Below are 72,089 nucleotides of genomic sequence, written 5' to 3' on the forward strand. Positions count from 1 at the left end.
TGCTTCACTCCTTCTTTAAAAGGGGAACAAGAATACCCTTGGCAGGGAAGAGAGAGGCAAAGATTAAAACAGAGACTGAAGGAACACCCATTCAGAGCCTGCCCCACATGTGGCCCATACATATACAGCCACCCAATTAGACAAGATGGATGAAGCAAAGAAGTGCAGACTGACAGGAGCCGGATGTAGATCGCTCCTGAGAGACACAGCCAGAATACAGCAAATACAGAGGCGAATGCCAGCAGCAAACCACTGAACTGAGAATAGGACCCCCGTTGAAGGAATCAGAGAAAGAACTGGAAGAGCTTGAAGGGGCTCGAGACCCCATATGTGCAACAATGCCAAGCAACCAGAGCTTCCAGGGACTAAGCCACTACCTAAAGACTACACATGGACTGACCCTGGACTCTGACCTCATAGGTAGCAATGAATATCCTAGTAAGAGCACCAGTGGAAGGGGAAGCCCTGGGTCCTGCTAAGACTGAACCCCCAGTGAACTAGACTGGTGGGGGGAGGGCGGCAATGGGGGGAGGGTTGGGAGGGGAACACCCATAAGGAAGAGGAGGGGGGAGGGGGATGTTTGTCCGGATACCGGGAAAGGGAATAACACTTGAAATGTATATAAGAAATACTCAAGTTAATAAAAAAAAATAAAATGTAAAAAAAAGAAATATTTCTAAAAATGATTTGTAAAATTTGAGTCTAAGAAAATTTTCTAAATGTGAGTTAAAATCTTGTTACCTTCTACTCTGACTTGAGACTGAAGTTTTCAGTTACACAAAAAGGTTGCTTGCATGACAGCAGAAGAACTGTGACTGAGGTGATTCGAACATTCACTCAAGCACATCTGAAAAATCCCAGGTTCTGGAACTGAATCTGAGATTCCTTCATCTGTGCCTAGCTGAAGGTTTTCTTGAATGACCTAAATGCTATTCCCTAAGTTCCCCCAAAACAGTTATGATGTGAGGTCCAAGTTTCTCTAAGATGGATACTTTCAGTCACTTAGCCAATAACATGAAAAACCTAAACTATCTTCCAACATATCGCAGCTCCATCCAATGTGTCTGCTTCCTTATTCAGTGTTTATATATTACAGGAGGTCTTACTGTGTAGCCCAGGCTGGCCTCAGACTTAATTTTCCTCCTACCTCAGCTTTTTATGTAGCTGAGATTACAGATGTGTACAAAACAGCCAGTTTAACATATCTGTTCTTGGTTGGGGAAAGTTACTTTAGACTTGCTTAATATATTCTTTTGTAAGATAATTCATGAAAGGAATGTGTTCTACCTTGTTTAGTGTCCATGGAGAAGTTTTGAATGGGGAAAGAATGAAAAGTTAGGCCTTTTGAATAAACATTCTGAGAGCATTCAGTCCACATAACGTTACTTGTATATACATTTTTAGGGTCAGTCAGTGTTTGACAACCAGTTGGTGTTCACTTTCCTGGGGAGGACCCCTCTCCCATTTCAGCTTTCCTCAGTTGCCTAGAGTGTGATTTTGAGGCCTCCTGGCCTCTTTCCTATCTTCTTTAGTCCATCCATTGGTATCATTCTTGTTCAGCATCATTCTTGTTCATTCATGCTTGAGCAGTCATGTTCATGAGACTTTCAGGGTGTAGCTTCTGACATTACTAAGGAGACAAACTCTCACAGCAAACTCCCTGATCCTCAAGTCTCTTCCAATAGTTCTGTCTCTTCCAATAGTGCTGCAGTGTGTGCTAAGCCAACAGTTTGATAGATAAGAACTTAGCACCTGCCGCAGTTTTCAATAGTTGAACAAACAGAGTTATGGAGTTTTGCCGTGTCTACCATATCCACCTAGCCTCTCATCAACCAAATACCATTTCTTTAAGCGTGTCAGGTTTTTCCATAGAAAACACTTCCCCAACCCACTAGATGAAGAAAATCTTTTCCAAGAGTGTCCAATCAAAAAGCATGCATGTTTGCAAGAAGACACACATTTATTTTTATTGCCAAAAATAAAATATAATGATTGGAATGGCTCCTATCTTGATTAATAAACATATATTTGAAACTAGTTATAATGACTTAAAATTCATGGTCTGAATCATGATTCCTTTCATATGTCAATTTAATGGAGTCCGGCTGCAGTTTTTGGTTACTTAATGCTGGCTTACTCTGAAGGATCAATGCTTCATTTAAATCGGTGCTTAATGACTTCTCAAGAAGTATGTAATGCTAAGACAAGGTCTCTCTGGAACCCAGGATATACTTGAGCCATCTGTTTCTGCTATCAAAACTTAAAGCATACAATTAAATTGAAATATTAGACTCAAACAGAAATCCCCTGAAACACAAATTCTAACAGCATGTGACATACTTGACGCTCAATGACTACTGAGCATTATGGGTGCCTAAGAGCGATTTTCAGCCACTGGAGAGGACAGCCAAAAAGGTGCTACAAACCAAATCTGGATGAGAATCTGAGTCTTTTGATCCCTTGTCTGGTATTTCTACGAAAACATTTTAGAACCAGCTTGTGACAGATGATGAATATCTTTGGAATTAAGAGGTAAATATAGAACGAAAAGAGACTTCTATCTGAAGAATAAAATTGGAGAGGAAAAAAGAACCAACTTTCAATCAATAAGACACTTGATAAGCCAGAGTGGTATATAAAAGCCTGAATCCCAGCTGGACGTATTTAAAATGCTGCCTTGCAGTTTGGTTTATCTTCCCCGATAGATGAGTGTGATATGCTGATGTTTAGGACAAAGTATGTGACAAGCACCAAGGACAACGTGTCCTGTTACATATGAATTTGCACACATACATCTATAGGTAATCTGAGATGTTGACAGATGGCATGATTTACTTTCCCCCTTTTCTATAACCTTGATTTCATATATTTAAACTGTCTGGTGTACAATGCCTTGTGAAGAAACAATATGTTTTAAAGAAAGCAGTTCCGAAGGATTCCGATGCCTTTTTAAACTAAATAACATCAGTGCTGCTTTGTGAGCTTCAACCACCTGGACGAACGCTCTTCTTAAAATGCAAATTTTGATCCAGTAGGTGGAGCCGCGAATTTGCATTTTTCAACACACTCCAGAGGATGTCCGCGCCGCTGAGCAAGCGGGAGCACTTAGTGTTGCAGGGGTCTAACTGCTGCTGCTAATTATAATAGCCGGTCTTTTCATCACTCAACCATATGTAGTTTCTGGCAATCCTGGTCTGGAATGGTTTCTCCCTGGTTGTAAGTGCTGTGGTGATTTCTAAGTAAATGGAACCCTGGGGTGTTCTTAGTTTTCTTGTGGTTAATAAACAGAAACACGAGGGAACACTATTTTAAACTGTTGAACACACATCATGTAACTGGAAATATTCTTCAATAGTTGTTTTTCCCATCAGGTAATTTTTTTATCTTGATATTTGTGATGGAGGCTGTAATGATGGCATTGATTGTTTAAATGTATGAGCAATTGGAGGGTAATTATGAATTAGAGAAAAACAGCAATGACAGACTGTTCAGCAAGCAAAATGAGGCTGTAATATGAATGCTAATTTTCAACACATTTTCATACACTTTCATGTATTTTCCCGAGGAAAATTAAATAAGCCATTTAAAGAATGACTAGATGTGACATTGGCCTAACATTTGTGAAAGCAAAAAGGTCAAAAACTTAAACTTAGGAAGAAAGTTGGGTGAAATAAGATGCCTTCAAAATTAATATGTAATCAGTGACCATAAAGTAAAAACTGACTAATTCTATGATAATGCCCACAGTTACTGAGTGTTTTATAGTATGTACCAGGATGCTCAACTTGATATGTGCACTATTTCAACAAATGCCTTCTTTAAATGGTACAGAAGCTTAATAATACATGCAAAGTAAAATATTTGGTATATGGTGGTGAGTACTTCAATTATATCAAGTTTTAAGCACTATATTTGGACACTCATTCAACTGAAGGCTTTGCTAATATGTGCCAGGCCTTTCCCGGGTAATTGGGGAAACTACTGCATACAAATACAAGAAGACATAAACTCTGTCTTTGTGGAATCTACCTCACAATGGAGATAAGAAGATACTATATTTATATTAGAACTTGATCTCTTAGTTCTGTAGTACTGACTGAGAAAGGGAATGGTAACCTCCTTGTTTGGACTTCAGTTTCTCCTATTATAGAATAAGGATTTCACATCAGGTTTTTAAGTTTAGAAAGTTCTATGTCAACCAAAGTTCAAACCTTTTCATTGACCTTTGAGGTTTCTTATATTGGTTCAAAGACGAACAGAATATGTAGTTCACTCAGGCCTCCTGATTTGATGCCATCAGCTGGGATTCTTATTCCAATAATTATTACTATAGATATTACTCCTCTTTGTCCTCCTCCTCATCCTCCTCCTCTTCCTCCTCCTCCTCCTGCTACTACTACTATTGCTGTAGCCAGTGACAAAATACTAAAAATGAGGGTGCTGTGGGAGGAGTTGATGACTCCTGGCTAAGTGTTTATGTGACTGTGAGCCTCTCCAAGACTCTTCTTTTCTTTTTGATTCAGTCTACTAATGGCCTTCTATCTTCTTTGCAGGCTGTGTGACATTGTCACAGATGAAACCAATTCAATGGAGTTGGGACTTCATATATAAGAATCACTGCAATTGGTATAAATTAATTTTGAGAGCACTTCAACAAGTTTCCATGCTCTAAAAGTATTTTACCCCCTGGTTCCCAGAAGACATTGTTTCGTTCCCTATTCAGCGGGTTCTCTTTTAGGAGTTTCGCATCTAAATTTTATCTAGTCCTTTGTAAACAAAATGGACAGCACTACCGCTGGCTTTGGAATGAACCTGGGGATGGACTGTCTACAATACTTCTGTAGAAAATGGGTGTCAGTAGGAAATTGAGGCAGACTTGCCAGGGTTCTTTTCAGTCATAAATTTCTTCATCATAATAATGCATTTGATTGCCCAATGTGTCAGGACTGACACTGAACCCTGTTAAATGGGGGATTTTCCCTTAAGAAGCAGAACTTTGTAGACAGAATTACAGAACGTTAGTGGCTGTTCTTGACTACTCTCCAAAGCCGACACAGTACAATCTTAATCTTCATTTGAAGTTAAGTGATAATTACGATTAAATGAGGATGCTAGTCTCTTGAGATTTGTGCCCTATCAAGAAAGGATTGTGAGATCTCTCTCTCTCTCTCTCTCTCTCTCTCTCTCTCTCTCTCTCTCTCTCTCTCTCTGTAGGATGATGCATTGGGGGACAGATCTGGGAGCATTGTGGGGCTATGGTATTGGATTTCCAGCCTCAAACATTAGAAAACACAATTATTTAACACCCAGGCTGTGCTGTGAGCCTTGGATGACTAACTTAGTTGAACAGTTTCAATAAACTTTGATATAAGAAAGCAATACCAAGGGAACTGGATGTTTCTGGTGTTGGTCTGTAGGGAGGACTGGACATGCAGTTGTGAAGTATGCGTGTTTCATTTGAAACTTTAAAACATGTAAGTGGCTAGCTTTGTCTTGAGAGGTCATGATGATTAGCTCCATAGGTGAGCCACTGAGTAAGAGGGTGCCCCACTCACTGCTTTTGGTTTATGAAATCTTGTCTGACTCTGAAATTTTACAACAGCCAAAACCCAAACAGTGTTTCCTGCTCCCCCCCCCCATTAATATAAAAGAAAAAAACATGCTACCTACTTTTAAATTATTTTCCTATCCAAACAGGGAAAGAGTTTAGCAGTATCGAGTAGACTCTAATTTTGTCCTCACTGTCATTGTTTCTGATTAATCTCCCTCTGTCTTAACCGTATAACTAATGGAAAGAACAACCATTTGAGTAAGCTTCAGAGTTTTTGGTCACTACAACGTCCAGGGGATCCAAGGCAGATGGAGATGGAGTTCAACCACAGCCCAAGCTGAGTCTACAGTGTGCAGACAATACAACTCTAGTAAAACTGAGAGAGTGAGTCTTAACAAGGTAAGTGTCTTGTTTGAGTGAGGATAAGGGGCTGGGATCCCACCGAGAAAGGACAAGAAGCTCCACACGTAGGACTTTTCCAAGCCCAGACTTACATATTTCTTCATTTTAGTAGTTTTGGCTTGTATGCCTTATAATGTAATAGTGATTTATGCCTAAAAGTCTTTTGAGAGTGTGTGCATATGTGTATTTGAAATCAAAGACAGTATCTCCCAGTGCCGTGCTGCTAGAGCTCTCTGGACTGTAAAATGGGGATCTTTTTGTACAGTTACTTTGAAGATTAAAATGAGATCATGTCTGTAAAATATAAAAAACAGAAAGAGAATTATTTTTTTATTGAACAACCTAAACTAATAGTTTTTGTACTTAGCTCACAAATGGTATGCCATTTTTTTTCTAGATTTACTTAACCTTAGAACATTTTTTGATTTCTTCCCAGACTTTAGACCTTTTCAAGAACTGAACGTTGGGGAGGATGGGGAGAGGAACACCCAGGTAGGAGGGGAGGGGGAGGGGTTAGGGGGATGTTGGCCTGGAAACCGGGAAAGGGAATAACAATTGTAATATAAATAAGAAATACCCAATTTAATAAAGATGGAGGAAAAAACAAAAAGAACTGAACATTGCTGAGTGGAATATCTTCCTTATCCTCACAACACATTTCCGTCATATTGTTCCCACCTTCATGGTTTCCCTTTCTACTGTGTTTAATGACTAAATCTGTTTGCCAATCAGTCACCAGATCTAGGGTGGACAGAATCGTAGATGGTCTCCTTTATAGTAAAATGAATAAAGTGTTCTCTTACCTATTTGCAGAGGTCATACTTGCTTCCCAAATACCAGCATGTATCACTCTGAATACAAGAGGTAACTGAAGCATCTATCAGATTTTGTCCTGATCTTCACCACACATAAATGACAAGAATTCTCCCAATGAAACCACAGTTATCACATCTATGTGGGTGGTCACTGTTGTGTATTACTTTTCCTGCAATCAATCTATTTTTTTAAAAGTCTGGGTAACACAGCTTCTAGAGTGATAGACATTTACAACATGATGGCGTTACTTCACTGTTGAAAATATTTCTGTGTATTTGTTTGATACAAATTCTTCATTAGATTTAAGTTTCATGTGAGAAGTTATATTATTTCCCCCCAAAACAGAACTTGCTCTCTTGATGGCATAAAAGTTTTATTTTGTAAATCTAATTTATTATGCTTTCTTCCACTATTTGTTTGTTGTTAGTGGTGGTGGTGTTGCTCTAAAATAAAATCATTTCCCATTCTGAAGTTTGAAGATGTCTAATAGATACAAATAATAAGTGCATTAAAATTTAATGTCTGTAGCCAATCAGAAGCACAGTAAGATTCTATCTTACCTTAGTTCAATGGTTTTATATTCATGAAGATATGAGAAAATGAGTGAAACTGGATCTTTTTTATCCCCTGGTTTTTCAATTTGTTCCTTGAGAATTACTTGCAATGTGTTTTGGTTATATTTGCCCCTCTCCCTGATTCCTCCCACTTTTATACCCCTTCACTACCCAACCAACTTTATATCCTTTTAATTTTAACTCCCCAAGTCTAATCTGTGCTGTTCCTGTACCCAGACTGTGACCTTCCACTGGGGCATGGGCAACCGACGAGGGCCTAAGCCCTTAGAGAAAACTGGCTCTACCTCTCCCGGCAGCTGTCAATTGCCAATAGAATTGAACCTTTATACACTGTTGTTAAGAATGTAAATTAATCTAGAGACTGAGGAACTCAGTGTGGATGCTCCTTAAAAAAATTCAAGTTAGAACTGCCAAAGGATGTAGTGAGAAACTTCCCAGGGATATACCCAAAAGAATAAAATCTAGCTTAAAATAGTAATTCTCACAGAGCCATTCTATAGTGGCAATGTTTCAGAATTCACCTATGGAATCAACTTAGATAACAGATACATTGATAAAATGTGGTATATACACATGAGACTTCTATTCCATTTTATTCGGAAGAATTAAACCGTGCACTCCGGGCAAAGAGCATGGCACTGGGTATCATTATGCTGAAGGAAACAAGTCAGACTCACAAAGATAAATATTGCATATTTTCTCTCATTAGCATGAGAAAGTGTGGTAGTACAAAAGGACGAAGAAAAGAGAAAGCAAGCAAGGCACACTAGTAGAGCAGAATATCATCAAACTATTTTGTATGCATGTACAGAAGTATCATGACGATGCTCAACACTTTGTATAATTATGTGCTCTATAACATTAGAAAAAATACTCAATCACAGAAAAACACACTTGGCATGCACTCACTGATAAGTGGATATTAGCCAAAAAGTTCAAATTACCCAAGATGCAATCTACAGACCACAGGAAGCTCAAGAAGAAGGATGACCAAAATGCAGATGTTCCCACTCTTTCTTAAAAGGGGAAAAATATTCATAGGAGGGGATATGGAAGCAAAGTTTAGAGCAGCGACTCAAGGAATGGCCATTCAGAGCCTGACATACATGTGGTCCATATATATATATATATATACAGCTACCAAAACTAGATAAGATTGATGAAGCTAAAAAATGCATGCGGAAAGGGACTGGATATAGATCTCTCCTGAGAGACACATCCAGAGCATGTCCAATACAGAGGTCAATACTAGCAGCAAACCACTGACCTGAGAATAGGACCCCCTTGGGGGGAAATAGAGGAAGGATTGAAAGAGTTGAAGGAGCTTGCAACCCCATAAAAACAACAATGCCAACCAACCAGAGCTTCCAGGGACTAAGCCACTACCAAAAGACTATACATGGACTGACCCAGGGCTCCAACTGGATATGTAGCCTTGTTGGGGCACCAGTGGAAAGGAAAGCCCTTGGTCTTGCCAAGGTTGGACCCCCCAGTGCAGGAAAATATGGGGGAGGGCAATTAGGGGGATGTATAGGGAGAATACCCATATGGGGGAGGGGGAGGGAAGGGAATGGGGGCTTATGGACAGGAAACCAGGAAGGGGAATAACCTTTGAAATATAAGTAAAGAAATACATAATAAAAAATACAAATACAAAATAAAAATACATAATAAAAAAGAAAAGAAAAAGAAAAAAATCTACTTGTTTCCTGAAAATCTTCAGATCCTAGCATCAACGTTTAAATAAATAATGCATTGCTAATTAAACTATGTGTATTGGAAAATTAAGAGCCTTTTTTTCCTTTTTCTGTACAGATACAGAGATAATTCAGAACCAGCTCTCCTTCGAGCATGGCAATCTTTTACTTGCCATCTTGATGTACAGCAAATGGTTCAGTAGACGACCAGTCACTGTTGAGACCGTGAGGTGAAAATTAAAATGGGCATGTGATTTTCCAATGAGGCCATTTCAGACTGGTCTGCACAATGTCCCTCAGACAGTATTCTAAGGAATAGCTCTCCATTGTTTCCAGAGTGACACCAGATGACCAGTCTGAAAAGCCTATTACCCGTCTCCATTTGCTTCTCAGATCTTATTATGATAGGAAAACTTTGTTCAAATCAGGTTCAATTACACTAGGACTTGAGTAATAATTACATAGCTGCTTTTAATGTAGTTACTTAAAGGGATAGTCTCCAGATAAGTTTCTCTTTCTTATTAAAAACTGGTTATTAATAAGAAATAGGTGATTGTGTCCACATTTTCCTTATCACCTGATATGAAAGCTTGTACCTTCTAAGTGTGAAAAAACATGGAGAGAATGTCTCCATAGTTACAAATGTATTCCTGTCTCTTTTGTTTCTGATGAGAAAACTCTTTCTGGAAAGCTTTTATTGATGCCTTCTAATACAATCAAATGTGCAAACAGCATTCTTAACACATTTAAATAGTTCTGGTGGAGCGACGATGAGTTCTCCTTTCAGTACCTGAGATAAGAAAGGGCAGTAACTGCTTCCTTTCATGCTCTTACCATAAAGTCGGTTCCATTCTAAATTTATGCTAAAATCCAGTCTGTAAATTTTAGCCTCCTTGCAACTTTGAAAGGAATCAAGCTTCTGTAGCAAAGACCTTGGGCACCAGAGCAAGAGAAGAATCCCAGAAACTGCCTCAATTACATCTTATGACTTGATAACAGCACAGACTTCATCATCTCTAAAACAACAAAATATGACCTGTTCCTATAAACTCGTGCTGGAGATAAAGAATTTCAGATGCTTGCATTCCATGAGGGACACGGAGGTCTCCACTGTCCACCCCATCTTCAACTCACTGTCTTCTGTTCCCTCTCTCTACCATCAGAGCACCTGCAGAGACACAGACGTCAGTATAAAAGGCTTTGTTTCTAAATTGGATATATTTCTTTATTTACATTTCAAATGTTACTGTCTTTCCCAGTTTCCTGTCCATAAGCCCCCTATCTCCTCCCCCTCCCCCATAAAGGTTCTCCCCCATCCACACCCCCTTACCACCACCCTGCAACATTCCCCTGCACTGGGGGTCCAACCTTGGCAGGACCAAGGGCTTCTCCTTCCACTGGTGCCCAACAAGGCCATCCTGTGCTCCATATGCAGCTGGAGCCCTGGGTCTGTCCATGTGGAGTCTTTGGGGAGTGATTTCTTTTGTTCCTTTTACAGAGTGGTAAGCTCCTTGGATGTTGGAACTGTGCTTTGCACTTTGACAGCTGCCAATCAGTGTAGCTTGGTGTCTGACACGTAGATGACCAAAAACCAGTCATATGTTTACTGGAAAAACTGTTACCATTTATTAAGCACTGCGTATGTTGGATTTAACTGAGCCCTGTGGCAACTGAATTGTGCTATTTTCCTATTTTACAGGTGAGCACACCATAGTCTGAGGCGGAAATCTTACCGGAAGTCCCAATGACAGTGACCATAGTGAAGACCTTTATTGTATTTCAAGGCAATTGTCAGAGGCTACTATCTCTGGTCACGCCTGTGTACTACTGGAACACCATGGGTCAGAGTAGCCTTGGCAATTATTCTCAGAAATGTTACTGTTACTACTAGAGGAGACCAGTCTTCTGGGGCCCTGTGTCAGACAACAGGGCAATCCAAACCTATTAGCACTCACCGTTCTCTCACATTATCACAAAGAAGCAAGTATTCCCATTTCGACAACTAATGAGAATCAGCCATAAAAATACAGAGAAGCTTACTCTTTCCTCACTTCCAAACGTCGAATTTATACATTTTTGCCCTAATCTATAAAGTTCCTAATTTATAAAGTTTTGCCCTAACTTCTAATTTACAAATATATAAACCAATCCTGTGCCTTCCCAGAGAAATTCATATCATGCTGTCAAAACAAGATGTCATTTTCCAGGGCCATCCTCACTCAGTCTAGAGGGACTTGTCCAGCTCTAAAAGAAGAAGTGGGAACCTTAAAATACCACGAGCTGGTACATTTGTAGGGACCATGCTACATAAATGTGCCATCTGTGGAGTTCGGCTCTCAAGAGGCCACAGGTGGTGTTCCTTTAGAGAGAGTTATCCCCGACAGAAGGTGGGAAATGGGATCATATTGTAGGCAGCACTAGAAACAAGAATAAAAAGATGGAGCTGGTGATTTAAAGGCTTTAATGGAGGCTAAATATTATTCCTGAGTATATATTTCAACATAAGAAGCCCAAGACATTTTCATGTCAAACAGGAAAAGAATGCAATGATAAAAGACTTTGCATGTTAATTAAAGACCAAAGGAGCCTGGGCTCTCTCAGCAGATGGTATTTTTCTCTTCGGTCATCAAGAAAAACAGTATAATTTCAGACACGACAATAATGGAAATAATTACGAATGGGGACATTTGCTGGAATGCTTAAGTGACAGTAAGAGGGGTAGGAAGTAGGCAGGAGAAAGGGGACATGCTTGTTGGGATAGATTCTAGGCAGTGTAACTGTGAAGATTTGGTTTAAAAATTGCTCAATAAATGGTGATCACAGAGTCAAACAGGATTCCGTCGGCACTAGCCAAGGACTTTAGTGACCCTTGGGGAAGGAGGAGGCTTGGCGAGAAGACTAATGCTCTGGTATAAGATGTACAGAGCCATGTACATCCATTGCAGAGGTTGACGGTGTTGAGGGACTTCGAAGCCTAAACTAGCTTCTAATTAAAATAAAAGTATGTTTATTTAATCCTTAAATTTTAAATTTTAACTTAAAAATAATGCAACAAATTTAAGAAAAAGATTCCACTTGAAATTTCACATAGGCAGAATATAATAAAGGAGAGAAGTAAGCTATTTTTTTAAAAAAAAATCTAACAAAAAACTAAATCTGAGTTATATAGAAAACAAAAGGCAAAAATGGTAGGGATAGGCCTAACCATATGAGAGCATTGACTGTGGAAGGGTGAGGCAGCCCAGTTAAAAATCAGAGAATTACAGCTGTATTTTGAAAAAATCAGATTATGTAAAGTCTTCGAGTTCCACCCTTAATAAAGAAGCTGTAAGGACAGCAATGACAAGTGTGTTCACCATAATAGGACAGTTAAAATGCCAATGTCAGAACAAGTCTTCAAGGGAGAGAAAGTGACAGATACTACTGTGGCAAAGTAAGTGCTGGAGTCTGTGAGGTGAGCTCTGGCACCTGCTGGCTCCTGCAGGACTCCTGTGGGTGCGGAATTGTCAGCACTGCTTTGTTGCTGCTACTAATTTAGACAATTTACTAATTTAGCTCAATTCTACACACACCAAAAGAAAAAAAAAAAGCTCTTTTTTGGTCTCTTCAACTTAAAGTATAAAAATGTAACTGCCAATGAGAAAAATAACCTTAAGAGAAATATTAGTTATATTCCTAGCTGTTGTCTAATTGAGGAAGCAGAATGCTCCCCGGTGGTTTAAAATTCATAAACAACGAAAAGTACACCACGAAAGATGTCTCCCCTCGTATCATTAAAAGGCTAGTACAGAGAACGGAATTTTCTCACAGTCTCGTGCTAACATTCCTCATCCCATTTCCTCAGAACAAGAAGATTTTCTATAATGAAAATTGTCCCCGGGATAATACTAATGTAGAAAAGCTTACACACTATGATGCTAATCATGATCTCTGGAGTCTAACTCTCTACTTCCGTGGGATTTGCAAAGGAAAGGATTGACTTCTTCTCCAATATAAATGTATTAACGTTTAATAAAAAGCAAAGCAGAAACAAAGCATGTTATTAGCAGAAAAATAAGGAATTTACATTGAGCCCTCATATTTTTAAACAGACACACAAAACTGAGTCATATAAATTCACAGACATGAAACCAGTGTAAGTAATATAAAAATTTTCAGGTTAACGAAGTATTTGTTTAGTGGACTAAAAATGTCCAGAGAATCTGTGCTGGCAAATGCACACCAAAATTCTGGTTTTGGATCAGTTATCTCTGAACTTCTTGGTTGACTTTTGGGCAAGAGTTGAACTCATGACTGGGGATATTGACCATGATGTATCATAATGAATCTCTCAAAAGACAAGTAATGTCCTTAGGGTGTGTTTTTTCACATTTCCAATCACCTGGGGATGGCTTTCCTTACGAGCAACTGCCATTGCTAGAAGTATCCTACAGCTGCTGGGTATAAGAACAACCCTAATGTGCTAAGTTAGCTGTTGGGAAACCGGGAAAGTGATTTGCATATCAAGTTGTGTAGGCTAGACCAGATGGAAGGTACAAATAATTAAGTTCATACTTCAGCACTTTAATATAATCCAGCTTTATTTGTTGCCCACGACACACCCACCTCAGTTTGCTCAAACCTTTACTGTGTTGTCCTTTCTCCATCTGAACCATGGGGCCGGTAAGACATAACGGCAAAGGAAAGAGAGATTTGGGTATAAGGAATGAAGCATTGTCTTTAACACAGCCAGGTAGTGATGCCGTTCTCTCATCCCTCCTATTCATCCATCCCCTTGGCCTCAGCCCAGCTATAAGGAAACCCTGGAAATACAGCCCTCCCGGGCATCCAGAAAGAAAACTTGATATGGGTATAGAATTAACATCTCTACCATGGTCCTCCTCAGTGAAGGAGGACAGGTCGAGCCTTGTGAACATCTGATGTCAGATGGGGTTCATGTCTTATCTTAATGAGGAAAGAATATGACTTGGAATGAGGCCATGACAAAAGAAAACAAATCCAAGGCAGAGAGCTCAGTTTCCTGTTATAAATCTCATCTTGACTGGGCTAATAAGTAATATCCACCTGGCCTTTGTTAATTCAATTTCCCTCCTATTGTGGGATTTTTTTTTCAGGTGAGCTTAAGATCTCTATAGCCTGAGTCTCATCCACTTTGCCTGTATTCTGCTTTAAGAATTCTGTCCTAAGCAGTACAATGTTCCTTGTCTTTAGTGGGGTCAGCATAACTAATAGGGGGAAAATGAGACTGAATAATAGTCAGGAGGAATGGACCACAGTAGACACTTCCAGAAGGCGTCAGGTATTATGATTTTGAGATTCATAAACTGTGATATCTTTTATCGTACTTTTCTATGTTGGTTTCCAAAATTGTATATTCTTAAGAATGATATAGTCTTAAGAGAATATCAGTGTGAGATAGTACTCTCTTCTAATTAACACAGCAAACCAAGTAACTGATGTTACCATTCATTTTCCAGGTGTATGCATGCACGCACTGAGCAGACTGAGTTAGGTCCTCGACTTAGAGCTGCAGTCAAAGGGCTCAACATGGCTGGCTTCCATCAGAGTCTTGTCTTCAGAAAAGTCTGCTTTCAGAAGCACTCAGTGTGTTGCTAAAGTTAATTACTCTGGAATTCGGGAATCCATGAGAGCTTGCTTCTTCAAAGCTAGAAACAGAGATGTAACAGAAAAGGAGCGAGAAGAGACAGAGACCAAGAGACTAAACAGTAATATAGTAGTATAACTATATTATTATATCACTATATTATATACTATTATTATATCATTCCTCCCCTTTGACTATAGGTGCTTGAATGTGAGCATCAAAAACGACAGGACTCCATCACTTAGATGTAGCCATAAGTTATGCCCATAATTAGAACAAAGTGAGAGTAAGACAGTACTTGACGTTGCTCTCAGTATCTCCTTATAATAAATAATAATAGCGTGCACCCCTGAGCATTGACCCTCACCACTTGCAAACTTTGGAGTGTAGAACTGTCTTTGATATCTGTTACCTTCTAGAAGATTCCACCATTTCTCTTAAATCTTTGAGAGCTAATTTCCCATTGCCTGTGAAAATATGTTTGGGATCAAGCAGTGAAATTAAAGTAATTCTAATTTTTTTCTTCTTTAAACAAAGATGGACAGAAGCAAAACTGGATATATTATTAATGGCCAAAAATAATATAAAAGAAGTAAAAAATTTATTCTATAAAAATAATTTTCTAAAATCAAAGACATTGACCTGCCGTGTTTTTTCCCCACAAGCATGTTTTAAGTCGTGTGATTCACCTTTAAAATGAAATTAAGATCTTTCGTTAGATGAACCACAATTCTAATGCTCAGACTCAGCATTTAGGTTTACATTCTGAAGTTCAGGCAACCCCTAAACCTCTATTTTATTCTGTCCTGATCTCATGTCAAGAGCATTAGACCCTTCAATGCCTTAGTGAAATAAAACACAAAGGCTTTCTTGCCTGGTGCACAGCTTTAGGTGAAATATCCCAATGCCATAATTTAATATCAGAGGCTCTTTGAGCACATTACCTATTTTTTGGCTTACAGGTAGAAAATTGGAGGTTTTCCACTTATGGAGAATTTCTTCTTCGAGGTGTTTTCTTAGTCCAATAATACTTTAGGATTCTGGTGCTATGTTTTCAAGCATCTTTTTAGTTAGAGTAATTATAGCATACAGAAGGACTAAGGTTCAGCCCTTTTCCTTCTATTCTTCATTATTCTTGCAAAAACAATTTCAAATTATTTTATAAATGAAGTAAACTCTAAAACATTTTAACCAATATCTGAGGAGAACATATACAGTGCTTCAGGAAAATAGAGGAGGAGAAGGGTCTCCTTTCATATTCTTTTCCTAGAAGTCTGAAATGTCCCAAGTACGGTTTTCCTCAGTATCAATAAAATTATCTGTCAACATTCATTCTATAAATACCAAACAATGACCATATATGTTCTAGGTACTATGTTTGGTGTCAGGCATAAAATAATGAACAAAAATATCCTCCTTCGTAGCGGTGAATTGTTAATTCTCTCACACTTGCCACCTGCCAGAATTCTTTGGATTCCCAAATGAAAGACACACACACACACACACACACACACACACACACACACACACACACACACCACAGAGGTAATGGGTGAACAATTCCAAACCTTCCCATGGCTAGCACACACTCCCCTCCAGTATTCCTGAGTTAACACTTTCTAAATCTCTATTTTATCTCTGCTACCCCAAACCCAATGAGAGTGTAGCCCCTAGGGCCACTTCCCTGACTCACATGTTGGTAGACTTTTGTTTATGATCTTACCGTTTCCCCATCATGGCGTGGTCCACCCTATGCCTTCTCAAGACCAAATTCCCTTCTTCTCCCCTGTGTTTCTTGCCTTGGAGTTCTAAAAGTCCCACCTCTGTCCCTCTGCCAAGCCATTGGCTGCTGGCCCTTCATTGACCAATCAAAAACCAACCGGGGACAGAAACTCTCAGTGTCTGGACACACCTAGATCCCATATAATTCTGGGAACCAAATTAAGACAAAGGATTAGAACCAATCCCCAACACTAGTCCTTTGTTAATTAGAGGGAATGGTTTTTTAACTATTGTAATAAAGAGAACAGACTTCTCAGTTGAAAATAGTGGACTGTAGAGCAAATCACTGGAGTACCTCTCCTGATGCCCCACTGGAAGATAAATCTGTCTTCACGCGGACCATCTTTGGCAAAATCTATAGGTCTTACCAAGATATCCTGAGAAGCATTGGGCTGGCTAGTTGTATGACACCTGACATAAACTAGAATTATTGGAGATGAGGGAACCTCAAGTGAAAAAGAAAATGCCTCTGGAAGATCGAGCTGTAAGGCATTGTCTTAATTAGCTATTGATGGGGGGAGTGTCCAGCCCTGATGGTTCTGGGTTCTATAATAAAACAGACTGAGCAAGCCATGGGTAGCAAGACAGGAAGCAGCATCCCTCCGTGGCTTCTGCATCAGTTCCTACCTTCAGGTTCCTCCCTTATTTGAATTCCTGTCCCAGCTCTAAAGTGAATAATGATACGGACATGTAACTCAAAAGGAAATCCTTTCCTCCACAAACTGGCTTTGGCCATGGTGTTTCATCACAGCAAAAGTAACCCTGGCTAAGACTGCCTCGTCATAAGGTTTGTTGACTGGAATCAACTCCATGTGCCACTAAATCATCTAAGATTGGAAGTTTACAAAGTTAGGTAAAGGCTAAGAAACTTGGTAGCCCCCAAACTTCCTTATGACCGTTTCTTGTCTGCCGTAAATACTGTCATCTGGAGTGTTCATTGGCATTCATTTAGAATATCCCTCAGCAAGCCCCTATCTAATGAGGTGCCTGAATTATGCATTCTATATCAAACTATATCACGATGTTTGAGTACAGATTTGTCTACAGTCAAGCCTGCAGGACTCACAACACCTTGAGAAAAATCACCTCATCTTTCTGACTCATACAGTGCAGAAACTAGCCACCACTCAAACTTGTTTAATGCAGCTAAAATACTTAGGACTGTGCGTGACATTCAGTGAATTATGCCATAAGTGGAAATAACGAATCCTGTTGGTTACTATGTTTGACTTCCGGGTAGACATGATAACCTTAGCAGAGCATCTTAAAATCACAGGCTGGATGTAACTTCTTCCACCAAACAGGCCTCAGGGCAGCACTCCCAGAGTAGCAGGTCAATGCTTGAAGCCTGTCTAGCTTCCCCCAGGGCCACCAGGAAATGTCAAAAAACTTACTACTCTTAACATAGTTCTACAGTTACAGACCAGAGATTAAAGTTGGGCACATTCTCATTCTCGCTTTGTATTTTTAAGAGTATACCAGCTTCTAAGCATAAAAATTCATATATTACTTTTAGTGCGTTTCCCTCCAGACAACACATTTGCATTATGGGACTTAACGAGCGCATGAAGAGATGCTTTGGGTAAAGAAATGGAATCCTCAGGAACAGTGCAGCGCTTCTTGTGGGAAATCACAAATAATTATAGTGTAATGTGCTTAGTGTAATAACGAAAACCTGCCCACAGTGGACGAACCACACAGAGAGAGGAAACGTCTACTCTTCCTGGGAGAATTAGAAAACCGCCTGGAGAATAGGTTAGTCTTCAGAAGAAGAGAGGCTACTCAACAAAGGTATAATCAGATAGCATGCAGGTGGGAAATGTTATTTTTCCATTGGAACTGTGTGTTTTCCTAAAGACCAGATTGTGGTATATGTACAGAGTATGGAGGGCTTTGTGAGTTTAGGGAACAGAAAAGAATAATCGTATGGATAATCAATGCCAAACATATTACTGATAGACTAACACATCGCCATCAAAGCCAGAGGGCCACCATGTGTATCCGGTCTCCCCATTTGTCACCACCTACCCAGGCTTCTTCTGTGCCTCCTTGAGACTTTCCATGAGACGGAAAAGAAGGAAATCCTCCCTCTTCTGAATTCAAAGAAGTCAGATTATGGAGTAGATGGTTTGTGAGCATCATGTCCTCATCCCAGAGAGCTCTGTGGTCACCTTCATCAATTACTTTAAAACAGCTTTATCTGGATAATCTCCAGGCGCCAACCCTGTACCAGGCCAGATGCTATTTCCCTCTCACGCAACTCAGCAATAACTCCCGTGAATCTTTTTCACGGAACCTGAGACTAGAGTGTATGTTTTCCTGAGTCACCCAGCTTGTGAGTGACAAAAATGAGACAGCAACTCAGTTCACCCAGCTTTACAGCTCACTGACTTAATAATGGTGTGATAATAAATGAATCCATCCATTATCTATCACCTCCAGAAGACTGATACAACTCCGCCTTGGTCACTCAGTGGGTGTAAAATTAAAATCAGCCATTACTGGGAGATTAAATATAAATTTTAGAACCTGGTGGGTAGCAATGTCCTTTTTTCTTTTGTGTAGTTTTCGGAGTGTGATAGGAGGATCAGAGGCAGCCATTGAAGCATTGCTCATTTCCTGAGGTATACAGCACTCAAAAGAATTAGCCAGAGGCTTAGGGTGTGGTTCAGTGATGGTGATCAGTGAGTCCTCAGGTCCAGTAGCATATCTCCCCTTGGGTTTTGTGGCCTGTGTGACTTCTAGAGCTTTGGGTGACAATGGCATCTCTGAGATTCTGGACACTGGCACGGCTGCTGTGGTTTTAGGTACTGGTTTGACCTTGTGTAGAGCAGGGGTCTTGCAGTAGTTGTGAGCAGGGATATGGAGTCGAGGAGTCGAGATGCTATTAGGGACAGCTGGGGGAGGAGGGACTCTAGGGAGTGTTAGCAAATGGTATGCAGTGTCTTGGCAGGGGGTTCAGGGTCTTGACCTATGGAAGAGCAGGAGTTTCCTGGTCTTCCTAATACTGCTGTGGTCTCTGATAAAGCAGAGACCTTCTGCAGGAGTTGTGGGCCAGAGTATGTAGCCTTGGGGAGGGGGAAATCTCACTAGATAGTGAGATTCAAAGATTTTCAAGATTTCAGGGTCAAGCCTAAGTTCCCTATTTGGTCTATAATTCCCAACAGTATTTTTATCTTCAGGGTAGAACTCCTAATTTTATACTCCCAACCAGAAATCGGTTTCAGAGTCAGATTGTCATATCTTCAACTGTTTCTTTGCACACATTTCAAACAAATTTGAAATTCAATAAATAAGAAATGAGTTCTTTCTGATTAAGTTATTGTAACAAATACCACGAACTGAGTGGTTTAGAAACAACAGAAATAAATGTACTTCTCACAGTTCTGGCTGCTAGGAAATGCACGATTCCACGGGCTACGTGTAGTGTGCCCTCGTCCAGGCTCACAATAAATGTCTTCTTGCTGTGTCCCCATTAAGTGGTGCATTACTCTTCCTGGCCCCTTTCATAAGGCTCTAATCCTAATCCTGATATCTCTGCCCTCAAAGGCCCACCTCTTACTTATATCTGTTGTTGTTGTAAAAATATAAAAATAAAAAAGTATCAAACAAACTCAATCACCTTTTAATAATACCTGTAATTAAGAAGTAGCTTGTCTAACTAGGATTTCAACCCAAAATTCCCGTGGAGCCCACGTTAAAAAGAATATGAGTATCCTGAAAGACTTTCTAAACAACTTTCTTTAAAAAGCAGCTTTTAATCTCTAACTCTCTGATCTGCCATTACTTATCACACAGCAGGGGACCTACAGCCTGCCAGCCCAGGTGGCTTCCCCATTTCTTTGTTTGAATTCCCGTGCTTAAGATATCACATGACCTAACATGGCGCTGGCCTCCTCTTACTTAGAAAATAAAAACTTTCTCTCAACTCTCGGGATTACTAGTGGATTCTTGCCCATCACATTGGCTCACCATCTGTTGTTTTAAAAATATAAAAATAGGGGCTGGGGATTTAGCTCAGTGGTAGAGCGCTTGCCTAGGAAGCGCAAGGCCCTGGGTTCGGTCCCCAGCTCCGAAAAAAAGAACCAAAAAAAAAAAAAATAAAAATAAAAGAAGTATCATTGTCTTTTACCCCGCTAGGTCTGCACCACGGTGCCCCAAGATACCTGCTAGATATCTTGGCGGAAACACATCCCAGCCGCACACTTTCCTGCACTCAAACCCTCATATAAAAGAACACACAACACAATAATCTTTGACCCAATTGGTAAGATATAATTGCCCACTTAAACATACAAAGCCCGGTACCATCCATCCCTTGAGAACATTAATAACAACCTGTAAATACACAGAGCAGAATATTAACATCACCTGCCATCTTGTTCTGCCACGGCTTCTCCCCTCTCTCCGTCTGTCTCTTCTCTCTCCTAGTCTCCTCCTCTTCCTTCAAACTTCTCTCCCGCCCATCCTTCCTTCTCTTCCAATGACAGGCCTCCTTCTATCCTGTGCCTGCCTCACCTGTGACATCTCCTACATATATCACCATTGTGATTTGTGTATGCGGATATTCAGTCCATAGTGCAGGCTCTCCTCTACATCTTGGATTAGAAACATTTTAGATTTAGCGGTTTTTGACTAATGCATCAATTTCTTCTAGCATATCTTCTATGCCTAAGATTTTTCCTTCTGTCTTTTGTATTCTGCTGGTGATTTGTATCTGTGGCTCCTGGTTTTCTGTCTCTAGGTTTCCCTCAGTTTGTGGTGTTTTTTTTTTTTATTCCTTCTCTTTCTATTTTCAGGTCTCGGGGAGTTTTATTCATTTCCTTCACCTGTTTGATTGTATTTTCCTGTATTTCTTTGTATGTCTTCATTTTCTCTTTAAAGGCATCTACCATCTTCATAAGATTAGATTTGCAGTTATCTCCTTACTCTTCAGGTGGGTTAGGGTATCCAGGGCCTGCTGTAGCAGGACAGCTGAGTTCTGGCAGTGCCACAATGCACTGGCTTTTGCTGATGGTGTTCATACACCAGCCTTTGGTCATCTGTTCATCCCTGGTGTTGGAAGGCCTGGTGGTCCCTAATGGCAGCAGGGATGCAGACAGAGTTGGTGGGTGCCTGGTGGCTGCTGGCCTCCAGGATTTCAGGTAGAGGTGTGAACTCAGAGGCGGAGGGAAGAGGGGATAGGGCAGCCCTCATGGCTGTCAGGCTTGTGGGTGAACCCGCATGCAAGATACCTGGACATGGGGATCTCACCTGGTTGTCCTGGGTAGCAGTGGTCTTCCAGGAATGCAAGCACAGCTGTGGCCCAGGGATTGAAGTACAGAGGGGACAGGGCAGACCTCTTCCACGTCTTGAGTTGTGCCAGAATTTGGAAACACAGTGGTCGCCGCTGACTCCTATACCACCGTTATTGCATGTATCTAGTCCACTGGGCTTACCCTGACTACCTAAACATAACCATACAAAATGTGGTTCTCCCACATAACATTTCCTACTTTGCAAGCCCCGTCTAAATTAGACAGGCGCAGAAATGATCTTAAACTCTTAGCTTCCTCATCCCTTAGGAATGGGACTATGGTGTAATAAGTCATTTTGTTATTTGTAGCTTAATACATCCAGTCAGTTCTAATTCTTTTTAGGTTTTCACTGACCAGAGATGATTTCCTCAATTGTAGGTTCAAGTATAAACTGTTGTGTTTCCTAACACAGTTTTTTTTTAAACCTTACACTGTCAAAGCCGCTCCCCTTTTGTTAACCTTCTTGAAAGTAAAATACACTTTTTTTCCGTGATCCTTCAGCCACAGTGGAAGTTTAAAAACAGTGAGCCAGCATTAGAACCACACTGCTGAGGAGACATTCTATACTGAAATGGTAGGTCTTGTGGGCAGAAGTCATCTGCCAATCAAATGCGTTTGCTCGAAATAGATTCGAATTAGCCATACATGTGCTGGGTTAGCTAACCGGTTCTTACTAAATAATTTATTAAGTATTAGTTTTTTCACTGGAGAATTAAGACCTCCATTCTATTACCTACTATTATTAGGCTAAATTTGAAAGTCAAGTTGTTGTAAGCATATTTTAAAGTAAATGCAAATAATAGTGTGGTGGATCCCTAGGACCACGTGTCCTGATTTCAGCCTCGTTGGTATCCTCTCCCCTGCCACCCTAATGCCGCTATTGGATGAAAATCAAACAGTGGGATGGAATACTCCCGTGTAATGCGATTTAATTCTCTTACGGTCCTAACAGAGCTCTAATACCTACGGGATCACCATCTGGCCCACTGCTCCAGGACGATCTGGAGAACTCAAGAACAGCACCATGCCTCGTTACTGAGAAGTTTTCCGAGTGAATCAGTTAGCCACATGTAGGAGCTTACAGTATAAAACCTGGAAAGAACAGACATGGCTAAATCTTCATGATCTTGGACTTGGTAAGGAAAAAAATCTTAAGTATGACTAAAAAATATTAAGCAATAAAAGCAAAATAGACAAATGAGACATGATCAAAGCTTTGTGTTACAAAAGAAAACGGCAAGTTAACCAAAAGCAACCCACAAAAGGGTAGAAAAAACATTTGCAAACAGCACATGTGGCGGGGTCTGTATCTGACAAAATAAATAACTCCACATAAAAGATAGAAACTCAATAATTGGGCAAAAATAACCATTTTTACACTGGCCAATAAGAACAAGAAAAGATGTGTAACATAACTGATAATCAGAAAAATACACAAAATGGAACACCCAATCCACACCATGGCACCTCAATGTTTGGTCATTTTTTATGGTGGTTGAATTTCATTTTATCACCCACCTTCCATTAATGGGTGAAGGTTCTAAGTTCTCTATAAACTTACTAATTCTTATTATTACCTGTCTTCTTGATGCTAGCTATCCTACAGAGACTCTGTCCCTTTTTGTCACCATAATGTGGATTATAGGAAGGTCCACCATTGGCAAAGGTCTGAGAATATACAAACAATAGCCACCGGGCCTTACTATCAGTCCTTTAAGATGTCAGGAAACCATTCCTGTTTCCCACCGCTGCCCTCCCACCTCCTGGAAACTTTCTAATCAGGTCTTCTTCCTATTACTATGTCAGGCAGAATCCCCCCTAGAGGGTAGGCAGGCAGCCATATGGAGACTGGGGCCCTCTGGGGCAAACTGGTCCTTTTTTTAGTTTTTTTTTCAAGCTTAAGATGAAAGCTTTAGATCAGTTATTTCTGGTAACTGCCTCAGGGTAGCCTCATGGAAGGATTTGCCTGTGTTTCTTGATGAAGATGTTTTTGAGGAGAAGGACTGGAGATTTGAGAGTTTCAGTTGCACTGAACATAAAGACTATTTATTAAGTGATGAATTTATTGCTTAAGTGCACTAGCAATAATTTAACAAAATATTCTAAAGTCTGTCCCAGAGTCCAATGCTTGGAATATATTGACTGACTGTTTAATAAATGTTAGCTGTAATTATTTCTGTTTTATGTACTTTGCTATTTTTTTTGAACTTTGATATATCCCTATCGTACCTGTACATGGAATTGTATGTAGAAACACACACTGTTACTACACTGTAGTCTCTCAGGAGTTTTCTGTGCAATGACAATGACGATGTGGGACAAAATGGCTACATCTACTCTAAAATATTTATGCTAATAAAATTTCACCTCTCAAATGTCTGAAACTTAGCACTGGATTCCAGGAAGAAAGAGGCAGGTCCAAGGCCCCCTGGCCACCTACCCTAGCTAATCAGTGACCTCTAGTAAAGGGCCTGGTCTCAAATATGAGGTAGAGAGTTGGTTAAATGGCACAGCAAATAGGGCATTTGTCATCACGTGTGATGAACTAAGTTGATCCCAGGAACCTACATAGTGCAAAGAGGGAACTAGCTCCCCAAAATTGTTCCTTGACCTCCATAAAGAAGCTGTAGCTTCCATGTAAATGCACACATGTATGCACACACATATTCATGCACACACTAAATAAATAAATAATCAGATAAAGGCGTTCTATTCTATTTAAGCAGAGAATGATAGAACTTAGGAAACTTTGAACTCAGGCTGCACATGCACTTCACACATGTGCACACAACCCTACATGCTTAAAGTGTACACACACAGCCATGTACACTGTGCACACTCCACACAGACACCAAGAAGAAGGAGGGCGAATAGGAAGAGGAGGAGGAGGAGGAGGAGGGGAGAAGAAGAAGAAGAAGAAGAAGAAGAAGAAGAAGAAGAAGAAGAAGAAGAAGAAGAAGAAGAAGAAGAAGAAGAAGAAGAAGAGGAGGAGGAGGAGGAGGAGGAGGAGGAGGAGGAGGAGGAGGAAGAGGAAGAGGAAGAGGAAGAGGAAGAAGAGGGAGATTCTGAAGCCATACTTCATCGCCCATTCACATGATGTCATCTCCATACTAATTGCTTCATAACTCAAGGCTTCGATTTAGTGAGATATTGTGTCCTCTCGGTAAATAGTAGTTAATGAGTGTGAACACATATCCCTCGAAGAGAGCATACAGGGACGATTCCCTGACACCTTTTAGGTAGCTCTGCAGACTGTTAATTTGCTAACACAATTAAGACTGACGACACTTTTTTTTCATAGTTTTCAGACCTTGCTATGAGATGTTCATCGGTTTTGTTTCCACAGTTCTCTGTTTCTGTTTACTTGATATTAACAAAGGTCAAGGCTCTAATTCTACTAAAAAAAAGCAATCTCCTTTTAAAATCAAAACAACTCGTGACAACTTGTCCATGGGGACCTGGCAAACACTGAGACACTTCCTGATTAGAAGCCTCTACGGCTTCCAATGTGTAATTAAACTGATTCAGGAAAATCCAAAGGAAGGATTTTCTTTCTTTTTTAAAGGACATCTTTAAAAGTGCATGGTAAATGTCTTCAATGTAGATATCCTTCTTAGAAAGGTGTTTGAGGGTTTTCAAAATGGAAGGTCAGGAGGCTGATGCAACAGTTTTTTTCCTATTTTTTTATCAAACTTCTACAAATCTTCTGAGACCTGATAACGTGTACATGTATGTTCATGTAAGGCTCCATAACTCCACTGTGCTGGTTATTTTTTGTGTCTCTGTAACAAAATACCCAATAGGAACAATGTGAGGGCAGGAAGGTTCATTTGGCTCAGGGTTTCACAAGACTCTAATCCATCACAGCAAGGAAGGCATAGCAGAGTAGCTTGGGTCATGGTGGTGGGAACATGTGGTTGTCCATACCAAAGTGCATCAGAAACCAGAGAACAGGAACCAGGGAACTGGGTGTGGTTCTCAAAGGCTGAGCTGTAATGATTTCTTTCCTCCAACTACACCGCTTCTCCTAAAGGTTCCACGGCTTCCAAAAGTAACGCAACCAACTAGAGAATGAGCGTTCCAAGACGTGAGCCCGTGGGCATGTGTCTAATTCAAACCACTAAAGCCTCAGTCTTAGGAATTTCTTTCTTGACTCATGATCCAACAGCAAACACCTCCCCTGAGAAGTATGTCAAATGCCAACTACGTCTAGTCAAGCAAAAGCACCATTTCAAGAGTGTAGAGACTCCAGGACAGCAATTTAATGTAAGGTTCCCTAAGGCTCCTCCTCCTGATGACTTCCAAAATTCAAACTACAGCTCAAACTTCTCTTGAAATGAACGCTACAGATTCCTCAAAGAAAGCCCTACTTTTTCCCTCCTCAACTGGCTGGGAATATCAGTGGCATCCTTTTACTCTGACATCCAAAGTATGCTTGTTCAAGGACACTTCAAGGAGCATTGTTTCAAAACAGTAGAGACAGTAATTTTTTAGTCATAAGGATAACCCTTAAAAAGATATTTTAATTTTATATTCAAAGATTTTAAAGGTACTGCATACATAAAGCCTGATATAGTTAATCTCAGAACCCGAGTCACCTGCTCTTTTCTCAAAGACAAACAGTTCTGACATTTTCTCTTTTTTTTTTAACAAAAATACTTTATGTAAATCAGGCAAAATTGAATATTCATATTTTCCTGAGCCTACTTCAGACACGTAAGACTGCCTTATTCCTGCTTTATTTGGTTACTGATGCGTCTTAAAGATCACTTTCTGTATTTTAGAGTGGAAGGCTGAGCTATAAGACATTAGCACACTACTCGGTGCCCGCAAGTCTTCTGTCCCTGCCTCCTGCAAACTCTGATGTATGAAGGTGACTCTGTACACAGCTATAGCTGCTGAGAACAGAAATGCATAGTGCTTCAGGTGCTCTGACTTTCAAAGACCAAATACAGCATTTGACTTGGCCACAGACATTCTCGCAACCGTTTGTTTTCCACTGTAGCTGAAATGGCCTTCCTTTATCACACAGGGTCACGACGTGGATCTTTCTCAATACAAAGTGCGTCCAAGATGCTCTTACAGCAAGATCCGCAACACGTGACCTAAGCAGTACAGAGGAAAACCGCGTGCTTTTTGTCATGTGGCCTACAGCCCATAAGCCTAGAGATAGTAGTAGGCAAATGATGGTACACAAATGAAGGCATGGAAAAAAGAAGTGAAGCCTGTGACTGAGAGAAAGAGAAGCTCCTGAGGGTAACGTAGGTGACTAAACGGCTGGCTTTGACTCTGTGCGTGGGGCAGTACTCAATAGATGTAAGAGAGAGGCCTGGAGAGGTCTGTGCTTATCTTTCTGACTTCTCGGTCTATATATTCTACGTATTCTGATGCTAACATTTATTAAGCAAGAAGGGTCCTTCCCCCACCTTCAGTCTGGTGTATCTGCAGAACCGGAAGCTCTTGCTTTGCTTGCACAATGGCCGGAGGTGGAAACAAGTGTAACAGAAACATGAAATCCACACAATGGAGTCCACCATTTACAGAGCATGTATTGTGTGCCAGGACCACGATGTAACCCTTATGTTATTTTATCCTTGATACTTCTCTATTATATGGGTACTGGTACATGGTACATTTCAGATGTTGAAACTAAAACTTGAAGTGCCTTAAATTTCATGTCTATGGAATGTTTGTACTGGAGTTAGAAATTTCTTCATGTTTGTGTATGAGGTTGATTACTCAGTTGATAGAGTTAAAGCAAAGGAAATATCCTTTGCATATCTGGAGTGGAGGCTTTTTATAGAGAACAGGAAAGGAATTCCAATGCTATTCTTTGTCCATTTCTTAAAAATAAAACTGCTTGCTGCCAGTTGTGTGTATTTATACCATGAAAGTATCGTCCGTGGGGACCCAGGCCTTGAAATGAAAGGATATATGTTGTAAATGAATTTTGGCGAAGTAAGAAATGATCTTTAAAAATCCAAGAGTTTTGAAGCAGCAAGGAAAAGGCAAGTCTAGAACTCAAAATCAACTTTTCCTTGCTTCAGATAGAAAAAGAAAAAAAAACACCCACAAAACAAAACAAACAAAAAACCTTAATATCCTAGTCTTAGTTTTCTTTCTACTGCTGTGACAGAATACCATGACCAAGGAAACTTATAAAAGAAGGCATTTAATTAATTGAGCTTACAACTTCAGATGATTAGAGTCCATCATGGAGGCACAAAGGCATGGCTGTAGGGACATTTGATGATTCAAATCTTGACCTGAAAGTAGGAGGCAGAGAGAGGGCAACTGAGAATAGTGCAAACCTTTTAAAATTTCAAAACTTGTTCCCAGTCATACACCTCCTCCAACAATGACACAGCTCCTACCCTTACCCAAACCGTCACACCAACTTGGGACCAAGGTTCAAACACAAGGGCACAGTCCTCATTTAAACTCCCACAATCCTGGATACTATTTCTTATTTAATAAATGCAAGTGGTGAAGACAAAAGTCAGGTTTTATTTATCTTTTCTGCATGGGGTAATTAGAATTTGTCATTGTTCTCTTAATAGGTTGAAAGACGAAAGAAACAAACATCATAAGGAAACGGATTCAGCAAGGTTAACACATCTTTACGGTTAAACACAAGGAAATCTGTTGAAAACCTAAATGCAACCCAGTCAATCTACTTTAGAGAAAGTAAGTCACGGAGGAGGGAAGAGTAGCATGGAGAAGTCTTTCTCCAGAAGGCACCCGCTTATCTTTTTCATAACAACGTTCTATTCTCAGGAGATTACACTTCAGAGAAGCATAGCTACTGTCATTTTCATAATACATTAAAGTCAGAAATGAACGTCTGTTAGTCTTTTACAGAATGCATATGGCAAATCTTTGAAGGCTGGACTTTGATTATGATCAAAGGTAGAACCTACAGGGCTTAAGTGGGGGGTCCCTAATCAAGAGAGGGATGCAGATTAGTAAGACTGATTTTCAGTCATCAGGAAGTCAGAACACACTGAGCAAGTTTTTAATAATCATTTTTAAAATGTAAAAATGGTGTGAAATTTGTATTTCTCTATTGTCAAAGTCTATGCTTGTGGCCTAGTGTTCTGATCTACAGTTAATTATTCCATCTGCAATAAAATTTATACTTCAAATGAACTAATTTTATGCTAGAAATCCAACCTCTTTATCACATGTGAACTGATGAATGTAATTATTCTCAGGGAATTTAAGGGATCATTTACTTTAGCGTCCATATTTCACAATAGGAAAAAGATAGAAGCTCAGGGACTTGGATGATTATCTAATGTCAAAATACCAATCAACAACAGATCTGGGGCAAGAATCCCGGCTTCCTAATACCATTTTCAATGCACAATCTGATTTTCTGTTACTACAAAACCATTGATAAGGCTCAGCAAACAGCATTCTAGTTGATTGTGGTATCTTTCAACTGCTTAAAAGTATTTAATTGACAATTAAATATATACATTTATGGGAAATGATATTTGTATCTGGGATGGTTTAATTAGGCATCGCCCCCATAGACTCATGTCTTTAAGTGCATGGCCCACAGGGATTGCCACTATCAAGAGATGTGTCCTTTTTTTTTTTGGTTCCTTTTTTTCGGAGCTGGGGACCGAACCCAGGGCCTTGCACTTCCTAGGCAAGTGCTCTACCACTGAGCTAAATCCCCAACCCCGAGATGTGTCCTTTTTAGAATAGGTGTTGGAGAGGGGAAAAAGAATCGGTATAGCCTTGTTGGAGAAGGTATTGTCAGTGCAGGGATGGGCTTTGAAGTCTCATATGCTCAAGCCACTCCCAGTGTAGCACAGTCTCCTTCTGCCATCTGTGGGTCAAAATCTAGAACCTTCAATTGCACCATGTCTTCTTGTACACCATAATTTCCTACCATAATAGCAATGGACTAAACCTCCAAAACTGTAAGCCAGCTACCCCCAACGAAATATTTTCCTTGTAAGAGTTGCTGCGGTCATGGTGTCTTTTCACAGCAATAGAAACCCTAACTCGGGCAGTACCCAGGCACACAGTATATAAAAGCAAAGTTTAAATATAGAGCATAATAAGTTTTACTATCCAAGTAGTTCCTTGTTTAAAACTGTCCCGGAGAAAGAAATTATGAAAAAAAAAAAAGGAAAAATGCTCGAGATGGCATTGTAAGAGATTTCAACACTGAATATTAAACAAGTCTCTCATTTGTTATTCAAATTAGATGGATGAAAGACAGATAAAGATGTAGACACAGATAAATAGATATAGATATAGCAGGTTCTGTGTAAATTATTGAATGTTTGGCACTGAAAAAGACAACCATTGGCCCTCTCTTCATATGTCTTATAATCTACGAAAGGTAATTACAAGTGAAACATTTGCTCTAAAGGGAACTTCTTTTTTTTTTTTTTTGAGATATGTAAAAGGCCAAACTTACTGGCAAGGTCAGTTTTCTGTTTTTGTTGTTGTTGTTGTTCTCTGTTTGTTTGTTTTTTGTCTTTATTAACTTGGGTATTTCTTATTTACATTTCATTGTTATTCCCTTTCCCGGTTTCCAGGCCAACATCCCCCAACCCCTCCCCCTCCCCTTTTCTATGGGTGTTCCCCTCCCCATCCTCCCTCCATTACCGCCCTCCCCCCAACAATCACATTCACTGGGGGTTCAGTCTTGGCAGGACCAAGGGCTTCCCCTTTAAAGGGAACTTCTTGAAGAGAAGTTCATTACTGCTTTCTAGTTTAAAAAACAAACAATAAATGCCTCAAAATCTTTTTTTTTCTTTTTTTTTTCTATTCTTTTTTTCGAAGCTGGGGACCGAACCCAGGGCCTTGCTCTTGCTAGGCAAGCGCTCTACCACTGAGCTAAATCCCCAACCCCTAGACACACATTCTTAAGTCTGCATGTACCTTTAATCCCAGCACTGAGGAGGCGGGGAGATCGCTGTGGCCTTGTTTCCATGCACCCAGGACAGCATGTTGAAGCAAGAGTTCATTCTCACCCAGGTACATAAGCAGCCTGGGGATCCACCTGAGATATAGTTCAGATGTTCTCTCTCTCTCCACTGCATAGACATAGGTATTCCAGGGTCCACATGTAACAGCCCTTACTTCAAGTTGTCTTTCTACAAAGTATTCCACACGGCAGGGCTGGTCCGAGCTGGTGCTGTCCCTGTGGCCAAGCTGTCCATATTTACCCCAGCCCCAGGTATAGAGTTCTCCTGTTCGTGTCACCACAGCTGTGTGTCGGGATCCACAGCTGGCCTTGACTGCATCTGAGCCCAGGGGAAGATCCAGGAGAGCTGGGAAGGGCTGGATGGCTATGAAGTGGGCAGGAGCTCCAACATCAGCCAGAGCTGCTTCCTCTCCTCTGAGACCATCGTCATTCAATTCTGTGGCTTCAGAAGGTTATGGTGTGTTTAACATTCAGGAGCCTGGGAATGTCCACACACTCTTCCGGCAGTGGCTCTATAAAAGACTGTTTTAGAGCTAGCTCCAGAGCTGGTGCCCAACCCTTACTCAGTCCTAGAGGTTGGACATCAGCCTCCCCACAGCAAAGAGTGTCCAATGGTTAGTGAGGATGATTCTCAGTGTCCAGCACACAGTAACAAGCCAGGAAGGACATCCTGGAGGGTGACCTCACCTTCCTCTCTCACTGTTTTCTTCTCTGTTCCGCTCCTTGTGGGCAAGGCCAGCTGCCCTGACTCATTCCAACCCCAGATATAAATATCCCCAGTTTCACTCACACACACAGAGTGCCAGCCACCTGCGGCCACCTCAGCCATCCGTAGGCCTCACAGTGCCTCCAACAGCCTTGGCTCTAGTTCTGCCTCCAGCGACCGACCTGTGACCCAGCTGTCCATGCGAGTCACCAGGGCAGTGTAGCTCCAGCTTGCGCTCACTTGGCAAACATCGTCAGCAGCATGCAGTGGTTCAGGACTGTGCACTGCATGTTGGCCGTTCCCAGAGCCCAGCGCTTGCCCAAAGCCACAGAAACCAAAGCCGAACCAGGCTCCTTGCCGTTTCTCGGCCATGTTCAGGTTGAGGCCTCTGTGGGTGGCGGCCACTTGGCTGGGGTGCAAGATTAAGGCTACAACTCAAGGAGAGTCTCATGAACAGGACACCTCAGGAACACTGGCGAATCTCGCCTTCAAGGGGCTGCAGCTGCGTTATCGGGTTTCAGAGGCATTTGGAAAATTTCCACTGGACCTTACTTGATAGTTTATTCTTTCAAGAAATCTGTTGCGCCTTTCCTTTGGCTTAATTCAGTGACTATGGGCCCCAGGGAGACAGTCGCACTGTTCCAAATGCAACGCCACTTCATTGGACTGGATCAGAATTTTACAGACACTCTAAAGCCTCTTAAGTCAGACCTGAGACCACAGCTCCTGGATCCCCCAACCAAGGGAATCTTTTACCTTCCCCGTGTCCTTGTACCCTCAACCCATCAGGAAAGCCCTTTAAGCGGGAAACCTTGGAAATGGCAAACGCATAGTAGTGCACAGCTCCGAACCCTCAAAATCTTTATATAGATATGAAAAGCAAAAATCTGAACTTGAGTCCAAATTCACAACTCATGTCATACACAATTGCCTCTACCCACAGCCTTACATTGATGGACTGTTGTGTTTTTTGTAATGTACACATCATGGTATAATATGTTGTTCTGCCTGTATAATAACTTTTTTTCTGGCAATATTCATAAGTACTTCATTTTCCAATAAATTTCTTCTCTGAAAATAAGTATGTTAGTTATTCACATACACATGTATCTGGGTAAGTATGAGAGTATACAGATGCATGTGTATGAATATGTGTACTCATGTGTGCCTGTGGCCTCACAGGTATGTGTCAATGCATGTGTTTGTATGTGTTCGGAGAGAGTATGCACTCCATTTGTCAACACTGAGCATCTAACCCCAGTTAACTCAGTTACGGCTGCTACACAAGAGGAAGCCAAATCTCTCATCTGCTGGGTTTGAAGTATAGAGGCTCAAACACTGTTGCAATGGGACTGATGGTGGAGGGAATCTGTCTGAGCCTGAACCAGCATTCAAGAAAATGAATCCAGTGGAGCCTCTAGTTTTAGTGGTGCCTACATCTTAAAATGTCCCTTCATGGAAGTAAATATATTTTTAAAAATTTTTCATTCATATGGAATTACATTTTCTGACACTTTCAACAAAAAGAAGTTTGACTGATATCCCAACTATGCAAAATAGCCTAGAGTTCAACTGGAATACAGAAAGCCTGCAATCTCAAGAGTAAACATGTGAAGATCTGCAGGACTTGGTTTTATAAGCACAAATAACTAATATCACTCCTATAAGAAAAATCCAATATAACTACCTAGGAATTTGGGCACAAATGCTGTCTTTAATCTTTTACTGGTGTTCCCATCAATCACCTGTAATAATCTGATGAAGATTTGACAGATTTGATCCGCATCAAAACCTCTGAAGTGACCCTAATTATCAGATCACACTCTGAGAATACTGATGTGGTAACAAAGATATTTGTTGGCCTCTTTCCTGCACGACTAAGGATCCACTAGTAGAGTTCAGTGTACGCCATACAAAGTAAGCTTCAGGCTCAAAAGTCTAGGTTGTAATACTTGATCTCTAGGTTTCTCTGTGCAGATAAAGACTTAGGAAGTTAAAGCTGTTGTTAAATCTCTCAGTGTGGGTTTGGAAACTGGAAACATCTAAGGAGTTCTACACTGCCTTGAGGTTGGCATGGTCTCACACTGTACAGAGGTCTTCTGTTCTCTGTGAGTCTAAAGAAAGGGGAGCTAAGGGAATACACAGCTAGAGGCTGAGGTCCACCATATAGTTTTCATTTTCTTTACTCTCTTTCTAATTTTTTCAGATAAGATCTTATCATGTAGCCATGTTGAGTTGAATTTGGACATGAGACCATCTTGACTCAAGCCTTCCGAGTAGTCAGAAGTTGGCATTCTGATGAATACTACTACATCCTTTGAGCATTGACTTTTGGCACTAGTTGTTAAGAGTGGTCGTAGTTTCCTGAAAAAGACAAACTTCTATACAAGAATATCTTGTGGTCTAGTTACTGAGAAAGTGGATGCCCGTGTTAGAATGTTGCAAAAGCACAGGGAGATGAGACAGAGCAAAGTGCAGGCATCCTCATGTAGCAAAGCAGCATAATGAAACCCATTTCATATGCTTACCCAAAGCCTAAGCAACAAAGAGTGGGCACCAGAATGGGAGAATAGATAAACTGGAATGAAGACTGAGAATGAGAATCTTCTAGCTTGAAGAGCCTGGGCCTCTCTATGGCAGGTAGGCCATACAGAGAAAACCAAAAAATCCACAGGAATCTGATCTTGAATGTCTTTGATTTTTTACACCATGGCACCTTGGAACTCTTGGGGAACTCTGGGGAGGGGGAGCGTTGTGATAGGTAGAGCCAAGTTCTAGTAGGGTTAATCTTTCTCATAAGGTTTATTAAGAAATCTCATGACTTTATACAGAAGGCTTGGAAAGGATCATGAGATAGTTAACCCTCCCCTAAAGGTTAAGATTACTCCAGACCACCTCTCAAGGAGATGTCTAAGTTTGATTTTTCAGTGCTAATACTTTTCTAAATAAAAAATTCACATGCTAGACTCAAAACAAGTCTTCAAATATTTTACCTATGGAAGTTCCTTCTAAAATGTGCACAAGCAGGTGTTAAGGGTGGTCTCTCAGTTGTCGTGTTCTAGAGGGAAAGAAATCAGACAAAATGATGCATATCATTTAAATAGAAATGTGTTCATCAAAACTAAGAAAAACAAGAATTTCAAAAGATAAATTAGCGTAAGCTGTCCCAAAGTGGCTTCTGAATTGTGGATTTTAAAGGAATGTTTATGAGTATTTATGAGGTAGAAGATATATTCATGAATGCACCTCTCAAATCATGATGACCTCCCCGTTAGGGTACTTCTTCCCATGAAAAGTCCACAGGAAGAGTGGTTGCCTCTGCCATAATATAAGTGGTATTTTAATTATTGTAATAAGATCAGGCTTCTTATAGTGCATGCCCCTTATTAGTGTGTGTGTTTGGGGAAATTCCATGGTGCCTTGATTTCTATTATAATAGGAAGAACTTAAAACATCAGCTTGAGTATGTTTATCCACCAAGAGGCATCCTGACTATCAGAAGGCACGGCTACTGAGATACAACTTCAGTTATCCTCAGTGGCTTTATATCTAAATCCTTTGACATAAAAGGATGAAAATAAAAGTTTTGGTATGATATTAATGAAATCTACTGTTGTGTGTCCATGAATTCAAATATTACGCACTTATAAAGTCTTTCTGTGTGCTTTAAAAAATACTTGGTTCTAACTGGAAAGAAAAATGGAGTCAATGTGTTGTGTTATATGTGCATGCTTATCTTCGATGTTTAAAGCATGGGAGAAGCATGAAAATACCAATCACTAACTACCTAGGGGAGATGGTTCAGTGAGTGGGAATGCTTTCTGCATAAGCAAAAGAGCCTTAATAAATCCTCAGCATCCATGTAAAGAGCTGACTGTTGACCTGTGCACGAATAACTCCAATGCCATTGAGATTAGAGATAGAAGTCTCAGTGGGTCTTACTGAGTGCTAGGCTAGCTCCAAGCTTGGTGAGATATCCTATGCCAAAGAAATAACAGGGAGACTGATACAACAGGACAGTGATGTCCTACTCTGGACTCTGTACATGTCCCTACACACACACACACACACACACACACACACACACAGTTATCTAAAGAAGAAAGTAAACATGAGAGAAAAGAGGTGAATGTGAGCATGAACATCCATTTTAATCATTAATCATATTTTAAACTTGTAAGTATCAAAAATATATCCAGTATTTTGTAGAATGCATATTAAGCAGGGTCTTCTGTTGTTCACAAGGGTGAACTCTGATTCTGAGAACAACAACAAAGACTTGAGGAAAGAAGCAAAGGATGAGTTCTGCACAGCCCATGTACCTTAAGGGCACCTGTGCACTTGAGTCCCTGTGGGAGACAGTGATCCCTCCTCTTTGCTGTCAGGTAAAGCCGTGGCTCTGCTGAAGCAGAACTCATACTACTCATGCTCAAGGGAAGTTTCGGGAGGACACTCTGGGAGGTACTTAGTAACAGAGCACCACATTGCATGCCTTGACCTGGGAAGACTATTTTTATTACCCACCCTTGTCCCAGACAGAGAGATCAATGACATTCTAAAAAAATGAGTCAACCCAAACTAATTGGCCAGTCTCTTAAAACCAGGTTACTCATGGTTAGCCGAGCAGGAGCTGCGACACTGCAAGTCCCACTCCAGCAGTTGGAAGTGCCATCATTGGCTCTCCCTATATACCACACAGGCTTCTCCTCCTCCAGTCTCCTCTCCTCCAGCATTGCACTGTTTACTTAACCCCAGAGGTGAGCAGCATGAGTTTGTAGATTTCGTGTGAGCTTCGTCTCTAGGGGATGTTTTACTGGTGAGAAAACTCTCAACAGTTATCCCACACAATCATCACCATGGGGGTCTGTCTGTCTGTTCCCTGTGCCAAGTATCTCTAGGGAAAGAGTGCAGACAGCTGAGTATTGGCCAGTCCCCAGGATCCCTGAAACCCTCCCAGCAGAGTAGAGGACTTCTATTTCCATCCTACCTCGGTTCTTAGATCACATCTTATCCTATTAGGTAGCTGTCTTAGTTAGGGTTTCTATTCCTGCATAAACATAACCAAAGAAAGAAGTTGGACTTACTCAACTTACACTTCCACATTGCTGCTCATCGCCAAAGGAAGTCAGGACTGGAACTCAAGCAGGTCAGGAAGCAGGAGCTGATGCAGAGGCCATGGAGGGATGTTACTCACTGGCTTGCTTCCCCTGGTTTGCTCAGCTTGCTTTCTTACAGTACCTGTGACTACCAGCCCAGGGACAGCACCACCCACAATGGGCTGGGCCCTCCCACTCTTGATCACTAGTTAAGAAAATGCCTTACAGCTGGATCTCATGGTTTCCTCAAGGGAGGCTCCGTTCTCTGTGATAACTCCAGCTTGTGTCAGTTGACACCCAAAACCAGCCAGCACAGTAGTGGTCACTATTATTAGCATCATGATTAAGTTTACAGGTTGCTGGGTTATTTGGCTTTGTAGACGAACATGCCTCTATCCTCTTCCCTGTCACAGGGAGTGCGTGCGCACTTACTTGCCAAAGGAAATAGAGCATGATGGCATCAGAGTGTAAGATTCCACGGGGGATAAATATAAATTGAAATCCTATTTTGGCACTTACCCACAGCGTGGCTTTGAAAAGCTTTAGTTGACGCATCTAGATCAATCTCCCCGCTAAAATAAATTTGTTTGGTAAAATAAAAGAGAAAATATTTTAGGGCATCATCTCTACACTTAAGACGTGGGAAGAATTCAATAAAGTGTGTAGCAGTTGACAATCAGTCCCATCTGTGAAGTCCCCTAAATAGAAAGATCTGTGTCAGAGAGAATGCATATCAGACGGCTTTATAAGCATCTCTATATCAGTCGTAATAACAAGTGTGATCTTTACCCTCAGTTCTGTGGGAACTTCTTTCATTTCCTTAAAATAAGCAAAGGGGTGATTCAGCTCCTCCACATATTTAGAAACGCGTTCTCTATTTGAACTATGTGTGTAGCCAGGGCGCCTTCCAGTCATTTAAGATCCATTAGACTCCTCTGCTGTAATTAGACTACATCTAATTAGGCCTGTAATTGCAGAGCGAGGACAAATTGGTTCAGCCAAGTTGTCTTCAGCTGGGAATATGGCCACACAACAAGCTCCCCAGCTCCCACTCTTTGAGGGCCTTAAACACTCTTACAGCAAATATCCTTCTACTCCCACCAAAACAGAAGGGCAGATGACTGTTCAAGAGGGACTGAGTCTGACTCTAAGGAAGAGGGCACTGTCCAATCAGACTCATGAGAAGGACAAATTCTGGTAATGAGGCAGCCAATTCTTCAGGACATCTTCCTCTCTCTTTTCTCATCTTCCCACCGTCCTTTCTTTTCTAAGAACAACACAGAAGTTTTCTAGTAGAACCCATCCACCGTGGTTACTATTGACATATCCATTGTCACGCATTTGCTTTTCTTTTAGAGAGAAGGCAAATTTGGTCTGTAGCTCAAACGATGACAGTTCCCATCCTGGTATAAGCTGATGTGCACTGCAGCCATTAAGCCACCTTGCTCTATTTCCTCACATTCTTAAAGGTAGTCACGAGGGACTTGCCTCACAGAGTATAGAGGGACTCACGTCAGACATTCCCCACCTCTTTCCCCGTCCATCGGCACAGTGGAATCTGAACACCTAGACTAGCCATGCAAAGACTGGGGTTAATTTGAGGTTCCAGTAACGCCGTGAGTTATCCAACACAAACCCATCATGACCTATAGTGACCAATTCCTTCCAAAGCGTTACTCAGAATTCAAGGAAGAAATCAGGGCAGAGTGTGTTAGATAGAAAATTGGCAGAAGGGGGATAACGGATCTCTTCTGAACCACATTCTAATACATCTTCTCGGGGAACATAATTTGGGCTTCACCATTAGCTGTGTCAATGGGACTAATGGCCTAATTCCAGCATGGAATGTAATATACTTAAGGGACTGTTTCATCCAGATGACACATTATTATTAGCAATAAGGGGGTGAAATTATTTAGTATTCAGATGGTCTTTTATTTTCCGGGAGTATTTGATGGCTTTCCTACACACATATTAAAATCCTAATGGTCATTTTGTGCTCTCCCATTTGTTATGTTTGTGTGGATTTGCATCGTCCAGACATTTGTGATACTAAGGAAAAATAAGAGCTGCCGAAGGCCTGCAGCTTCCGCCTTGTGTGGCCTGCTGCTGCATTCATCCACAGCACACTTGCCTCCCCTGCCAAGAACCCTGGACTGGAGCACATTGCTCTGGGGAAGTGCCTTGGTTTCTATCTGCAGACTGTTTTCTTTTGCTCCTGTAATCAGTCACATGACCTTAACAGAGGCTTAGTCTCCAGGTGCCTGATGGGTCTTCAGTTCCTCAACCCAGCTGCAGGTTTATCTAGAATACTGCGACATGAACTCCAGTTTGCTGTACTTTTTCACCACCCCTGACTGTAATTCCATTTGGGACGCTGCTATTTTCTGGGTTTTAGATGTGGATGGAGATGATTATGGTGATGACGATGACAATGATGATGGCAGTGGTGATGATGATGATAGTGTTGATGACGATGATAATGATTATGATAATGAAAAAGTAATTTAATGAGCCCATAAGTGTGAAGCACATAGCTAAGTACTTCAGCTGCATTGGTAACATTATTCCTTACAATTCCCCATAAGACAGATACTATTCTCTTCTTATGAGAGTCTTGCTAACCCAGATATCCAGGTTTCCAACTGATAGTCACATCCAGGCCATCTGGTTATGCCACTTCTTTGTGACCAGTGTACATCCTTCATCCTCTTTAGATGCCTGGGTCTTGCTGCCTGAGAGAATTTTGTATTGTCTTTTGAAAATGGCCTCACGCAGCTTGGTTTGGAGTATAGAATGCTCAGTTTAGAAAAACGTAGGGACCACAAATTACCTTCATACAAAGTTTAAAAAAAATCAGATAAATCACCTGAGTGCTTCTCTGCTTTTCCTTCTTCTTTATGTTATTCACTCTCCCCCCACCACCACCTCCTCTTTTAGTTATTGTGATGGTTTTTATATGCTCAGCCCAAGGAGTGGCACTGTTAGGAGGTGTGGCCTTATTGGAGTAGGTGTGTCACTGTGGGTGTGGACTTTAAGACCCTCATCCTAGCTGCCTGGAAGCCAGTATCCTGCTAGCAGCCTTCAGATGAAGATGTAGAACTCTCAGCTCCTCCTGTACCATGCCTGCCTGGACGCTGCCATGTTCCTGGACTGAACCTCTGAACCTGTAAACCAGCTCCAATTCAATGTTGTTTTATAAGATTTCCCTTGGTCATGGTGTCTGCTCACAGCATTAAAACCCTAAGACAGTTATCTTTTTTAGAATTAAACTTAAGTTTTATTCATTTTATAGTCTAGTTATTTTTGTAGGATATATTAACAGCAAAGCAGTGGGCCTTGGGGATTCATATGAGACCACAGAAAGATGACAAGACAGCATTTAGCAAGGCACTCCCAATTATTCTCGAGAAATGCAAACCCATTTGAAACCTGGTTCTACAAAGTGTACTGAAGCCATTTTCACTTCCTCTGTTCTGTGCCCCCCCCACCCCCATATCTCAGATTTGCTCTGCATGTGCAGGGAATGGCCTGGATGAGCACCGATTCAGGATGAGTGGTAACTGTAGTGTGATCTCTCTGCCAGGTGGCTGTGGTAGATGATTATGAATGAAAGATTCAAAATGGAGGGCTGTTTGTCAAACGGTAGGATTTTAAATAAGCAATGATGGTTTGTGGGTATCATGTTCTAAGCTGCAGGCCCACACACCAAGTTCTTCTCTTATTAGCCGACTGAAAGGTCGCCTCGAGCTTACACAAGAACATGGGTCGGTTTCACAGCAGACATGTGATAAATGGGTTATTCATAACGCATCATTGGGAAATGAGGGAAGTAGGTTCCAAATCTGCTCCATTTCGTTCTGAAATTCTCTGAGGTGGGAATGCCTTCCCAGAGGACCACTCGCTGTGCCTACACAGATGGATTCCAGCGAAGGCCTGCCAGGAACCACCCCTCAGTGCCAGAATGAATTCCTATAGTGGAAATTTCCCTTGTGGGCAAGAGTAATGGTACTGGTAATTGCTGAGCCCGGCTATGGCTGTGGAATTGACCCACATAAACTTGAGACCCAGCTCCTCTTTAGACAGAAGTAACCTCCTTTTTTCTCCATGTTGGAAATGAACAGCTATCTTACATAATGAAGCAGGGAGACCCACGTCCTGGCCACCTACCTGATGCACACTCAGTGCTAGGGGCTTTTATGCTTCTCTCCCAGAGAGTTCATTTCCTTGACAGGGAATCTGAGGCATAAACACCCCTCAATGACTGGAAAATAAGTCACAGATAAACATTCGTCTTGGCTTTGGCCCCGATAGAGGATGAGAACAAAGCACATGTGGGGGTCAGCATTTTGGCTATTCTAAGTGCCCAGCTATGAAACCAAACACTAGTAGACACTGCTCTGAGAGTTTTTTCTCAATAAAATGTACCTTGTCAAATCTACAGTAGACCTTAAATCACCGAGGTTTCCCATGGTTGTAATATCGACTCAGGACTAAGCTATTGACTTGTAAGCTTCAGACCTACCAGGCCACATGGCAGAGATATTTACTTACATAATTTTACTATATCTGCATCTGCCACTAAATCTGTGATATTTCATGTGTTTAATGTTAACATTTTTATAATCTTGGAAGCACAGCTTAGGGTAAAACACGTTGCTTCTACCTTGCTCTAGCTAAGAATCCAATTCCCAATGTCTCCCTGAGGCACCCTTTAGATGTTACTGTCATAACCTGCCTCAGTAGATCTGGGTTCTTGGATGTCTATCCCCATTGAAAGATTTAAAGAAAGAGCACTGTGTGTGTAAGCAGTTGTCACAGCGGCCTGCATCATACCACCAGAGTGCTGGCATGCCCCTCTGCAAAATGACTGTCTACAAGATTTGCACCCAACTCTACAGAATATGTTCTCCTCAGCATTACCTTGCTGTGCCCCATGCAAACACTAGTCGGGAAGGCCAACGGTGTTTTCCAGAGCTTTATTTACACTGCTACCATTTATAGTATCAAGTAAAACCCAGGTAGTAGCTCTCTGACAGATTTGAAGTCCATCAAATACTGGCAAAAGATCATCTGCCAGGCCTGGAAATGAACTCATCTACCTTTGTCCAAAAGAAAAAAAGTGTGAAGAAATTCAGCAGAGTGGTGTTTAGCAAGATAATTCTCCTAAACCTGTCAACATCCTTTACTGTCCAAGAACATGAAAGTGGGCAAACCCACCTTATCTCCAATGTCCTCTTGAATTGTGTTCTCTGTGTGATAAATAGATCCATTTCTCCCTGGTTGGCAGCCAAGCTTCTGTAAAAGTAACAAGGGTTTGTACTTGTATTTCATCCTGCTTCTAACTCAGAGCTTAGGATAACATAGTCAGGCATTGGGTTAAAAGAAATAATCATAATAGGCCACTCAAACCACTTTCAATTATGTCCAATGAGAAATAATTGTTGTTAGTGGAAACTCTTTGGATTGCATTGATTTTCCCATCCAAGCTGAAAACCTTGGTGACACTTTTTATTAAACTGCCCTATTAGCTATGAAACGGTCTCTCAAGAAAAATTATACCAGTCACGGGTATAATTTGTTTGTTTGGTTGGTTGGTTGTTTGGTTGGTATTTTTTGTACATTTTTTAGTCATTTTCCTGCAATACCTAACCTTGGGCATTAACAATTTCCCACTTATTGAGTACTGAGTCTTGTGTGCCTCGACATGCTCTATTCTGGCAGTGCAACAAGGCAGCCCAGCCAGTGGGTGAGTAGAGCTGGAGCACAGCCACAGTCCCCTATCTACCTGGAAGGTGGGGCACAGTTTTCTCATATACATGAGGCCCCATGTGGTAGGTCTGCTACTATGGTCAACATGTGGGCCAGGAGGGTAATACATACCATTCTGTTTTCATAGTTTTCAAGTCAGAGTTTTGAATGTAAAAGGAAATAGAACAAGGATTCTCCCTTTATTGTGGCACTAGAATCGATTGTATTGGGATAAACTTTATATATGAGACAAATACAGAGATAAATAAATGTATAGAGGATGCTTGCATGTGTGCATATGGGGGTGTGCTTGTAATAAGACAAACTTGGACTCAAGTTATCGCTATGTCTACATTACTTTAGTCAGATTATCTATTAGCAATTTTGATCCTCCGTTTCGTCATCCTAGACAAACAGAGGAGTAGGAGGGGTGGGGGTAAGTGGAGGAAAGAGAAAGTGGGAGTGCTAATGGCATCTACATCGAAAGGCTGTTGTGAAGCTCAACTGAGACACAGCACATTCATCACAGCCTTGCCCAAACTACAGCCAATAGAACATTGCCATTACATATTGACCTACGGTGGTTAAAAATCTTTGTCTGGGCCACCTGAATAGACCTGATCTTTAAGCCGATACTTGATCTTCTTATTCTCTCCCAGGATACGGAATTTAATTTAATTAGAGCTACCAAAATCCAGCCAAGATATCTCCAGGGCCTTCACGGGGTCCAGTTGTGCCTGTAGAGAGCTGTCCTCTTTAATTAGCAGGACTGAGCATGGAATAACTCAGAAAGCCTACTTCCATAGAGCTTGAGGTCTGAATGAAAAAGATTAAACCTAATCACAGAATAGCTTAGAAAACCTGTCCCTGCAAAGACACTGCCTGGCTAGGCTTAGCCAAGAAAGAAATATTTCATTTATATTATAATCGCGAATAGTGCCTCTATCATGCACTGCTTGAACTTTAAGAAACATGTCAAAGAATTTTTGAAAGCCTTTCATTGTGGGGGGTCTGATTTAATCTGTTTGGTGGGGAATACACTGGCATAAATATGTCAAATTTCTCTCGTACCTGGTTCAGTCAAAGCAAGAGGCCACTGCAGAATGACATCATAAGTCCACAGAGGAAAAGAAAAGTTTTCAGAGAAATTTTCTACAAAGTAAAGAATAATCATCTCTTTGTGGTTCTTTGATGAAGACCCACATCCTCCTCCAGACTGAGTATGACTAAGAATAACTAAGTTTGGAAAGGAAACCATATTCCTTCTGTTGCAGGATAGCTAATTTTAAAAAGCCTGAGGTCTTACAAGCCCATGAGAGTTGTATGGCCTTAACGCTAAGGGAAGAGAACGTGGTGGGTGTGGGTCTTGCACACTGTCTTGAAAACTGTAACCTGAAAGATGATTGCAAGAAGTAAAATTCTTTATAGTGTTTGAGGACTCATGCAGCACCTGTTAGAGTGCTTAATAAAAGTAAGACAAATATGAATCAAATTATGTCATGAGAATTTTTCATAAACATGTACTTACTTTGGGAAATGAAATTATCATTTGTCAAATAATAGTTATATGTTTTACATAGTGGCTTCCATTTTTATTAGGTCCTTTTAAGGCTTCCATGTGGCATGTGATTAAAATGTGTGGATGCTTTTCAAAGACAGGAAGGCAAACGAGAAGGAGACCTTGGGTTAAGCACAAGGGCAGGAGAAGAAGAAGTGAGATTCAAGTGCAGCTAACTGTTCTAACTGTTCCCTAGGGAAATTTGGAGAGAGGCCAAAGGACCAACAGAAGATAAGCTGCCTCAAATAGAACTTAGCTCAAACTCCAATCCCTCAGCAGTCAGCAGTGTGTCCTTTTAGAGTACATCAATGTCTCCTTGGGCCTCCACTACCTTATCTATGATTTATAGACATAGAATATTCTTTGAACTTTTACATCAAGGATTGTCTAACCCATTGTGACCATTATTATCTGAGACTTTTTGCCTGACCCTGGGTCATCTGAATTATTAGTTTATCTGGACGTTTTTAAACTCAAAGCAAATCTTCTCATTTGGCGACCAACAATTCTTTGGGAATTTCATATGTGTGCACCATGATTTTGATCATATCCACACCCCATCCTCCCCCTCCAAATCCTCCCAGAACCCCACCACCACTTCCCTCTCTCAACTTCATGCCCCCTTTTTCAAAGCCCGCTGAGTCCAGTTAGCACAGCCCATGTGTGTAGGTGTAGGGTCCTGCCAAGCGCAACCACAGCTTCGTGGATCTGGCTGATCCTCCCTCCCCAATCCATGAAGGAATTGGGATGGCTTGATTTGCAGGCAAACACCACTGCTAAGAGAGCGTGAATGCAAAGGACACTGTTTTCTTCCCAACCTTCTGGCTCTTCTATCTCTCTGCCCTCTCTGTGATACTCCCCGGGGTTTAATGAGACTGCATGTGATGTGCAAGTCTTACTGAGTGCGGATTACTGCGAAGTTATTACTCTCTGTACTTTGACCAACAGTAAGTTTCTGTATTAACTCCCATCTACTGGAGGAAAATATCTCAAATGAGAGGTGAGAGCTGCTCCTATGGGCACCTCGGACAGAGTATCAGATTGCCTTCTAAACACTTTTATGAGCAAATCTTTATACCCATGGATTCGCAAGGCTGTGGTTTTTAAAAAATTCTCCTTGCTCTGTTGATCCAGCCCCAACCACCATGAGAATCAATTTGTTTTTTCAGAAACAATTTATTTCATTTCATGCATAGACTTTTTTATATTATTTACATTACTTATTTTACTTATATTAATTAGTCCACATGAGGAAGAAAACTGGTCACATAGTGGCTGGTATTCATCAGACTGTTATAAAATATTCCACAGATGTTGAAACTGAAGGATTCCTGAGCTCTATATTTAAGCTCCTTTTGTTCTATACATATACATCCATGATAAAATTTAATTTACAAATTAGACACAGTCAAACTTTAACAAGAATAATGAAGCAGAACTATTATAACAATAAATTATTGTTTTTAAAGTTATTTAAAATGTGGGTTACTGATTTCTGACATTTCTCATTTAATATTTCTGGAAATGAATTGAGCATAGACAGCAAAACTACAGATTTTGTAAAATATTGCATATCTAGCTTAATTAAAATACAACTTTTGCTTACAAATTTTCTGCTTAGAAATATTACCATGCTAACATTTCTATTAAGAATGATTTGCCTCTAACCAACAGATTGGGAAAAGATCTTTACCAATCCTACATACAATAGAGGGCTAATAGTCAATATATACAAAGAATTCAAGAAGTTAGACTCCAGAGAAACAAATAACCCTATTAAAAATGGGATACTGAGCTAAGCAAAGAATTCTTAACCGAGGAATATCGAATGGCTGAGAAGCACCTAAAGAAATTTTCAACATCTTTAGTCATCAAGGAAATGCAAATCAAAACAACCCTGAGATTCCACCTCACACCAGTCAGAATGGCTAAGATCGAAAACTCAGGTGACAACAGATGCTGGTGAGGATGTGTAGAAAGAGAAACACTCCTCCATTGTTGGTGGGATTGCAAGCTGGTACAGCCTTTCTGCAAATCAGCCTGGAGGTTCCTGAGAAAATTGGACATAGTACTACCTGAGGACCCAGATATACCACTCCTGGACATATACCCAAAAGATGCTCCAACATATAACAAGGGCACATGCTCCACTATGTTCATAGCAGCCTTATTTATAATAGCCAGAAGCTGGAAAGAACCCAGATGTCCCTCAACAGAGGAATGAATACAGAAAATGTGGTACGTGTACACAATGGAGTACTACTCAGCTATTAAAACAATTACTTCATGAAATTCATAGGCAAATGGATGGAACTAGAGAATATCATCCTGAGTGAGGTAACCCAATCTCACACACACACACATACACACACACACACACACACACACACACACACACACACACAAGGTATGCACTCACTCATAAGTGGATTTTAGCCCAAAACATCAGAGTACCCAAGATACAATCCACAGACTACATGAAACTCAAGAAAAGGGACAACCAAAGTGTGGATACTTCAGTCCTTCTTAGAAGGGGGAACAAAAATATTCAGAGGAAGAAACATGGAGACAAAGTGGTGTGGAGCAGAGACTGAAGGAAAGGCCATCCAGAGACTCCCCAACCTGGGGATCCAGCCCATAAACAGTCACCAAACCCAGACAATATTACTGATGCCAAGAAGTGCATGCTGACAGAATCCTGATATAGCTATCTTCTGAAAGGCTCTGCCAGAGCCTGACAAATACAGAGGTGGATGCTCGCAGCCAACCATTGAACTGAGAACAGGATCCCCATTGGAGGGGTTAGAGAAAGGACTAAAGGAGCTGAAGGGGTTTGCAACCCCATAAGAACAACAATGCCAACCAACCAGAGCTCCCAGGGACTAAACCACCATCCAAAGAGTACACATGGACAGACCCATGGCTCTAGCTGCATATGTAGCAGAGGATGGCATTGTTGGGCACCAATGGGAGGAGAAGCCCTTGGTCCTGCCAAGGCTGGACCCTCCAGTGTAGGGGAATGTCAGGGTGGGGAGGCGGGAAGGGGTGGGTGGGTGGGTAGGGGAACACCTTCATAGAAGAATGGGGAGGAAGAATGGGATAGGGGGATTATGGATGGGGAACCAGGAAAGAGGATAACATCTGAAATGTAAATTTAAAAAATCCAATTAAAAAAAGGAAAAAATTAAATAAAACAGTATCTTGTAAACAAATCCTAAAAAGAAAGAATGAGTTGCCTCATCTGCCTGTGTACAGTTTCATAAGGACCATCTCTAAGTCTATTTTACGCTTCTTGATAATGATTCAAGCTTTGTAGAGCACATTGTGCTTGGTGTATCATTGGATCTCAGGACACCAGGGTTATTTCAACCTTACAGATTAGGAAATGTAAGTTTAGAAGAGTTGAGACTGATCTGTTGTAGGAATGTTATCCCACCATGGGGCTGCTAAATGCTGTTTTTTGTTTGTTTGTTTGTTTGTTTGTTTGTTTGTTTTTTGCCATCATACTACTGTGACTCCTTGGTGATGCTCTGCCCCATATGTAGCAATAATGACATCGGCTTATTTTTAATAAGGCACCTTCAAAATATGTGGTGCCTTTCCTAGTTTGATAAATACCAGGACCTGAAGCAACTAGGGGAGGAAATGGTTTATTTCAGCTTCTGGGTTATAAGTCCATCACTGAGGGAAGTCAAAGCAGAAACCCGGAGGCAGGACCTGACTGAGACCAAGGAGGAATGCTGCTTACTGACTTTCTTAGCTATTTTTCTTAGCACAGGCCCACCTGCCTGGGGATGTTAATATACGTAATAGACTGGGCCTCCTACATCAATCATCCACCCAAAAAAAGTGCCCCTCAGTCATGCCCACTCGCCATTCTGATGGCAGTGATTCCCCGATGGAGTTTCCTTCTTCTGAAGAATATCAAACTGACAGTCAAGATGAGCCTTTGTAATGCTGACCTTTCTTATTGCCTTCCCACCCGCTGCAGACTTCAGCCTCTCTGAAACATATTTTAGTGTCATATTTTGCTCATTTGGCTTATAAGAGGAATTATTCAACCAAAAGTAATCCTAATAGGCTGGAAACATGAAAAGAAGAGCCTCTTTTGAGTCACACTGGTAGAAGAGTTCACTGACTAAACACACTGCCTGGTCACAAACTGAACACACTGGTTTGAACGCACACTGAACTCCTCTGTGTGTGTAGGTGTTAGCTTAGTACTTCCTTATGACTCCTGAATGTGTGAACCAGTACATCTCTGATTCTTGAGCCTTCTCTAGGGGCTCTATTCCTTCAGTTGGCTTGCCTTATCCAACCTCAAAATGATTGTTTCCGTTTTATCATATTGTATTTTATCTTGTTAAAAAATAATAAAATAAGAAAGAAAACAAATCACATAGTGACTCTAATTTGCCACTCCCCCCCCCCACCAAACATTTCTTTTCAATGGAGTAGTGCACAAGGAGAAGAAACAGGGAAGACCCAAGGTGAAGGGTCAATTAGTTTGTTTCAAATTGTCCACTGTCTTCAGATAAACAAAGTAACTGATTTAAATTTCTCTGGGAGCATACATCTTTCCTTTGAAATAGTAAACAAGTAAAGAAGTCATCGGGTTTTTGGTGTTGCCAGGCAATCGTGTCAGCACACATGCCCTGGTTTCCCTGCCAACAATCCTTCTTAGACATTATGCTGAGGAGCCTAAGCACTCCGTGGGAATGGGGTGTTCTCTCTTGAACTTTTTGCCCTGTGGTGACATGTATATCCTTTGTAAAAGGCTTAACAGTGAGTTAGGACTTGTCCAACGCAGATCAATGGGAAGGAGTTGCTTGGCACAAATGAAACCAACAATACTGATTTCCGGTCCCTCCAAGCCCTAAGTAGGCTCCCAGTTGAGTCCAGAATTGAAAGCTGGCCTTCTCATAAGGTTCCGTGAGGATGGAAGTCCGACCTACAAAGGACTGACAGCATCCTAAGCTTGTGCAGTGTTTTAATTCCACAGCAACACAAACGCTAAAAGCCACACAAAAGGAGGCCATTTCTCCTGTCAGAAAACGAACTGGTGCAGTCACTGTTTAAGTTTTGCTTCCAGGAGGTGCCCAAGAATCAATGAGGATGTCCTTAACTGGGACTTACAGAACTGAGGATATGGGGCCTGAAAGGCTTCCTCCTGTAGCCAGACTGGAACCCCAGGGGACCTGTAGGGACACCAACCCATTCACAAAACCCTTGACCCAAAATTTATACTGTCTACAAGAAATGCAAGGAAGGGAATGCAACAAAGGCTGAGGGAATGGCCAACCCATAACCAGCCCAACTTGAGACCCATCCCACAAGCAGGCCCCAATCCCTGACACTATCAATGATGCTCTGTTATGCTTGCAGACAGGAGTCTAGCTAGCGTGGCTGTCCTCTGAGAGGTTCCACCCAGCTGCTCACTCAGACAGATGCACAGACCCACAAACAGTGCATGGAGTTTGGGGGTTTTGGTGGAAGAAGAGGAGGAAGGATTGCAGGCCCCAGAGGGGAGAGGAACTCTACAGGAAGACCAACAGACTCAACTAACCTGGACCCTTGGAGACCTCAGAGGCTGAACCACCAACCTAAGAGCATACTCCAGCTGGACCTAGGCCTCCCTGCTCATATGTAGCAGATGTGCAGCTTGGTCTCTATGTGGGTTCCAAACGACTGGAGCAGGGTCTATCCCGAAAGCTGTTGCCTGTACATGGGATATGTTCTTCTCGCTGGATGGCGTTGTCGGGCCTCAGTGGAAGAGAGTGTACCTAGCCCTACAGAGACTTGATGTATCAGTTAGGGGCAATAACTAGGGGTTCCCCACCCACTCAGAGCAGCAGGGAAGGGGGATTGTGGGAGGAGGTGACCAGGAACGGGGCAGTGAGCTGGATGTAAAGTGAATTTTAAAACTACACATGCTCTAGTCACTTTTAAGAGGTTCTCTTGGTGATAACACCTTGTTCACCAGCATCTCACCCTCTAATTATAACACATGAGTCACTTCATTCACACCCGGGCTGTCTTATTTTTTCACAAATTTTAACTGATCGTCTTTTGGTGAGTGTAAATTAATGAGCCTTGCTTAGCAGCTTCAGACTTGGAAATCTGTTAAGCAGAGACCTCCATCACCCTCGGGAAATGCTCTCTTCCTTTCTCCTTCGAGACTTTCCAAAACAGGATAATTATGCCCGTTCCCACCCCAGTGTTTTGTGCAGCAAAATAGCATCGTCACGCATTTTGCCAACATTTTACGTTTGAGCTTCCATCACCGGAAGCCTAAAACTCCATTTCCGCATCAGAGCAGTATCAGCCACGCCATTAGTCACTTGCTTTGTTTCTTGCATAGTGACCGAAGCACGTGGCTTACCCAGCATCAAGCATCATCTCTCAAGAGTTCCAAACGCGCGTAACTATTCGGAGTGAGAGGACCGGACTAGAACACGGCAAGGACTCAAAGAACGGGAGATGGCAATTGTTAATGCTAGAAATACTGATTACTAGACATTTGGAGAGCTCACAGTCTGCCATGGGAGATGAGCACCACACATAAAACTATAAATGAATGAAAGTCAACCTATGATCACAGATACAATGAAACAATGAAATGTGTTGGCAGAGAGCGAGGCATTTTAAGTTACTGCGTGAAGAAAATAAGGAAGATTTAAATAAAATGGGATGCTGTTAGTCTGGGGGCAGAGGAGTAACTGTCCGGGCAGGTTTTGTGAATGATCTTGAATATCGGTCCCCTTTATCATTTTTCTGTTTACTGGTTGTATGATTGACTCGTTGCTATGACAAAACACCTGGAGAATGCAGCTTCAGGGACAGAGGGTTCACCTTGGCTCACAGCTTGTGGGACAGTCTGTCACAGCAGGGAAGCCATGGCAGCAGGAATGAGAAACTGGTTGTGCCACATCTGCGGTCAGGAAGCTCAGTGGTCAGTGCCAGCATCAGCTTGCCTTCCCCTTTCTGATGCAGCCCACAGAATTTCACGAATTCTGTGGAATTCAGCCCCTGGAAAGATGTCCCTCACCTTAAGGGTGCATCTTCCTACCTTAATGAACCAAACCTAGAAAAATCTCTTAACCAAAGACTTAACCAAAGGATTGCCTTCTGTATTATCTTAGATGCCGCCACTAGATTATATGAAAGATATAGGACCTTATATTCTTCATATAATCGGTATTTATCATTCCATTTGATTTTACCCAGGAAAAATATTCCTAATCTTTGTGAACCTTTGACTCTCCACCCTTCTCCATTTGGTTACTTATGTTTTCTTACAGATACCATCTGCCTGGGGTGCAGTGTTCTCAGAGCCACATTCCATTGGCCCAGAGATGGGTGCCAGACCCAAGCTGGACATTGTTCACTGGTCAACTTTGAATCTTTGAAATAGGAAACAGGAAGAATGTTATGTCAGTCTCTTGATCCAAAGCCATAAAATATAAGCCAGTTATGATCTTGGCAGGCAAGCTTTGGGCCATAGGGATGAATGAGTAGAAGAAATACTGCTGGCGAGACACAGAAATAAACGAGAAGGAGGGACATCCTGCTGACCTCTCGCTGCTCCCGTTATGAAAATCCATGTATTGCCTTGTCCTCGAGCTCTTGGTCCAACTTTTTCTTATGAAAATACTCAAATATGTCAAATAGTGAAACAACTGTACAATGTAGGACCTACAGTTAACATTTGGCTGTGTCTGGTATATCTCACACCAGTTTGTCCGTCGATTCCCAATACCTCATCATCCTGTTTTACTTCATCATCCTTTTTTATGCATTTTGACTTAATTTGCATAAATTGACATGGGGTCTCCCAACCCAGATCGGCACACATAGCCTGAAATAGATTTTAACTGCAGTTTACCCTAAGCAGACAAAGTTTACACAAACTTTGCAAGGGATTCTCAATAAGTTTTGTCCGCTTTTTTAAATTTTCCAACCTATATAGTTTTTTAAATAAACTGTCCTTTGACCATTTCATTCATGTATATAATGCATTCTCACCAAGTCCTTCTTTCTCTCCCACCCCTACCGCCACCATTTCTTCAGTAGAAGTCTCTTTTCCGTATATTCACTTTTAATTTTGTCCTCTGTCCTACAGAGTTTTACCAAAGCCGTCTGTGTGACCATGGGTTTAGCGCTATCCATTAGAGCCTCACCCGCAGTACACAACCAGGTACTGTGCCTTCTTCCCATTTCCCATGATGCATTGCTCTCATAGTTCAGCAGCAAATGGAAGGGCTCCCTGAGCCTCTTCCCCAATCCACAGCTATCTGTCAGGAGGGGTGGACTCTGTGAGCCCAGGGCTGTGGGCAGAGCCACTGAGAATCCTAGTCTCCATGACTGTCGTGTCACGTCACAGCCACTGTCAATCTTCTCGCTCGTACAGTCCTTTTGCCCGATCTTCCTCTCCTGTGATGCTCTCCGATCCCTAAGGGAGAGTGACTCAAACACCTCGTTTAGGGCCAAGCCCTCAATTTTCTGTTATTCTCGTCATTTTGTGCAAATATGAGCCAGCGTTCACTTCTGCTAACTCAAAGGAGAGCTTCCTCCTTTGGAGGCTGAGAGAAACTTTTTTTCTGAGAGTATAAACACAGATATTTAGGGCGCAGTTTGACGCTCTATCAGTTTGGCTAAGCAGCAGTTTTAAGTCCCCCTATGCCCTAAGACCTCTCCAGTCCTAAATTTTGCAGAAGATTTCCAGGACTAAGCATGTAGTTCCTCTTCTGGAGTGGGCCTCAGATTCAATGAGCTTGACAAATGCATAAATCTATGTAACTCAGGCCCTGTCAAGATGCCTACAACTTTATTTCCATTCCATTTTTTTAAATATATTTAATCAATTTGTCATCAAAGATGCCATCATTGAATTTTAACAAATTCACAGCTGAACTGAGAAGTGGAGTCACATACCTACCAGGCACAGACGTAGGTACTGCCTGTTTGCACAATAAGACTTTTGTTTGGGCCTAACATGGTCTCACCGTAGTTTTGAGGACTAGACCTGAAGCTTAGGAACAGGGCTGAATGTCACCCCCATGTTAAGAGCCCTTCACAGAAATGTGTGCTCATTTGCAGGAATGTTGAGTCCGAGGCATAAGCCCTGACATACACTTTGCATCCATTGCTTCCCAGATACTGCCTTTTTCCTGGCATTGGTCACTGCTGAAAATATCCTGAGGTGTTCGTCATAGAAAGCCATCCCTCCTGGTCTCTGTAAAAACCTCCAGGAAAGCAGCCTTGCGTAGAGTGGGCGGCACTAGACGCAGAGCTGCTGTAGAAAATGTGCTGAGAAGCGCACGAGGCTTAGTTATCTCAAATCAGCAGAGAGGGAAAAGGCTAAATTGGCGACTGAATCACGAATGCAGCTTTCGACTACACCAGGCTTAGATGCCAAAGACGGCTCCCTGGCACCCTGCAAATTGGTATTTATGCATTCTATTGAGAATATAGGTAAAGTTGTATTACAGTTAGAATTTAACCACACGTAAAGTCATGCCTGTGCAGCTGTGTGGTACAAGAGGCCTCTCCAGATGGCTGAGGCATCCCAAGGCCAGGCTCTGGTGTTCAGAGGCACGAAACAGTAATTGAAACTCACTACAGACGACCAGAAAATTGTCCAAAGTAAGGAGTCATTTTCCGCTGAGGCCTGAAGAAAGGCCAGGCATTTTCTCTCGAGAATGACGACAGAGAAGAGCATACACATCTCTATAACATATTACCAGGACTGTTGTTAAGAAGATAGAGGTTCTGAGATCTGTTCAGGGAAGGGGGAATACGTTCTATTTACTTGAGCTACAAGCCATGTTTAGAGCCATGTCTAAGTGTCCCATTTTGTCAGCTCTGCTCCTCAAAGCAATGAGAGGGAAGGAAGGAGGGAGGGAGGGAGAGAGAGAAAGAGAGAGAGAGAGGGAGAGAGAGGGAGACAGAGACAGAGACAGACAGACAGACAGACAGACAGAAACAGAGAGACAGTGACAGAGAGAGACAGTGACAGAGAGAGAGACACAGAGACAGAGACAGACGACAGAGACAGAGAGACAGTGACAGAGAGAGAGGGAGAGAGAGAGAGAGAGAGAGAGAGAGAGAGAGAGATTGAGAGAGAGAGCAGTCTCAGTGGGACAGAGGTGGAAGCCACATGGTCAGTTATTGTTTTGTACCAGACAGATGGACACAGCCATTTGGCAATCCACGCCTATCCTTGAGAGCCATCTTCTATCATCCCCAGGATCATCCTTCAGCCCCTCGTTGTTTTTTATCCTACTACGAATTAGCATCCTAAATATGACCATGATTTTATTCTTACATTCCAGAAACCTACCAAACAGAGACATTTCCTATATCATAAAAGGGGGCAGGGTCTCCAGCACAGGGCAAACAACAAGAATATTTACACACTACAAACACGATACCTTGGTGGACTATTGCAATGTCCCTTACTGCCTCAGAGTTTAAATCCTAGGCCTGACAGTGAGACCAAGACCTTTAACAGTGCCTCCAACCTCTTCTTCCGCCTTGAGGGCCCTGCCATTCTCAGCTGACTCTCCTCGGGTCCCTGTAACTCCATCTACTCAATGGGATCCACAGTTTATCACGCTGAGCCCTGTGCACACCACCTTTCTCCTTATCCTCTGCACTGGGCCTTGCAGAAGGGCTCAGTGGTTAGAGCTCACCACTTATCTTTTTTTTTCCATAATGTATTAGGCAGACCGAGGGGCTATGGGAGCAGGTGCAGGCCACCTGCTGAAATAAACTCCAAAACGTAAGGAGTCGGACTCAATGGCAATAATTATATGGCAATAATTCAGCTATGGTTTTGGCTGGTGGTGGTGCTTTATTTACATATAAAACATTATGCAGAGGGTGTTAATTTCTGCTTAACAATGAGATGCGAAGCTACAGAGAGGTTTACTGAATTCAGGTTGACAGAACTTTAAGGCTCACGATCTTTACCCACATCATGCTTCCTCCATTTATAGCTTATGATCAGCCCCTCCCCCCCCAGAAGATCACACTCCATGACCCTGCATGGTCAAAATGGAAATGAGCTGTTTTGACCCCACCCACTCATAACCTGTCTGCTGGACTGGAGATCTAAGGACCTCAAACAATGGGGCCGACTACAGTGTAACCCTATGAATGATTCGACTCAGTGTCAGTGCGCTCTTATACACAAATGTAACAAAGAAGGCAGTGTTGTCTGAGTTCCGAAAAGAGTGATCAGAAAAACATGTAAATAAACATTAGTAAACACGTACTAAATATTAATACACAAATTTAAACACAATGTCTGACACATTTTATAGATTATATCTGGGAAAGCACAAAGGCAAAACCGAAGCCATGTCCAGATTCCGTGTACGCTGGACAGAGTGGTTTCTATAACTTCGCTCTGACATCCAACAAGAATGAACACGTCTTATAAATTAAGTTTGTCACAAAAGGCATGAAATCATGTCCAAGAACAATCCAGGGAACAAAGTGCACCTGAGGCGTAAGGCCCTCTGCCTTCTTCCTGGAGCCTCCCTCACAGTTCCCCAGGCATTGCTCACTGTGGGTTATTCTATTGACCATGTTCTTAACCCATGAACCTCCATTTCACTTTGAGAATGGTAAAGTAATATAATGTTTCATGTAAAGTTCATACTATGATTTTTCACATTATTCTTTTTTTAAGATTTATTTGTTTATCTATTTATTTATTTATTTATTTATTAATATATGTGAGTACACCGTCGCTGTCTTCAGACACACCAGAGGAGGGCATGGGATTCCATTACAGATGGTTGTGAGCCACCATGTGGTTGCTGGGAACCCAGGTCCTCTGGAAGAGCAGTCAGTGCTCTTAACCGCTGAGCCATCTCTCCAGCCCCACTATTCTTCTAATGTCTTAAAAGCAATTTTGATGATTTGTCATGAGCATATCAGCTCAGTACTAAGACAAGAGAAGTTGTCACTCATATATTGAGATAAATCAAGATTTAAGACAAAATTAGAGGGGGCTCAGAAATTAAGTTAAGACAGTAGCTACTCCTCGTAACAGCAGATATGTCTTTAAGAAATCAGAAAGCACGATCTAAGACCAATCCTGAAAGAGAAAATACTTCTCAAGGGCTTACATTAATTTCTGATGCAAAGGCATGAGAGAAAGACATTTGGTCTTTCAGATGTCTTGAAATGGACGAAAATGTTTAGTAAGTAACTTGTACACTTGTGAACCACACTTTTAAATATTACTTTCATTAGTCATATATGTTAAATGCACTGCCATTCAAAATATAAATATCTAAAAGATGTAATGACTTTATAACTCCACTCTGTACTTTCTTTTGACATATTGGATTTGGGGAGAGAGAGAGATGGAGGAAGAGAAGAAATGCCAGGTTTTTCTATATTTCTGAAAGTCCTGGTTGTATCAACAGAGGCCCTGGCTCTCTTTTCTCAGGGCTACCCTAGTTTTCTGAGTGTGATGCGCTGCTAAGATTGCCTTAGGCTGGCTGTGATCTGGATGCCCTGAGAATGGCTACATGCCTGTAATTTTCCTTTGAGCAACGTATCACATGTACATATCACATGTTCAGAAGACAACTTTGAGGCAAGCAGGGCACAGTGCTGAAGTGTAAGGAAAAACATTCTGTGCATAACTCCAGTACATTGAAATTTATTGATAATGCTTTTATAGAGTAAAATCCATCTTGGCAAGTGTTCTACATAAAACTGAGGAGAATGTGCATTCTGCTAAATATTAGAGCTATTAGTACGGGGGATGTGAATGTATGTGTGTGTATGCTCCTGGGTAGAAGGGTTCGCACGTCTGAGCATCCTTGTGGAAACCAGAAGTCGATCTTGAGCTCAGGAGGAATTATCCATTTTGTTTTATTCTTGATACAGAGCATCTTATACTGGCTGAACGGTTAGCCATGGGACCCTGCCTATCTCTGTCTCTTCCACACTGGGATTTTAAGCACATGCGACCACATTCAGTTTCTTTACATTGGCTCTGGGATTGAACTCATGATTCTGCGAAAAGCATTTCACTGACCAAGCTATCTTCACAACCCTATATTAATGAATGAATTATCCTCCAATTATCTATTTCATGGAGTAGATCGATAGCATTTGAGTCTCCATACCTTCCTAATGTCCTTCTATTAATTTAAGAGTGGTTAAGAGGAAAGCATCTAAATCTCTAAATATCACTATATGTTTGTGCAATTTTTCTTACAGGTCTATCTGGTTTTGCTTATGTATGAGCTCAGGTTTCCAGGCATAGGCAGCAAATACCTTTCCCACAGAGACATCTCACGGTCACAGAATATTGTACTTACACAAGGGAGTACTATTCAGCAGTAGGAAGAATGGATGACAAATGTGTGTTCTGACATGAATGAACCCCAAACACCATGCTCAGTGCAAATGCCAGACATATCATAAACCATACCACAAGGTTCTGTTTATGAGACATCTAGAAATTCAAAGGCTACAGTATTAAAAAAAGAAATTAGCATTCACCTAGAGGGGTATAGAAAAGGGGGTTCTAAAGGTGCCCTAGAGACCTTACAGGGGTAATGGAGATGGTTGAAATAATCGATTTGCTTCCTAAAACAAGGGATTCCAATTGATGGCCCACCTCATTTCATTCTTTTTCAGCTCACGGTGAACTCTGACAGTGTGTCTGCATAATAGGATGGAAACCCTGTGAGCTACGGCAACTGAGCTGTTGCACAATGCATTGATCAATCACTCCTCTGGTAACACCAGACAACTTCAATAATACCTTCAAAACGCTACATGGGAGACGAATGTCTGAACAATCGGATACACTGGGCTATGAAAATGAACTATCGGTAATTCCACACATTAAAGGTGAGACGTGCCTCTCAATGGCTCAGTGTGCTAAGCTGATTTCTGCCAGAGAATAATCATCATCACAGATTAATAAATATAAATTCTCAGAATTCATGAGTGCAATAAAGTTGGGGCATTTACGTTATGACCTAGGGCTTCTTGTCACATATGTCATAAGGATAAAAGAAAGGAAGAAGAATAAGAGGCCAATGTTTTCCTTTGTTCTGAAACTTGTGCCTATCTCGGTGATATTCACCTCTAAAGTAGAAAAGTGAAGAAAAATAAATATACCTGTACCTGTTGTGAGTGGTCTGGGAGGAATGTTTATAGGTAGGGAAACACCACCTTATATGTTTCTAGACTGTTTGTCTCTCAGAAATACTCTGGTATTCATCAATATGGAAAGAAATGGAGGTCCTGCTGCTGATGGACTTGATGAGAGAGCTGATGAGTTTACGGGATGATAGGTGAAGTTGTCCACAAAATACCCTTGGGCCCCAGTGGCATTGGCTCCTCCATGTGTTGACACAAAGAACCAGAAGTCAACCATCAGCACTGAACCTAGACAACATTTCTCTGATGGGAGTGAAAGCAGATGGGACAGTTCATTTGAGAATGGGACACCGTTTCTGAGAGGAGAGTCTGGTGAGGAGTCAGTCTTCAGCATCCCAAAGACCTACTTATCAAGATTCCTGTGTTCCTCTGCACACGGAGCATTGCTATTTTTCTTTGGCCCTGAAGTGGAATACGTGTCCAGGAACATGGGGAGAGGGCAGTAAGTACATATAGGATACATTGATTGCACTTCAAAGTCAATCTTCAGCAAGGAGATAGGAAATCACAGTGTGGAAAATGTAGAAAGAAGCACCAGGTGTGTTTGGGTGTGTGGATCTCCTGGAGTACTCAGAGTGGCCTGTCAGCTCTCTCTCTCTCTCTCTCTCTCTCTCTCTCTCTCTCTCTCTCTCTGTGTGTGTGTGTGTGTGTGTGTGTGTGTGTGTGTGGCTTTTCTGGAACACACAGAGTGCCCCTTACTAAAGATGGAGAACAGCTGCTGTCATTGTCATCATATCTACCTTCGGTTTCTGTGCTTGGGCTATGCAGTAGGCGTTACCTTCAATGACTTGGTGAGGGAGGGGGATAGATTATCCTCTTCCACATTGATCTGAGGGTCACAAGAAGGTTCGGGCTAGAGACGAAATAGTGGCTCACATTTATGAAAGGTTAGAACATTCTGTAAACTGGGAAAAAATAAGAGGAAATATTGAGTGTCTTGATGAGTAATTCATGCTTTGACTTACGCTATGAAAGGTACCTCCTTCATCTCGTGGCTGCTTAATTATGAAAATATAATCTAAGCAGAATCCTGCTGTGAAATGGTAAAATGTATAAGGCTAATATACACCTTTGGGAAACACCTACATATTTTAATTTAGTAATAAACACATGTGGCTTTATTTACAACACATTATCTCACTTAACATCGGAGTTGTATTTAACAGACAGAAGTGTAGCTAGTGAATTTATTTGGCAACTCTGTCTTGACTGGACATGGGCATTGTTCTCTGGAATACCTGTTCTCTGGCTACATCTGTCACCCATAATGCACATGTGACTGGTCTGTGCTTGAGAGTGGTTCCACTGATGGCATCTGTGAGAACAGAGGTAGCTACAGTGTCTAGTAGATGTCCACACACTCCATTGCAGTCTCTGTGACCAGAACTGCTAGTACAGAAGTTACTGTTATAACACTCTTTAGTACATGGACTTTTAGTGAAGTCCCTAATCTCATATTACACTACCTTTACTGATGCTTTGGTTTCTCCCTTGATTGTAGATTTGCCTCATGTTGGAGCAGGACGTCTCTATATAGCATTTCTTCTCTTTTTACCATTGTTAATACTTTGACCATTTGGACAGAAATTCAGTAAGCCGGACAATCATATTTTACTCTACTGGATTATAGGCAATGCTGGGGGGAAATTAGAGGGAACAATAAATATCCCCGTTGTTTCCTCTGGACTGGTGGCCCACCTGTTACGAGGAGGAGTAGCTGTGATGTCAGTCCCTCAGGAGAGGGTTAGGTAAACAAACAGTCTGATTCACAATGTTGGAATTTAGAGGTTTGAGAGATGGCTCCATCTTTAACAGGGCACACGGCTCTTCCAGAGAACCCTGATTTGGCTCGCAGCACCCATGTGCTATAGCTTACAATCAGCAATAACCATAGTACCAAGGAATACGGTGTCTTATTTTGGCCTCTGTGGGAAGCTGCATAAATGTGGCATTACCTTACACACACACACACACACACACACACACACACACACACACACACACACACGTACAAATAAAAATATAAATTCTTATAAACAATACTGTGGTTTATGTGAGGATGAAATGATATATTATACACGAGATATCCAGAGCCATGTCTGGCACACTCAGTACGCTCAGTGATGATTCTCGTGTGCTTGTTGCTTTTTTTCTCTTTAATTTTATTTGTTGTCTGTGAGTGTAGGTGTTTTACCCAAGTGTATGTCTGGGCATCACATGCTTGCTGTGTACACAGAATCTAGTACGTATCTGTGTACATACACATCAGAACCCCTGTGGCTCAGGTTGTATATGGTTGTGAGCCTCTATATGGGTACTTGGAATTGAACCCAAGTCTTCTGGAAGATTAGCCAGTGGTCTTAACTGCTTAGCAGGCTCTCCATCTCCATGTTTATTGTTATTGATTTGTGTTTATTCATACTAAATCAAATCTCCTTCAATTCTAGAACTTGGACTAACATTTTCTTGGCTAGGATCTGTCCCTGAATAAAAGGAATCAAATACATAATGTTTAAGTTGGGTTGTGCCCAAGTAGCTCCTTCTAACGAAAGATTCTAGGCAGCACAAAAGATCAGGTCAAAGATTTGTGAAGGGAGTTCAAAAAGGCAAGTATTTGGTACACAAACATGAGGACCTGAGTTCACATCCCTAGCACATAAAAACCTAGGAGCAACAGTTCATACATGTAATCTCAACAGGGTGGAGGTAGAGACAAACAGATCCCAGGGCACTCTAGACAGCAAGACCAGCAGAATTAGTGAGCTCTAGTTGCAACAAGAAATTATGTCTCAAAAATATGAGGTGGAGAGTCATTGTGGAAGATACCTATGTTGACATCACACACACAGTTGAGGGGACACTCTTTAAGAAGTACAACAGAGAAAATGGAGGTGATAAAGAAATGGATGATGGGATAGAATGAAAGAAAAATTTGCTGTATGAGTTGTCTAGAGAGGGCCAGGTCATTGGAGGGAAAGATCAAGTGAAAAAAATGAATAGTTTTTCAAATAGGCATGACACTAAAATTTTGTTGATAGAGGCAGAAAGAGAAGAGGTAGCCACTTATTCTTGTGACTAACTTGAAGCTCTCCATGTACCTAATCCTGGAGCTGCGTCTTCATGTCTGTTGACTCATTTGAGAGAAGACGGGGCAGCAATGGGGGGAGGGTTGGGAGGGGAACACCCATAAGGAAGAGGAGGGGGAGGGGGATGTTTGCCCGGAAACTGGGAAAGGGAATAACACTCGAAATGTATATAAGAAATACTCAAGTTAATAAAAAAAAGAAAAAAGTCAAGTTGATTTGGAGAAGTGATAAGGCTGGTTTGCTCCATTTACTCCAGGGTGGGACTGAAATGGCCCAGGGTTACAGAAGAAGTATCAAGGAAGCTTCAATCCCAGATAATTCAGTTATGAGGATGGAGGAATTGGCCCTTTCCACACTGTCAACCTGAGGCCATAAACCTGGCTCCCCTCACCATCAACCCTAGCAAAACTTTATTACCCTGACAATTATCAGGCTTCACTCCTTCTTTAACCTTATAAGAAGGCTCCCGGGACCCTCACCCTTCAGTCCCATATAGGGTGTATAAGCTTCATATAGATGAAGCATCTTGCACACAAACCTTGCCCTAGAGACCCTCCCTGTCTCCCCAGGGGCACAGGTATCCCTCGTTCTCTCAAGTAAACTGAACCAGTTCTCCAAAGCTGTTGTTGATTGTGTCTATTGCCGGCATACTCATCGCTGACTGAGATTCCACCAGCCCCGGCTAAGTTTCTCTCCCTCCAGACCAGCTCTGTACACAAAGGGCTTGGCTACCCAGAGGAGAAAGCAGGGAGGGGCTGGAACTCCCGAGTTCACTTTTGAGCAGGGCTGTCTTAAATACAGTGGAGAAAGAACTACCAGATCTTCTTCGAGCCCATTCCTTTTCAGCACATGCACCTGTTTTCCCAGTCATCTTCCTGGGAACTGCTCTACCTAGAATCCTAAACTCAATCCGTAAGGACTTGTTTTCCCAGTCCTGTACTGCAAGAAGCACTAAGGAAGAGGGGAGCAGAATAATTTTAAGAGCCAAAGGATACCGAGTTTTCTGTGAGATTTGTGTCTCCTGGTGATATTAGAAGCTATACCTGTAACATTTGACCAGCATGACCAGAAAGCTGTGAGCAAACAGAGGCCACTAACGATCACACAGTCTGGACTGGGAAAAGCCCAAGTGGCCTCAAGCCTACACAAAGAACTATAGGCAGCTGTATAAAACTGGGAGCGGGGCAGTGAGCAGGAGCAGCGGCAGCTTCGGCGACGGCAACAGCAGCAGCGGCGGCAGCCCAGCCTTAACTGCGTCCGTCCCAGCTCGGGACGACGGCAGTGGGGAACCCGCCAGCGACGTGCGCCTCGGGAGGCGGCCTGCGAGCAGCAGCAGCAGATCTACTGATGAATACAGTCACCGTGTGGCATCGCGCCAGTCTTCTGCTCATTCCCATCTCTTCTGTGCCACTCTCTGGTTGGCTCTCTGCTCCCAGACCCGGTGAGAGAGAGACCCAACCGCCTGGTCAGGTGGGCACTCCTGAGGCTGCAGAGCGGAAGAGACCACCAACACTGCTCACCCCTGCCCACATCCCTGGCCCAAGAGGAAACTGTATAAGGCCTCTGGGCTCCCGTGGGGGAGGGCCCAGGAGCGGCAGGACCCCTGCCTGAGACACCGCCGGAACCTGAGGGAAACAGACCGGATAAACAGTTCTCTGCACCCAAATCCCGTGGGAGGGAGAGCTAAACCTTCAGAGAGGCAGACAGGCCTGGGAAACCAGAAGAGACTGCTCCCTGCACACACATCTCGGACGCCAGAGGAAAAAGCCAAAGACCATCTGGGACCCTGGTGCACTGAAGCTCCCGGAAGGGGCGGCACAGGTCTTCCTGGTTGCTGCCGCTGCAGAGAGCCCCTGGGCAGCACCCCACGAGCGAACTTGAGCCTCGGGACCACAGGTAAGACCAAATTTTCTGCTGCAAGAAAGCTGCCTGGTGAGCTTGGGACACACGGAAGCAGAATTTCTCTAGAACCGGGCACGTTCTGTGTTTACCGGAAGTCCCACACCCGCGGATCCCGGCCCGCAGCAGCTCTCTGCTCCCAGACCCGGTGAGAGAGAGACCCAACCGCCTGGTCAGGTGGGCACTCCTGAGGCTGCAGAGCAGAAGAGACCACCAACACTGCCCACCCCTGCCCACATCCCTGGCCCAAGAGGAAACTGTATAAGGCCTCTGGGCTCCCGTGGGGGAGGGCCCAGGAGCGGCAGGACCCCTGCCGGAGACACCGCCGGACCCTGAAGGAAACAGACCGGATAAACAGTTCTCTGCACCCAAATCCCATGGGAGGGAGAGCTAAACCTTCAGAGAGGCAGACAGGCCTGGGAAACCAGAAGAGACTGCTCCCTGCACACACATCTCGGACGCCAGAGGAAAAAGCCAAAGACCATCTGGAACCCTGGTGCACTGAAGCTCCCGGAAGGGGCGGCACAGGTCTTCCTGGTTGCTGCCGCTGCAGAGAGCCCCTGGACAGCACCCCACGAGCAAACCTGAGCCTCGGGACCACAGGTAAGACCAAATTTTCTGCTGCAAGAAAGCTGCCTGGTGAACTCAAGACACAGGCCCACAGGAACAGCTGAAGACCTGTAGAGAGGAAAAACTACACGCCCGAAAGCAGAACACTCTGTCCCCATAACTGACTGAAAGAGAGGAAAACGGGTCTACAGCACTCCTGACACACAGGCTTATAGGACAGTCTAGCCACTGTCAGAAATAGCAGAACAAAGTAACACTAGAGATAATCTGATGGCGAGAGGCAAGCGCAGGAACCCAAGCAACAGAAACCAAGACTACATGCCATCATCGGAGCCCAATTCTCCCACCAAAACAAACATGGAATATCCAAACACACCAGAAAAGCAAGATCTAGTTTCAAAATCATATTTGATCATGATGCTGGAGGACTTCAGGAAAGACCTGAACACACTTAGGGAAGCACAGGAAAACATTAATAAACAAGTAAAAGCCTACAGAGAGGAATCGCAAAAATCCCTGAAAGAATTCCAGGAAAACACAATCAAACAGTTGAAGGAATTAAAAATGGAAATAGAAGCAATCAAGAAAGAACACATGGAAACAACCCTGGATATAGAAAACCAAAAGAAGAGACAAGGAGCTGTAGATACAAGCTTCACCAACAGAATACAAGAGATGGAAGAGAGAATCTCAGGAGCAGAAGATTCCATAGAAATCATTGACTCAACTGTCAAAGATAATGTAAAGCGGAAAAAGCTACTGGTCCAAAACATACAGGAAATCCAGGACTCAATGAGAAGATCAAACCTAAGGATAATAGGTATAGAAGAGAGTGAAGACTCCCAGCTCAAAGGACCAGTAAATATCTTCAACAAAATCATAGAAGAAAACTTCCCTAACCTAAAAAAAGAGATACCCATAGACATACAGGAAGCCTACAGAACTCCAAATAGATTGGACCAGAAAAGAAACACCTCCCGTCACATAATTGTCAAAACACCAAACGCACAAAATAAAGAAAGAATATTAAAAGCAGTAAGGGAAAAAGGTTAAGTAACATATAAAGGGAGACCTATCAGAATCACACCAGACTTCTCGCCAGAAACTATGAAGGCCAGAAGATCCTGGACTGATGTTATACAGACCCTAAGAGAACACAAATGCCAGCCCAGATTACTGTATCCAGCAAAACTCTCAATTAACATTGATGGAGAAACCAAGATATTCCATGACAAAACCAAATTTACACAATATCTTTCTACAAATCCAGCACTACAAAGGATAATAAATGGTAAAGCCCAACATAAGGAGGCAAGCTATACCCTAGAAGAAGCAAGAAACTAATCGTCTTGGCAACAAAACAAAGAGAATGAAAGCACACAAACATAACCTCACATCCAAATATGAATATAAAGGGAAACAATAATCACTATTCCTTAATATCTCTCAATATCAATGGCCTCAACTCCCCAATAAAAAGACATAGATTAACAAACTGGATACGCAACGAGGACCCTGCATTCTGCTGCCTACAGGAAACACACCTCAGAGACAAAGACAGACACTACCTCAGAGTGAAAGGCTGGAAAACAACTTTCCAAGCAAATGGTCAGAAGAAGCAAGCTGGAGTAGCCATTCTAATATCAAATAAAATCAATTTCCAACTAAAAGTCATCAAAAAAGATAAGGAAGGACACTTCATATTCATCAAAGGAAAAATCAACCAAGATGAACTCTCAATCCTAAATATCTATGCCCCAAATACAAGGGCACCTACATATGTAAAAGAAACCTTACTAAAGCTCAAAACACACATTGCACCTCACACAATAATAGTGGGAGATTTCAACACCCCACTCTCATCAATGGACAGATCATGGAAACAGAAATTAAACAGTGATGTAGACAGACTAAGAGAAGTCATGAGCCAAATGGACTTAACGGATATTTATAGAACATTCTATCCTAAAGCAAAAGGATATACCTTCTTCTCAGCTCCTCATGGTACTTTCTCCAAAATTGACCATATAATTGGTCAAAAAACGGGCCTCAACAGGTACAGAAAGATAGAAATAATCCCATGCGTGCTATCGGACCACCACGGCCTAAAACTGGTCTTCAATAACAATAAGGGAAGAATGCCCACATATACGTGGAAATTGAACAATGCTCTACTCAATGATAACCTGGTCAAGGAAGAAATAAAGAAAGAAATTAAAAACTTTTTAGAATTTAATGAAAATGAAGATACAACATACTCAAACTTATGGGACACAATGAAAGCTGTGCTAAGAGGAAAACTCATAGCGCTGAGTGCCTGCAGAAAGAAACAGGAAAGAGCATATGTCAGCAGCTTGACAGCACACCTAAAAGCTCTAGAACAAAAAGAAGCAAATACACCCAGGAGGAGTAGAAGGCAGGAAATAATCAAACTCAGAGCTGAAATCAACCAAGTAGAAACAAAAAGGACCATAGAAAGAATCAACAGAACCAAAAGTTGGTTCTTTGAGAAAATCAACAAGATAGATAAACCCTTAGCCAGACTAACGAGAGGACACAGAGAGTGTGTCCAAATTAACAAAATCAGAAATGAAAAGGGAGACATAACTACAGATTCGGAGGAAATTCAAAAAATCATCAGATCTTACTATAAAAACCTATATTCAACAAAATTTGAAAATCTTCAGGAAATGGACAATTTCCTAGACAGATACCAGGTATCGAAGTTAAATCAGGAACAGATAAACCAGTTAAACAACCCCATAACTCCTAAGGAAATAGAAGCAGTCATTAAAGGTCTCCCAACCAAAAAGAGCCCAGGTCCAGACGGGTTTAGTGCAGAATTCTATCAAACCTTCATAGAAGACCTCATACCAATATTATCCAAACTATTCCACAAAATTGAAACAGATGGAGCCCTACCGAATTCCTTCTACGAAGCCACAATTATTCTTATACCTAAACCACACAAAGACACAACAAAGAAAGAGAACTTCAGACCAATTTCCCTTATGAATATCGACGCAAAAATACTCAATAAAATTCTGGCAAACCGAATTCAAGAGCACATCAAAACAATCATCCACCATGATCAAGTAGGCTTCATCCCAGGCATGCAGGGATGGTTTAATATACGGAAAACCATCAACGTGATCCATTATATAAACAAACTGAAAGAACAGAACCACATGATCATTTCATTAGATGCTGAGAAAGCATTTGACAAAATTCAACACCCCTTCATGATAAAAGTCCTGGAAAGAATAGGAATTCAAGGCCCATACCTAAACATAGTAAAAGCCATATACAGCAAACCAGTTGCTAACATTAAACTAAATGGAGAGAAACTTGAAGCAATCCCACTAAAATCAGGGACTAGACAAGGCTGCCCACTCTCTCCCTACTTATTCAATATAGTTCTTGAAGTTCTAGCCAGAGCAATCAGACAACAAAAGGAGATCAAAGGGATACAGATCGGAAAAGAAGAGGTCAAAATATCACTATTTGCAGATGACATGATAGTATATTTAAGTGATCCCAAAAGTTCCACCAGAGAACTACTAAAGCTGATAAACAACTTCAGCAAAGTGGCTGGGTATAAAATTAACTCAAATAAATCAGTTGCCTTCCTCTATACAAAAGAGAAACAAGCCGAGAAAGAAATTAGGGAAACGACACCCTTCATAATAGACCCAAATAATATAAAGTACCTCGGTGTGACTTTAACCAAGCAAGTAAAAGATCTGTACAATAAGAACTTCAAGACACTGAGGAAAGAAATTGAAGAAGACCTCAGAAGATGGAAAGATCTCCCATGCTCATGGATTGGCAGGATTAATATGGTAAAAATGGCCATTTTACCAAAAGCAATCTACAGATTCAATGCAATCCCCATCAAAATACCAATCCAATTCTTCAAAGAGTTAGACAGAACAATTTGCAAATTCATCTGGAATAACAAAAAACCCAGGATAGCTAAAGCTATCCTCAACAATAAAAGGACTTCAGGGGGAATCACTATCCCTGAACTCAAGCAGTATTACAGAGCAATAGTGATAAAAACTGCATGGTATTGGTACAGAGACAGACAGATAGACCAATGGAATAGAATTGAAGACCCAGAAATGAACCCACACACCTATGGTCACTTGATTTTTGACAAAGGAGCCAAAACCATCCAATGGAAAAAAGATAGTATTTTCAGCAAATGGTGCTGGTTCAACTGGAGGGCAACATGTAGAAGAATGCAGATCGATCCATCCTTATCACCCTGTACAAAGCTTAAGTCCAAGTGGATCAAGGACCTCCACATCAAACCAGACACACTCAAACTAATAGAAGAAAAACTAGGGAAGCATCTGGAACACATGGGCACTGGAAAAAATTTCCTGAACAAAACACCAATGGCTTATGCTCTAAGATCAAGAATCGACAAATGGGATCTCATAAAACTGCAAAGCTTCTGTAAGGCAAAGGACACTGTGGTTAGGACAAAACGGCAACCAACAGATTGGGAAAAGATCTTTACCAATCCTACAACAGATAGAGGCCTTATTTCCAAAATATACAAAGAACTCAAGAAGTTAGACCGCAGGGAAACAAATAACCCTATTAAAAAATGGGGTTCAGAGCTAAACAAAGAATTCACAGCTGAGGAATGCCGAATGGCTGAGAAACACCTAAAGAAATGTTCAACATCTTTAGTCATAAGGGAAATGCAAATCAAAACAACCCTGAGATTTCACTTCACACCAGTGCGATTGGCTAAGATCAAAAACTCAGGTGACAGCAGATGCTGGCGAGGATGTGGAGAAAGAGGAACACTCCTCCATTGTTGGTGGGATTGCAGACTGATAAAACCATTCTGGAAATCAGTCTGGAGGTTCCTCAGAAAATTGGACATTGAACTGCCTGATGATCCAGCTATACCTCTCTTGGGCATATACCCAAAAGATGCCTCAACATATAAAAGAGACACGTGCTCCACTATGTTCATCGCAGCCTTATTTATAATAGCCAGAAGCTGGAAAGAACCCAGATGCCCTTCAACAGAGGAATGGATACAGAAAATGTGGTACATCTACACAATGGAATATTACTCAGCTATCAAAAACAACGAGTTTATGAAATTCGTAGGCAAATGGTTGGAACTGGAAAATATCATCCTGAGTGAGCTAACCCAATCACAGAAAGACATACATGGTATGCACTCATTGATAAGTGGCTATTAGCCCAAATGCTTGAATTACCCTAGATCCCTAGAACAAAGGAAACTCAAGACGGATGATCAAAATGTGAATGCTTCACTCCTTCTTTAAATGAGGAAAAAGAATACCCTTGGCAGGGAAGGGAGAGGCAAAGATTAAAACAGAGACTGAAGGAACACCCATTCAGAGCCTGCCCCACATGTGGCCCATACATATACAGCCACCCAATTAGACAAGATGGATGAAGCAAAGAAGGGCAGACCGACAGGAGCCGGATGTAGATCGCTCCTGAGAGACACAGCCAGAATACAGCAAATATAGAGGCGAATGCCAGCAGCAAACCACTGAACTGAGAATAGGTCCCCTATTGAAGGAATCAGAGAAAGAACTGGAAGAGCTTGAAGGGGCTCGAGACCCCAAAAGTACAACAATGCCAAGCAACCAGAGCTTCCAGGGACTAAGCCACTACCTAAAGACTATACATGGACTGACCCTGGACTCTGACCCCATAGGTAGCAATGAATATCCTAGTAAGAGCACCAGTGGAAGGGGAAGCCCTGGGTCCTGCTAAGACTGAACCCACAGTGAACTAGTCTATGGGGGGAGGGCGGCAATGGGGGGAGGGTTGGGAGGGGAACACCCATAAGGAAGGGGAGGGGGGAGGGGGATGTTTGCCCGGAAACCGGGAAAGGGAATAACACTCGAAATGTATATAAGAAATACTCAAGTTAATAAAAAAAAAAAAAAAAAAAAAAAAAAACTGGGAGCGGGAGAGGCGGTCTCCTGCAGTGAAGAGCACATCAGTTAGTTATCCCGTGCCGAAATACCCACCTTGAAAACATACATACAAGTAGCATTATATGGACTCAACAGGTTTTATATGTATGCATGAAATAATAATTATTGGAAAAGAGGCCAGGAACTGGTAAGCTAGCAGGAATGGACATAGGAGGAGATTTGGAGGGAGTAAAGGGAAGGGAGAAATGTTGTATTAAGTTACAATCTCAAAAATAAACCAAAAAGAGTTGTTTCCCTATGTTTCCTGTTGACACTAAGGTCCCCTTCAAAAAGACGGTCCCCAACTACTTTAGGTGACACATGATGGGTAACATACAAGAAGGATGTGCCTGTTGATACTTTTGATGGTGGTGGTGGTGGTGGTGGTGGTGGTGGTGGTGGTGGTGGTGGTGGTAATGGTGGTAATGGTGATGGTGGTGGTAATGATGATGATAATGGTAATAATGGTGATGGTGTGATGGTGATTATGATGGTGATGGTGGTGGTGATGGTGGTAATGGTGGTGGTGGTGGTAATGATGATGATAATGGTAATAATGGTGATGGTGTGATGGTGATTATGATGGTGATGGTGATTATGACAGTGATGGTGGTGATGGTGATTATGATGGTGGTGGTGGTGATGACGAAATGAATTATAAAATAATTTGTATGTAAAGTCCCAAGTTCTGTATGCAACTACTTCTTGGCGTTGTTTTTGCTCTATTTTCCAATGGATACACTCATTCCTTCCATCTACAAGGAAAGTCAGCCACACTGAGGATGTGCAAGATAAGAAGCTCACAGGACCCTGATAGGCAAGGCAAATGAAGTGTCCAAGTCACTCAACCCAGATTTCAACACTATAACTACAAGCTTCCAAAATACCAAGAGGGGAAGAATTTGAAAATGATTTAAGTAACTCGTGGTCTGCACCAGCCAAGATGAACGCGGGACCATGACGATAGAGTGTGAGGAAACTCAATTTGCCTGTTTCTAAGATTCTGTTTCAAAAGATCCAGCAAAAATATCTTCGTTTACAAATGTTTCTCTTACTACACTTCTGCCTGAAAGTTCTCAACACTGCGTGGGTGAAAATCTTTGTGCAGAGGACCACACTGGCTTGAGAGTTTTTTTAATTTTAAGAAGTACAACCAAGAGTTTTCTATAACTCATAAAATATACAGTAAGAGGTTTTGAGTAAAACTTAAAAATAGGAGGAAAATTTGTGCTCCCAGCAGGCAAAATATCCCCAACATTTTTAATAATAATGAAAGCAAAGACATCCTTAAGGCAAAAGCGGATGTGTTTTGTATGCGGAAGGCAAATGGGTTTCATTTAATTTGTTTAGGTTTCCTTGGGAGGGTTTATGTTTGAAAGTTCAGAGATGTGAAAATAACAGAATAAATGTCTCAGTGGTTGAGGGATGGTGTGGGAAAAGAAACCAAACTAAGAAACGCATGGAGTCTGTATACAAAACCATTCCCTTCCCTGTCTTTGTGTACTTTATAATTTAGACTTTTTTATGCTTTAACAAAGCAAAGGAAAATGAAACATAGGCTTCCTTGATTTTATAATCTATAATATCCTGGCTATGTGGGCTTGGGGTATACAGTTAGTTTCTATTTTAACAGATAAGTTTGATTAGTTCACATTAAAAGATAGAAAAAGTCCCCCTTTTAAAAAGAGATGAGCATTTTCAGTTTTAAAAGGCGATGTGCTCAACCGTCCTCAAATTCAAGACAGAGCTGCCCTGTGGGACAGGAGTTAGATTTCTAGTGTGTGCTTAAACAGTAACTGACATTTACCAGCATGAACTATCAGTTAGGACTGGCGCAGCTCTGCATGTCATTACTGGTTCTGTTTGATCTAACACTCAACTCTAAATGCCTAAGGTGGGGATTGTCAGTTTGTCACTATAGAATTCCTACTGCCTAGAAGTCTCTAGTAAAATGTTTGAGTAGCACCATAACAGTTGGGGTGGTCCAATCCTGGACTCCATGAGCTTTCTGTATACCAAAAATGTCTTAGCATTGCTGATGCATGTGGCATGAATCCTAGATCTCAGGTAGGGTTGAACACGAAGGGCTTGATCTGATCTCCTAAGATTCAGATGCACACCCTTGACTCCAAGACCTCGGAATTGGAAGCAAGATAAAGTGAAACCAATAACTACAACATTAGCTTAGTCTGATTCTGCTGCCAATAACGTAATACATTACACTGGGTGGGTTTTTTTTTTTTTGGGTTCTTTTTTTCGGAGCTGGGGACCGAACCCAGGGCCTTGTGCTTCCTAGGTAAGCGCTCTACCACTGAGCTAAATCCCCAGCCCCACACTGGGTGGGTTTTAATGAAGAGAGGTTTATTTGGTGCATAATTCAGAGGTTCAAAGTTAAGAAACCATGCTTCTTGCTGTTGAAATCCTAGGAGGCATAGGTCATCAGATGGAAAAGAAATGGAGTGTGGATGTTTGTGTGTGTGGTATCTGCACTTGTGTAGTATATGTGTGCATGATGTGGGTGGTTTGCGTGTGATATGTATGTGTGCATGTTGTGCTTGT

At 41.7% G+C, this 72,089-nt stretch overlaps 1 protein-coding gene across 5 annotated transcripts; it reads right to left on the bottom strand.

Moving 5' to 3' along the window:
* Positions 1 to 8,567: 8,567 nt before the first annotated feature.
* Rccd1-ps1 (RCC1 domain containing 1, pseudogene 1) lies at positions 8,568 to 36,734 on the bottom strand. Of its 5 annotated transcripts, none has more exons than XR_010063296.1 (4): positions 36,478 to 36,734; positions 27,916 to 27,991; positions 22,693 to 22,817; positions 8,568 to 14,707 (listed from the first exon to the last, which is right to left on the bottom strand). XR_010063296.1 is itself a non-coding variant. In XM_063281045.1 (3 exons), the coding sequence occupies exons 1-3, from the start codon at positions 31,505 to 31,507 to the stop codon at positions 27,980 to 27,982; spliced, it is 642 nt and encodes a 213-aa protein (XP_063137115.1). In that variant the 5' UTR covers positions 31,508 to 32,520; the 3' UTR covers positions 27,916 to 27,979. The 5 variants fall into 5 exon arrangements, 1 of the variants encoding a protein (XP_063137115.1); XR_010063294.1 differs by having other exon boundaries at positions 36,469 to 36,734; XR_010063297.1 differs by lacking the exon at positions 36,478 to 36,734 and adding an exon at positions 30,633 to 31,349.
* Positions 36,735 to 72,089: the final 35,355 nt, after the last annotated feature.

This window comes from Rattus norvegicus, chromosome 1 (assembly GCF_036323735.1).
Source record: "Rattus norvegicus strain BN/NHsdMcwi chromosome 1, GRCr8, whole genome shotgun sequence".
Taxonomy (NCBI): Eukaryota; Metazoa; Chordata; class Mammalia; order Rodentia; family Muridae; genus Rattus; species Rattus norvegicus.

Bases quoted from the DNA above. Each gene is read 5' to 3' on its own strand.
- Rccd1-ps1 (XM_063281045.1), bottom strand. From the start codon at position 31,507: ATGGCTGAGGTGGCCGCAGGTGGCTGGCACTCTGTGTGTGTGAGTGAA. The intron at 31,121-31,365 runs GTGAGGTCACCC...AACCTTCTGAAG, and splicing joins GAAAACAGTGAGAGAGGAAG to CCACAGAATTGAATGACGAT.